The sequence below is a fragment of the Acipenser ruthenus genome, chromosome 6 (assembly GCF_902713425.1).
Source record: "Acipenser ruthenus chromosome 6, fAciRut3.2 maternal haplotype, whole genome shotgun sequence".
Taxonomy (NCBI): domain Eukaryota; kingdom Metazoa; phylum Chordata; class Actinopteri; order Acipenseriformes; family Acipenseridae; genus Acipenser; species Acipenser ruthenus.
In genome coordinates, this window is record NC_081194.1 from 60,766,335 (window position 1) to 60,838,423 (window position 72,089).

Consider the following 72,089-nt stretch of genomic DNA (forward strand, 5'->3'; position numbering starts at 1 on the left):
TACACCATGGCAAGACTGAGCACAGCAACAAGACACAAGGTATTTATACTGCATCAGCAAGGTCTCTCCCAGGCAGAAATTAAGGCAGACAGGGGTTTCCAGATGTGCTGTCCAAGCTCTTTTGAAGAATCACAAAGAAACGGGCAACGTTGAGGACCGTAGGCGCAGTGGTCGGCCAAGGAAACTTACTGCAGCAGATGAAAGACACATCATGCTTACTTCCCTTCACAATCGGAAGATGTCCAGCAGTGCCATCAGCTCAGAATTGGCAGAAAACAGTGGGACCCTGGTACACCCATCTACTGTCCGGAGAAGTCTGGTCAGAAGTGGCCTTCATGGAAGGCTTGTGGCCAAAAAGCCATACCTCCGACGTGGAAACAAGGCCAAGCGACTCAACTATGCACGTAAACACAGGAACTGGGGTGCAGAAAAATGGCAGCAGGTGCTCTGGACTGTTGAGTCAAAATTTGAAATATTTGGCTGTAGCAGAAGGCAGTTTGTTCGCCGAAGGGCTGGAGAGAGGTACACGAATGAGTGTCTGCAGGCAACAGTGAAGCATGGTGGAGGTTCCTTGCAAGTTTGGGGCTGCATTTCTGCAAATGGAGTTAGGGATTTGGTCAGAATTAATGGTCTCCTCAATGCTGAGAAGTACAGGCAGAATCCATCATGCAGTACCATCAGGGAGGCATCTGATTGGCCCCAAATTTATTCTGCAGCATGACAACGACCCCAAACATACAGCGAAAGTCATTGAGAACTATCTTCAGCGTAAAGAAGAACACAGAGTCCTGGAAGTGATGGTATGGCCCCCACAGAGCCCTGATCTCAACATCATCGAGTCTGTCTGGGATTACATGAAGAGAGGGAAGCAACTGAGGCTGCCTAAATCCACAGAAGAACTGTGGTTAGTTCTCCAAGATGTTTGGGCCAACCTACCTGCCGAGTTCCTTCAAAAACTGTGTGCAAGTGTACCTAGAAGAATTGATGCTGTTTTGAAGGCAAAGGGTGGTCACACCAAATATTGATTTGATGTAGATTTTTCTTCTGTTCACTCACTTTGCATTTTGTTAATTGATAAATATAAACTATTAAAATATCTATTTTGAAAGCATTCTTACTTTACAGCATTTTTTCACACCTGCCTAAAACTTTTGCACAGTACTGTATATATAATGTAAATGAACTCACCCACTCGCGGGTTCATTGCCCCTTTAAAAATTGACCCAGCACACAAGAAATTGATTTTTAAGCGCTGGTGCGCTATTTTTAATAAACACCAAAATAAACAAAATACAAAACAAACACCTAGCTCTTTACAAGCACTAACTATACAAACAGGAATACCCTGACTACGAATGGGACAGCTAAGCTGTTTCCCCGCCAAACATAAAACAAAACACACAGGTTTAATACACCACACTTTACCTCACGACTGCTGGGAAGCAGAGTACCTCTTTCTGCCTCCTTCTACTCAGCAGCCTTGAGCAAACTAGCTGCCTGTCTTAAATACCCTGCACCTGGTACTAATTTAACAATGGCTACCAGGTGCAGGGGATAATTAATAATAAAACAATTAACAAATCAAATAAATCAAGACAAATGTGCATTCCGCACATGTTTTTACTGCAGAGAGGTTTTAACCCCCTCCCTGCTGTCTCACAATATATATATATATATTTTAAGGATTTGGTTTGTGAAATATTTTGCTACACTTACCTTTTACTCCTAATGGCACTGGACCAGCTGTTTAACTTAAGTTATAAAGGACAAATAATGCAAAATACTTTTTTTCAATGTTCACATATATGTGTAGTGTCAAATGTTTTAAATCATCCCACATGCAATACATTCTCTGAAAGTTGAATCTATAGTGGCAAAAGTTTATAAACCTTTAATGCAACTGCTTATTATGGTTTAGTTCATCACACCCAAAGACACCTTTAATCAAAGTACTAGGACGTTCATTCATAGCTGCATAGCTGCAGAAATTCATAGTGACAACAAAGAGCATTATTGTCAGATGCCTAAAGTTTAATTTAAAGTTCCTGGATCATTTGCATAGTCTATTATTTTTTTGTATCCTGTTATAAATGTAATGTGGAACAAATGTTTTCTTACTTATTATTACTCATTTTAAAATATATGTGATTTACCAGACAATGCATAACCCATAAGCCTCTCACAGTTTGTACAAGCCCCTGTGTTCTTCTGTGTCAGATACAATTTAACTGTAGATGTTTCACAGCCTAGACAGGGTATTCTTTATACTTCCGGCAGCTACTTACGATAGCCTTGACCCCAAGGAAAAGCAGTCAGCAAAACAGACAGACAACAGGATGCAATTTGTATGCATCCTTGAGCCTCTTCAAATCACCTTTGAGCTTTAGCTTGGTGTGCAAACAACATCATGCTGCATGCACCTGATAACACAGGAGAAAAAGCCATGCGTTCTTACAGAGAAAACAAAATAGTAGCACTTCATTGCTTTACATCCTCTTTAGCATGCACAGCATTCTATGCACATTAAAATGTAATTATTTAAGGGCAATGAAAGCAGTGTCATTACATCCATGGGGATAAACACAGACCTAGATTGAGTAGAAGTCAATGTGACCAATATAAAGTGTGCTTCATTTATTTGTACCTGATGATTTACTGTTCATGTTAAGCTGTATTGGCAGACACAAGTTACAACATATGTTCACAGGCTGCTTTGCACTAAGGTGCTAAGCTAATAGGGGGGTACCTAAAGCAAAAATATTTGGTGACTGCAAAGTGCGTCCACGGACCTTACTGGTGGCTACACTCTATACTCAACAACAGAAGGTTGCAAAAATGAAAGTAGTGGGAGGAATAAGAATACAAGCTGCCTAAACCATGATAGCAGTAGTAAAATGAGATGAATAAAAGCAGCTTTGAAGTTACCAGTACCAACACCATTGTAAGGCTGATGAAGAGAGGACCTGCCATGGGTCTATGAGGGGTCGCTGCCCACTTAAAACAACTCAGTCATGAGACTCTGAGGTGTTCGGCTGAAGTCCTAACATGGTTTGGGGGGTGGAGCATTTAATTAGCTCTGGTATGAGCCTTTCTCCACTGAAGGGTCTTTTGCAGCAAAGATAAGGCCAAAGGAAAGATAATAATAAATGTCTGTATAATTTGTTTCTATGAGAGGTTGGACTGAAGATATATGTGGAGGGGCGGTCAATCTTGTGATGATAGTTGATAATGAAAGGGTCTGAAATTGGACAAAACGATAATGAAGATGATGAAGTCAAATAGCAGAATGTCACTATCCTGTTACTAAAGTCAACTGTTCTTGAAAACTTAAGGTCTCATGTGGCCGAGGAGCCATATAATAAGGATCCCATGTACACTAACTGTCAAAGCTGTATTATTTATGAGGACACTGGTACTAACCAGAATAAATCTGCTGTGCATCACCAGTGCAGCATCACAAGGCTTATCATGTTGCCTTGTTAAAAACAGTAATTATTTGGCTAACATGAAAAAAAATAAAACGTTGTCAAGACTAACCTTTCCTTGTAGCAATCCTGTGTAGCTTTTATCTCGTATATTCATATATTTACAGAAACTGATAGTTACCCTGTGATTTCCAAATGATGAATATTCACTCATACACAGATGGTCAGAGTCCTATAACATCCTATGTTAGCAACTGTTGCTTCCAGTGGTGGTAAAATATTCCATCTCAACTGTCTGTTGCATGTATTTAGCGTGCTTATACATGGGGGATTTTCAGTAAAATGTACTATGCACAGGGTGTACTGAAATTAGATCGTTTCACTATCACCAGTCCTTGCCCAAGGGTGCTTTGGAGCCAAATAAATTGCTGAGTAGCAACCATTTGCTGTGGTCCAAATTGCATTTCACTGAGTAAGCTGAATGGGTTTTTAATTACAGCTGTGATGTCCGCATACTGTCGACACTGCCTAATACAGAGATTGTATTGATTTGACCTTTAACTTTGATGTAATGGGAAGAAATGTGCAGTTATTTTTGCTAAATTTGTATGTGGCTTGCAACAGAACACTGATGTTATTAAAACATATGGACCTTGGTCTGGCTGAATGGTAAATACTTGTAATTATTCCATAACTTGGAATCATTAAAACACACACACACATTTGACCTTAAAATGTTTTTGTTTGAAAATGAAAGTGTAGCCACAATACAACTATGCACACATAACTTAAACTATGGTAACCCAGAAAATTTCAGACTAAGACGCGAGCCACAACAATACTTTTTCACCGTGAGGCTTGTACCGTACCCATATTTAACCATATTTAAGATGTAAAATAATAACACACACACACAGCAGGGTAGTGAGGGAAACAGCTCGACCTGATGGACACTAAGAACAGCCTTACTATGCAGCCAGCTCAGGCATTTTCAACACATTCTCAACTCTTGTGATGTTTATGAAGGTTTTTACGTTTTATTTGTTTTTCACTAAGCACCCTGCTAAAACAAATAATAGCCCCACATCCCCTTTTTATGCTGCCATATATAGTCAATAGTTACTGCAACGTATGGTAGCGGCCAGCTGTGTGTGTGGGGAGGTGAAGGCGGTATTGTAGCACTTAGAAGTGCTGTTGTCAGGGTCTATCAAGCAAAGGAGTCAGGCAGACACCAAATAGATCTTTTACTGAATGTTTATTGTGGAGGCAGAATGCCAGTCAACAGCAGTACACCACCCACACACCCACTCCACCACCACTCAGCACAACACAGCTAAAATGGTGACAAAACATTAAAGAGCTATATAAACACTACAACAAATACATAACTGCAATATAAAGAATATCTCATCAAAACGAAATAATAGAAGTTCTGTATCTTTTGCAGAAAAAAAATTAATCAAAATGGGAATATGTTATTAATATTTAGTATACTACATTTGGTTAGTCTGCCGTCTAAAATATATACTGTTTCATTTTGAACACGGTAATAAAAACAATTATTTGCCATTGGTATTCACATGTATATATTCACATTTATATATGTAGTATATAGCCAATATATTGTAGCGGCATAATGAAGACGCTGCAACAGGATTTTTAGCCAATGGCAATGATAATTGTCGTTTGTTTATTGTAACACTCTTTAGTAGAGATGTGTGAACCGGTTCTTTGAAACCTGGTACCTGGTTCCTGCTTTGGAACCGACGAACCGGATACAAATATCAAGGAATCCGGTTCCAGTCAGTACTGTTATGTTTTTAATAAAACAGATTATTAAAAACATTAATTTCTGTCAAATACATTTGATAACTATAATTGACACGTTCACACTTAGAAAAAAAAAAGGTCTGCAGTGTATTTATTACAGCATTAACAGATTTTTAAAACGTTTTTTTTTATTATATTTATTTCCCAGGAGAATAATTCAATCTCACTTTTATATGAAGGGATGAAAACTCAGATATGTAATTCAAACTAGTCTCACTTTGACATGAAGGGGTGATCGGATCTTCTTCAGATTGGCTTCGGGTAAAATTAATTTTCTGCAACCCCAAGCCGACAAGATTTCGGCTATCCAAAAATGTAATTTAACCACAAGCCGATGGGGTCGTATTTCGGCTTGGGATCCTAACATATACACTGACTTGTTTGCACATACCATGTAGTTAAAGATTTTTTTTAAAATTGTAAGCTTTGTGAAATGTGCAGTCAACAAGGTTCATATAAAAGCACACAATGGCTTTCACTGTTGTATTAAAACTGTTACTGTGCAAATTGGAGACTATTGATTATTTTGTTAACTTTTAATTATACAGGGCGATTTCATAGATTGCACAATATTGTCGGAGCATCGGAAGCTGCATTGTTTATGCATCATATCCTATATGTACAGTCTCTGTCAAATATTTTTCCTTTGCACAACATTTTTTATGTATCCTCCAGTTTCAGTCTATTATTTACCCCCTTCCCCCTTCTCTCTATCCCTCACACATTGATAGTTTTTGAACCAGACTCGAAATACTTGGTTCTAATGACAGATACCTGGTTCGGAACCAGTTCCAAAAATCTCCTCAAATGTACATTACTACTCTTTAGCAAATTAATTTAGCTCTCGTCACACTAACCTGCTGACACGCTCTTATAATGCCCTCGCTCACTCCTGATTGGCCAACTCTACAGTTCTGCGCGGGGGCATCGCTAATTTGCTCACACTCGTCCAATCATAATGCAGCTCCTCAGAGCGGGTTGATCAAGGAAGAGAGAGAGAGACACACACACACAACTGCTATTCACACAAGTGCCTGAGTTACAGCTTTTTACGGTTTACAAGTGCATTCCCATCCCTCCCAAGAGTACCTACATAAAGTCCAAACTGTCGCAGTGCTCTGTCCCGACTGCCTCGCCATTACAATATATACTGATGCACAAAAGAAACGCAACACTCAGGTCTAATGGATTTAATCAAATATTTTAACATAGATAGCAAACAAAATCACAGAAAATGTGAACAAAAATACAGATCAAATAATCATGATAAGTTTTCAGTATGAAACGTGACACACTGTCAAAATGAAAACGTTACAAAGTTAGTACTGGGTATGACCTCCCTGAGCATTAATACAATCCTGGCAGCGTTGACGCAGAGACCTGATCAGCCTCTGGATAGACTGCTGTGGGATGTTCCGCCGCTCTTCCTGTGCAGCTGCAATAATCTGGTGAAGGTTGGCTGCTTGCGGTTGTCTACTGTGTATGGCACTAGTGATTTGGTCCCACAGATGTTCTATTGGACTCAGGTCAGGAGAAAAAGCTGGCCATGGCAAGACCTCGACATTGTTTTCTTGAAGTCGAGCAATTGTAATCCTAGCACTGTGTGGTCTTGCATTGTCCTGCTGGAAAATCAACATTTCAGGATTGGCTTGCAGAAACTAAAAAATTGTTGCCTCAAGGACTTCGTCAATGTATTGGTGAGCAGTCAGGTTGCCCTCAGTCTGCACCAAAGGCGTTCTTGTGTTAAAGGAGATTCCTCCCTATATCATCACACTTCCACCGCAACACCGGTTGGCTTGAGCAACACAACAGTCAGCATAACGCTCACCATGACATACATTGTCTTCTGTCAGGTCTGTCAAGGGCAAAATGGCATTAATTGGTGAATAAAACACTCCTCTGCCGCCACCTCAGATGTTCTCTGGCCCACAGAAGATGGCAATTTTGTCTAGCTGTCAACATGTTACCCCTGAACGGCCTCCAAGCATGCAAATCATTTTCATGCAGACGGCGAGCTACAGTCATTGTGCTGATGCGCGGGTTATTTCTTCCTGGAATTTCTCGTGCAGTAGCCACTGCAGTCTGAAAACGATTACGCAGATGGATCAGTTGGATGTGACGGTCCTGTGCCATTGTGGTGACCCTCTGTGGCCTGTCCCTCACAGAGCCGGTTTCCTGGTTTCTCTGGACTAGTCTGCTGATTATTGAAGCAGAACATCTCATTCTCACAGACAGGCCGCCTTCAATCATGCCGATAGCAACCAGGCGATCTTCATTACTCAAGTGGAGCATGGTCGTACCTTTCGCTGTTCTTGTGTTAATTAAAATCATGTCCATTGAGTTTCAGTGTGAGGGAATCTGAGAATTGTCTGGCTGCACTAAAACATTTTACTATTTAAAGAAATAAAATGCCTGAAAGATGATTTAAATGCACCAGCCCGAAGGAAGTGTTTTAGAATGTGCATATATTTGGCCCATCGAAATAAAAAACAAAAAAACAAAAAAACATTAATTGTTTTTGTTACGTGTCTTGTAAATTTCAATGAAATGAGATTCTGAAAATGATAAAGAAACAATTATTGTCTTGTCCAGTGTTGTCTGTTTATGTGATTTGGCCACTGGAATATGCCTGTTGCAATATGATGTACAGGTCTTGTGACCACAGTTTCTTTCAGGTGGTTTTCAAGAGAGCCAGTTGCAAGGGTTGGCACCCACTATCATGCCCCTATGTAGTCAATTAGGTCCCTCTGCTTTCCCATTATATTTGATGAATAGCACACAAATCTCACACAGATTATACAGTACATGTTTAATTAGTACATTACACAATAGCATGAATGTATTATTATTATTATTATTATTATTATTATTATTATTATTATTATTATTATTATTATTATAGATTTATTTTAAGCTATGGATTTGGCCTACTAGATGCAGGTCTGATGGTACAGTAGGCTGTTGGGTAGAAAACTGTAAGACTGCAAAGAAGCTGTTCAGAAGAAGTGATACTGAACCCTGTAAGGTATGTGTACTATATACAATATACCCTATATGTAGTTAGGTTACATTTGAGATGTTCTGTTACAGCTTAGAGGGCATCTGGGTAATTAGAAATTAATTTGCCAACACAAATTGGCATCGTTATTTTTTCTGGTAAATGTTTATGGTTTAATTATATTCATTATTTTGTTTTTATTTTTAGTAAGTGCTTTTTTTAACACATTTTTCACTGTCTAATTAAGCTTCACAAAACATTAAACTGCCATTGATTTCTTACATTGGGAATTACAGTACCAATGCTCTTGTCTTTTTGATAACAGAATAACACATATTCAACAAGAAAAAACACTGATTCAGTATATACACACATGCGGTGGGCTTTATCGTCTTATTTATTGATGTATTTATTTATTTGCTAAGCAAATCCATTCAATTGAAGTGACCAGTGAGCAAATTGAAGTGCAAGGTCAGAACTATTTAGTAATTGAGTGGCACATCCTGGTGCTCCCTATAGCTTGGAGATCGCCAGTTCGAATCCAAGTTATGCCAACCGTGGATGGAAGGCAACTTACAGGTGTTACAGGGCAGTACAGGGTTACAATGCAAGCTTAATATATAATACAATACAGTATAGTTTACAGTAAGTGCAAATAATACTACTAAAATACAATATGAACTAGGATGCAGCAAGTTAGGATTACAACAAGTTATATCAACAATGACATAATAGCAGTGCAATAGTGCAAGGATAGTGCGTCAGCTGAGGATCCAGTAATGTGGTGCTTAGGACAGGTAAGTCCAGTGCATAGTAGGAGGGGTAGATCAAAAGATCTAGAAGTGCAGTCTAAACAGGTGGGTCTTCAGGAGGCAGCAGAAGGCAGTGAGAGCCAGAGAAGTCCTGAAGTTCTCCACTAGCTGGTTCTACCAAAGAGGGGCTAGGGAAGAGAAGGTGCGGGTGGCAGAGAGTGGAGGGAAGGCATGACCAGTCAGCCAGTAGAGGAGGAGCGGAGAGGGTGTGTAGGGAGACATGAGGGATTTGAGGTAAGAGGGGGCAGTGTGGTGAAGAGAGTGGTAGGGAAGGACAATGGTCTTGAATTGAATGCAAGCAGAGCTAGGTAACCAGTAGCATGACATTCATGTGATGATGGAAATGAATGGAATCCATTTCAAATCACCTTCAACTCAGATGCAGATGAAACATATAACAGCAATACATACAGTTGGGTGGTTTAACATGTTTTGAACCAGACTAAAAAGCTGTCTGCACAAAAAACTTTAAATACCCTTAAAAACAAACAAGATACTATAGGAAGGATGTTAAGTAATGTAGGTGTAAAGTCAGTGCTATAGAGCTGTAATAAATACTTGATTGAAAGCATGTTTTTAAGAACACTAAGAGTATACAATCTCTAAATCAAGTGTACTTTGAAACAACACCTATTGTTTGTTTTTGTAACTGTTTTCCTGTGCGTGTGTTTGTTCACGGAATCCTTTCTCCTGGTGGAAGTGTGGAGGTACGCATGCAGACTGAAGCCTGTAGGGGCAAAGAAAATGCAATCAATGTTTTGGAACACGTTCAGGTTAGGAGAAAAAAGCTTGACATTAATTAATTGAAAGGACAAGGATTTAAATCTATTAGCGGTGGCTAAATCCAATCTTTTGTTGTGGTTCTTTGTTGTTCGTGGTGGAATATTTTGGAACAGAGGACGGTATGGTTATGAATATCAAACTGAGTTGTCTTTATGAAGTATTTGGGGCCCCTGCCCAAGCAAATATGTATATACCTTGAGTCAGATACATGTATAGGTTTGAATTTAGGCATATGCATACTTTGATGTAGAATTAAATGCATTTGTTAATGGTCACATAGTAACTGCATTTTTACTACACAATCACATTGTGTAATAACATGTTTTTACAATGATGATCAAAATGACAGCTGTGGTAGTTCTAGGTATAACGTATTATATCTCCATACGTTTCTGTAACCCTGGGTCTATTGATGGTTTGAGATGTTTAATATATATATATATATATATATTAGGAAAAGTCAAAAAAGCACAGGTGCCTATAGCTGCCAAATCAGTGGAGAAAAATGCATTTAAAAACCGTGATGCACCAAAAAGACAGCTCCAGTAGTTCTAGTGTTAAGGTAGCTGTGGAAAAGCCGATGCTTAAGAAACACAGTTTGGACTCTAAAGTCCTCAATAACTATAGGCCAATCTCCAACCTACCATTCTTAGATAAGGTTCTAGAGAGAGTTGCTGCAATTCAATTACATAAATGTCTAACGCTTAATGGTATATTCGAGAAGTTTCAGTCTGGTTTTCGTGCTGCACACAGCACCGAGACGTCCCTTGTCAGAGTTGTGAACGATCTGCTGATAAGTTCTGACTCGGGCATTCCATCAGTATCAATTCTTCTTGATCTAAGTGCTGCCTTTGATACTGTAGACCATTCCATCCTACTGAATTGTCTTGAAAGCACAGTAGGACTGTCTGGCCTTGTCCTATCCTGGTTCAAATCTTATCTTTCTGTTTGTTTCTATTGGGGAGGTAAAATCGGCATTATCGGAAGTTGTCTGTGGTGTTCCACAGGGCTCCATTCTAGGTCTCTGTGGCAATGTGCCCCACCCCTGTGTGCATTTGTGTGTTATGTGTTGCGTGTTGCGTGTGTAAATGTTGGTGTATAGTCATTGGTACACGGGATATAAACGGGTCTGTGTTTCACGTGTGAGTTAAAATTGTATAATTATATTTAGGCACGGGATTGCACTTCACGTGCATTTAAAGTATGTAATAATATGTCAGCACGGGGTTGCACAGAATTAATTCACGTGCTGGGATTCAAGTGAATAATTAATTAGTAATTGAATCCCAGCACAACAGTATATATAGATGCACGTTTCTTTCACTCGGGGTTGGGTGTTCGTGAGTGGAGAACAGGAGAGAGAGAAGGAGAAAGTAAAGTAAAGTAAAATAAAATAAAGTAAAGTAAATTGATAGTTGTTTTCACTCACCGTGTTTGTTCATTTGTCTGTTCACTGTTTAGTCCGTTTTGTTTATATATTTATTTTGGCGTAAGTGCCGTGTCCTGTTTTGTGTTGTGTTAAAACCTTTTATTTTCTGTTCTGTTTATTTATTAAATGCTGAGCGAAAGCATTCGCTCAGCTCCACCAAACTCTACCTCTCGTTTTGTTTATTTATTTCCTGCTTCTGGTCTGACGCCACCCACTCCGGCCGTCTTTGTGACAGTCTCTTGTTGTTTTCATTATATATGCTACCGTTAGGTGACATTATCCGCAGACACGGAGTGAACTTCCATTGCTATGCTGATGATACCCAGCTGTATTTCCCTAAAGCCAGGAATTTCTTCTGTGTGTTATTTGCTACTTGCCTTACAGACATCAAGCATTGGATGTCACATAATTTTCTAATGTTAAATTCAGATAAAACAGAGGTTATGCTAGTGGGATCACCGAACCAACTAAAAGAAAATGTGGGATTACATGAGCTCGACCCTTACAGCCTCTCATCAAAACTTCAACTAGAAATTAAGAGTTTGGGGGTCATCTTTGATCCTGATCTATCATTTGAGACTCATATTAGGGAAGTTACTAAAGTATCTTTTTACCATTTGAGAAATATACCCAAACTTAGACCACTTATTTCCATATCTGATGCCGAGAGACTAATGCATGCCTTTGTTTTATCTAGAATTAGTTATTGTAATGCACTTTTGTCTGGTGTCTCAAAACGTGTGGTATCCTGCTTGCAGCTTGTTCAGAATACCACTGCTAGATTTTGACTAAAACCAGGAAAAGTGAACATATTACCCCTGTTTTGGCCTCTTTACACTGGCTCCCTGTGCAGTATAGAATTGATTTTAAGATTTTGCTGTTAACTTACAAGGCCCTGAATGGTTTAGCACCTAGTTATTTGTAGGAGTTACTGACCCCGTATCTTCCAAACTGCACTCTGAGATTGCAGGATGCAGGGCTGCTGGTTATTCCTAGGGTCAACAAAAGCAACATGGGAGGTAGGGCTTTTTCTTGTAGAGTTCCTAAATTATGGAATGAACTGCCTTCGTTTGTCAGGGAAGCTGGGACCGTTACAGTTTTCAAGTCAAGACTAAAAACACACTTTTATAAAATGGCTTTATTATCCTAGTGGGTTTTAATGTAACTTTAAAATTGCTGCATTTGTATTATGTGTATACTGTTATTTAAATGGGCTGACTGTGGCAGTTGTATGTGTGACATGCTATACAAATGTATTGTGGTTTGTTCTTTTTTTCTGCTATGTACTGCACAGTGTTTTGTAATAAAAAGTGCTATATAAATTGAATAAATAAATACACATACCCTAAATTGTAGCAGATTTAAACAAATATCATGTGAAAAAATAGATATCCTATAACTGACAGTTGCAGCAAGTTCATAAAATCACTGTGGTAAATTATTAATTGTAGTGAAGTTCTTGCATTCCTCAGATGCCACGGTTGAGAAAACAGCACAGTAACAACACAGTGTGAAAAATGATGTGTGAAGCAGCCTAGCATTTGTATTTCTGCAGCTCCAGAGAACAAGCAGAAAATAACCTAGCAAGAAAATGTAAGGAAAAATAAAGTGAACTTCACAGAAAGAACACTGCAATTGAAAAGGCCTGCACTGACAGCCAGCCTGCATTATTATTATTATTTGTTTATTTAGCAGACACCTTTATCCAAGGCAACTTACAGAGACTAGGGTGTGTGAACTATGCATCAGCTGCAGAGTCACTTACAACTACGTCTCACCCAAAAGACAGAGCACAAGGAGGTTAAGTGACTTGCTCAGGGTCACAGTGGCTGAGGTGGGATTTGAACCGGGAACCTCCTGGTTACAAGCCCTTTTCTTTAACCACTGGACCACACAGCCTCCTCTCGATTTGACCTCAGAAATGGCACAATCAGAGGAACGAGAGCATTCAATGAAACCAGAAGATGCAGCTTTTTTGCAACACTGACCCATTCAAGGTATCATAGAGCTACAGGGAGCTGGACAAAAAATTTACCAACACCTGTCCCTCATACTGTAAGACTAAACAATTTGTTAAGCAGATAGCGCCCTGACATACAGTATATTCTGTTTTGTATAAAATTTGCACCTCCCTGTTGCAAGTGTGTTTCAGTCCCGACAGGCTAGACAACATATTTGACGGACATTGTTAGAGGACTGATTCTGCAGTGTTTGTAGGATATATTAAACATATAGTTTCAATAAATATGAAAGTTTGAAACAAGTGATACTTTGAACTTTATATAAAAACCTGGATGTTTTTCAATGGTTTACCAAGTTTTGAAATCCGTTTTCTTACCACTTATTAGTACTAGGAAAACTTTGAAAAAATCATTGGGTCCCCATTTTCATAAGCTCACGATATTTTGATTCTTTGTTTGTATTGTATTAATCAATTTGGAATGTGCAGATATTACAAAACTGCTGTTTCCTGTTAGGTGTTAGGCGGCACAGACCATGTGTCTAACAGCAAAGTTACCAGTATGCAGCAGGTTATCTACAGCATAGTATTTGACAAAATAACCATAAAAGAGGCACCAGTCTTAATCATAAAAAAAAAAACTCAAAAGAGGTAAGAAAAAGGATCTTAAACCATTGGTTAGCACTTCGCATGACACTAATGCTTATAAATCATTTAAATACTTTTATACACAATCACCAAAAGCCAAATAAGCAAGTACAACAGCGATACTGGAATGTACTGTTACATACATCCCTATATAGTTGGTAAGCAGTAATATAAGACTACATTTGTATCCTTAAGTAAAATGGTCACAAATAAACACAGGTGCAATGTTCCCCATCTGTCAGTGACAAGGGGCTTGGGGAACGTTCAGAACCATCCTCCACAAGGCTGCCTGAGCCGGGGGTGATGATAGACCTCTGCAGTGAAAGTTAAAGGCTAATGTCCTGAGGGCAAACAGTAGTTGAATTATCTAAAAACTCATTTCTTTTAAAGCTTCTGGGAAACAAAATCTATTTTCCTTTATTGAATGAGTGCTTCTATCTAATCTCCTCCTAGCCTGTTGTTAGCATTACCAGCGTCTGCGGACGTGACCTCAGCATTGACCTGCTCTCTCCCTTTGGAACAAAGTCACGGCTTCTGGGGACTCGCCACAATGACTATTCTGGGGCCAGCCTGAAGAACTGGACCTTGATGTCAGTTCACTCCTAGGGGGAAGACCCTGGAGCCACATGCAGCATGAAGGTAGAGACGGTTTCATTCTTTAATTATCAGACATTGCTTCTAGCAGGCTTTTTTTTATGCCACAACAAACATCATCATTCACTATAAAACATTCAATAGTGTGCTACATTTAGAAATACTAAAAGAAACTGGATGACAAATGCTATTTTTTATTTCTTTTTCAATGTCTTCAATTTTGAAATAAGTTTTGATTTATCTACTTATGCAACTGGGTGATGTGTACTCCTCCCCCCTCAAGTGGAAAAATGGGAAGGACCTCTTAATGGTCCCATTAAGCGATCAACTAAGCTTTTTCATTTGTAAAGCAGTTGGGAGAGCTGCACTACAGTAACTCTCACCAGTGTTCAATATTATCAGCAATTGTTTACAGTGGTAGTGGAATTATGGTGGCCCTATGGAGATCATTTATTTGGTTCATTAGGAACATATGTTCGAAAAAATATGTCAGTTGGAGACAGAAGACTTCACTGCCAGCTTGCCTGTGTCAAATAATCTCTGCCAAGGTTTTCTGCCAGATTAATCCCCACGTATTTACAACAGGTTGAATATCATGCTGTGAAACATTACTATTAGTACCACCAAAAGGACCAAGTAAAATTGTCTCATGTAGATCTGAATTGTGCCCCCCTTGTGTTTGTGTTAACATTTGTACACACCCCTAATAAGTCCTTGCTCACTGCCATGAATAAGAGAAGCTTGCTTCTGCATTCCAGAATCCTCCTGGAAAATGTCATTTTCGTGTTGTTAAGAGTTCACTTCTAAATAACTGCATATGTAATTCTTATTTAGTAGTGTTGTGCGAAAAGCACTGGATCCCCACATAGTCAGAGCAATAACATTTAAGAAATACGACTCCTCCACTGCCAGCCATGGACAGGCATTCACAAGGGGCAGCGCACAATTGGCCGAGTGCCGCCCGGGGTGGGGAGGGCTTAGGTCAGCCAGGGTGTCCTCGGCTCACCGTGCACCAGCGACCCCTGTAGACTGGCTGGGCGCCTGCAGGCCTGCCTGTAAGTGAACCAGAGCTGTGTGGTCCTATGACGCTGTAGCTCTGAAGGTAGCTGCATGGCATGCTTGCAGGGTGAAAAGAAGTGTACGGCTGATGGCACACGTTTCGGAGGATGTGTGTGCTCATCTTCGCCCCTCCCGGGGCAGCACGAGGCTTGCAGAGGTGAGCCAGGCTTAAAATTGGGCATTTCAAATTTGGGAGAAAATGGGGTAAAATAATTGCCGATTCCAAATTTTAAAAAATATAAATACATAAATAAATAAGATTCAGGGAACAACACTAGTTAAATTCATGAAGTGAACTAAATTAGATGAACCAAGTTGGTTTGGCCACAGTTCAAGCATTCAATGGTTTTTGGAACAAAAGAAAAATCTTGCTCTTTACTTTTCTAAGGAGCTTTCCAGGTTTCTATCTCTCTGCAATGTGTGTGCAATGCAAGAGCTCGATGGCACAACATCACGGTAGGCAGAATACACAGACAAGTATAATGAGTAAAAGCAAGCAAGCATTTCAGATTGTATTTGCAATTGCAAATATATTGTACATACAGTAATAGTGAGCTGGTCTTTATAAGGAGTTGGCATGTTGTTGTTTCGTCCAGAAGAAAATGCTCCAGAAACAGATTGTAAAATGTATATTCAGTACCCCAGTGTGACAATTAAAATACATTTCTCTGTACAAACAAATGCTAATCAAATGTGGCTGCTCAGAGCATTGGACACCGGACTAATCGCCATCTTGCGCCACAATGACATGGTTTAATATCTTTTTATGTTTGCACGGTATGATTCTCTTTCTGCTTAGATCATTATTTGCTATGCTTGTCATGAAAAAATAGCATCTGAAAAGACTCTTCAAGGCTGAGAGTGTTGCTCTACGCACTGAAGTATATACAGCAGGTTCCCCACCTTCCCCATGGCAAATAATGATCTGAACATACAGAACACACAAACAGGTAAGAAATTAAAGATGTATTAATATAGTATTTGATTTTGTAGCATTTTGTGATATCTATAAAATGCATAGATGATACAGTAAAACCTGTTCCATATTCCATATAATTCTGCATGATGTTTGGGTCCCGACCAAATCCCTATTGAAGTGAATGGTGTCACTGATACCCTCTACAAATCTGCACCCAACAATCAATGTAAATCTCTGATTGTTCTTTTAGATACTTTAAAACTTGTATGTAAACCAACACAAAAGAGTGAAGTGAAAAAATCATAATCATAAGGCAAACCATTTCAGACATTCTGAAAAGAAAAGATACCGACTTAAAAGCAACATGGAGAAAACCTGAATGTCATCAGAAAACACCTGGATCCCACATGCAGGTACAGTGCAAACAAGGGAATGACTTTCTATGGGAATGGTTTAAACATGCTTGTGCTAGTAACAGGTACAAATGTAGTTGAGGCATTGTTGAGTTTATTATACTGTGTACGTGCAGTAATAAAGTTGTTTTTAAAGTGTTCAAATAGTCTGTTCCCCGTGGTTGTGCAATGAACTCCCTCTGGTAGTTGAGTAATATAAAGCTGTGTCTGTGTGCTCCACAAACAGTGCAGCGGTCTCTGAACCTAGAATCCAGGGTTCTAATAACCCTGTGTATGTGAGATTTCATCAGCAATTTTCTTAGTACAAGAAAAGTAAATCTAGATCAATGAGGGCTGCACCCTGCTAGAGTTCTAACAGGTCACTGGAATTCCCTCAAAATCCCCACTGAATGGCCAGCTTAAACAGGGTTAGATACATGATAAAATAAGGGCCAGAAACATGGGCATAATTTCAGAATAATTATGGGGGTGGGGGGTTGGGGTTCAGCATTGAACATTTTCTGTCCCAAAAACCAGGCAGTAATTGTGCCTGTTTACAATGAGATAGTGTGCTGAGCTTTGTCAATGTCGTTCATATTCTTAAAACAAATTATACAAAGTATTTTAAAGCATGGCAATGACTTATAACTTACTCGAATATATTGTACCATTATATCTTATTTTATGGTAGTAAAGAACGATATATGATCATTTCTTTTTGAATTCACACTTAATAAAAAAGCATGATTCATTTTGTTTTGCCTGTTAGCTCTAGGTAGAGTTTGCAACAGCTAAATAAGATATTAGAATGATAGTTTAAAATGTCATTTTTCACCTCCAAATCCCCAGGAGTATCATAACTTTATAATAGATGTAGCTGAACACATTTAATTTTTCCATAGCAGCAGTTTATATACAGTAATCTCTCACATATCCGACTGCGGTGGGACCAGAGTAAGGGTGGATATTTAAAAAGTCGGATAAATTAATCTTGTTTTAAATACCATTATACACAGCTGGAACAATTACTATATTAAACACAATTATTGTTTTGAGATTCAGCTTTTATTAGGGAGCTCCCCTAAATCCCTTGTTTAGAAAGATACAGGGTATTTCTTGTGACAGAGTAGTCGTCTGGGTGCATGCATTCACTGCTGAGTGACAGGCAGGAGACTGAGACAGAGGTTGAAGTTGATACGCCCCGCAGGCGAACATGGTTTATTTACATATAAACACACTGAACAGCTCACATGACACTATCAGCAATGGCAGCGCATGGAGTACATACAACACAGTAAACGAAAACTTTGGAAGGATCTACAATCTCTGAACTAATTTTCTCTGTACAATAATAAACGTTGCTGAAGACGTTGATCATGGCGGATACGAGGTTAGGGCAAATGTGACGGGCGGATACGAGACGGATTACTGTATGTTCTCAAATAGGTCCCTTTTTAATTATATACTGGAATAATAGATCTGAAATGTAGTATTTTAAACCAAAATACAAGTGTATTTGCAAGTCTACACATTAAACTACAAATGTATAAATGTGTAAAATATTTTTCGCAATTCTAAATTGTATGTACTAGTTTGCAGCTCTCTCTTGTTCTTTTCTAAAATAGCACATTCAGTTTATTCCATTGGCACCTATTACTTGTACGTGTGTAGACAAGACTATTGAATGATTTTAAAAATTCAAATATAATTTGAATTAAAACCACCAAGAATGACTGGCACAATTCCCTAGTAATTTCACCATCAGGCACAGGGATTCACTGTGACTGCGGAAGGCGCATCTAGCATAACAAACACTGAAATTCGAAGCTGACGGTGGACACTTATTTTTAGGCTTTTGTTCAGTAGATTTAGACAGTCTGTCTCTGCTTTGTGGTTTTAAAGAAAGTTCACGGAAAGAAACTTTGCCACGAATCTGCCAGTTCCTAAAAGACATATTAACCGAAAAAAAAAAGGATCTGATTTACTTTGTTCGAGACAGAAATTTTGCCAAATAAGATTTCAACTGTTTTGTTTTCCAGTCAGATTGTTATTTGGTTAAAGTAGTGCTCCCTTATTCAGTAGGTCTCAGTTCCATCTTTAAAGTGTTAAAAATGACTGTTAGTTTCCTGATTTCCATGTGCTTGTTGGCTTTTTTATCAATATACTGCATGGTGAGCAGGACTTTTGAAACATTTATATTTCATAAAAAAATCGATTGTTTAGATGGCAATTTGTCAACATCTTTTCCACATTGACTCTGAAGGATATACGTCATCATCTGAGTGGGCACATTGCTTTGGTTGCTACAGTAAAAGTGTCTGACACTAAACCAATCAAGGTTCAAGCATAGACTACTGTATATTCTATGGGCAATGGCTGTTCTGACATATTACAAGGTAATAATGGAACTCTTGAGTCAATAATTGTATTAATACTGAGGAACACGCCACAGCAATGACTATTATACTAAAACTTTTCAAAGTTATTTATTTGTCTGAAATTGTAGTCCAGTGAAAGAGTGAACTTCGTCCCTGGGAAGCATTTCATCAGCAGGCAGTGGTTTTTGAACAGGTGTCATTAATTAGTGTCATCTTTTCCATTATTAAGTAATAACAGAATGGTTGACCTCCACAGAAAAGCTTATGTGGAAGAATACATCAAAAATGAAAAATAAATAAATAAATACAGTTAAAATAAATGTCAGTCATAATTAATTTTGTTGTAACCTAGAAGTATAAATAAGGCCTGACACCCCAATATTTCAGGTCTTATTTATACTTTCTGATACTCTCAATAACTAAAGACTGCCCTTAGCAGGTTTCCTCATAATTGAATACACCTATTGATTTGTAAGTTTGACATACAGTATGTACAGATACAGACAATGAATTATCAATTTGTATTTATTTTTACTGTATTTATTTTTTTAGTTTTTTTATGTATTCTTTTACATAAACTTTTCTGAAACATTGAAGTAGAAATGAGTAGCAATAAGACCTGTCAAATCATCATTATTAGGCATTATGGATTGGTAATGGCTTCTAGTCAGGAAATCAAATATCAAACAACATTTTATGAAGTTTGGAAAACTGATCTTTGTGTGTGTGTGTGTAATCCTTTTAACATAAATTATATTAGCAAACAGGTAAATTCAATCAAATTGAGACCCATATTTCTAATTAACTTATTTTGAACTGCAATCTTGCAAAATAATGAACGTATGTTGATAAATAAATCTGGATTACATTTTTGAGTTCTGTTATTTTTAATGTGGTATTTTGTGTTTGTCCTAGGGCACACAAATATTTTAGTCTTAGGCAGTATTTCTTAACAGTAGATGGTTATAAGATAGAAGAGAATAGTAAGATAAAAAGGTCTCCAAAAATGTGTCTTACCCGCTGAGACTAATTAAAAGCTGGGTTTTTAGCAAGCACTGTGACTGGGATATACAAGCTATGGTTGTTAACACTAGCAGAAAAAAAATATTATTTAAGAGATGTGGAAGGAAATGGGGTTAAAGTAGTGTTTGTATTACAAATTGCATTATATACATCATTTGATATATTCCATATGTTCACTCTGTAGACAAAGGAACTGGAATCCATACAAGGCCTTAATGTTTAATGTCTGTACAAGACCTTAATGTTTAAAGATTTATAAGGTGGCAAACAGACACCAGGCAGTGAACTAACCCTTCAGGTAATCAGTCATTTTGATCTCTTATTCTGTTTTTGATCTGAGTAGTTTTTCTGATTTCCTTATGAAATAACAGTCATCTGAACACTGAACTGAGTTTGCAATCTCTTAAATGGCAGGGTTATTACATTCCTGCTTTTATCTAGTAAATTGACTAATTTGATTTCTGCACATTTCCATATTTGTGTTTTTCCAAAAGCTGTAAGTTTCAGGCTCACTTCCACTGTGTATGCAGAAATGTAAAATTGAAATCCATCCACTTCCCTCTCCAAAGGATTACTGGATAAGCTCCTGTGACAGGGTGCTCATGTCACATGTGTGGAGACATGGGAGGTGGAGTTGAAACGCCAGCACAGGCACACAGGATTTATTAATACAAAAATAAAGTAAACAAAGGGGTCATGTGACATTACCAGCGATGGTAATGCACGGAGGACACATACAGCAAGCTATACAAAAGGCAAAATAAAACACAGTACAAAAACTACAAATAAAACACAGTACAAAAACTACAAATAAAACACAGTACAAAAACTACAAATAAAACACAGTACAAAAACTACAAATAAAACACAGTACAAAAACTACAAATAAAACACAGTACAAAAACTACAAATAAAACACAGTACAAAAACTACAAATAAAACACAGTACAAAAACTACAAATAAAACACAGTACAAAAACTACAAATAAAACACAGTACAAAAACTACAAATAAAACACAGTACAAAAACTACAAATAAAACACAGTACAAAAACTACAAATAAAACACAGTACAAAAACTACAAATAAAAGGTGCCACAAAGAGCAAGTGCTAGCCTTATAAATGAGGCGTCCCGCTCCAGGAACCGGCTACACTACATAACCCTTGCTATACATTACTTGGGATAACTATCCCCTAAACTAACCTACTTATGAGCCGGCAATCATACGACGACTCCTGCTTCTTATGGCCTTGGCTGGGCATTGCCTTCACAAGCACCGCTTGCAGTTTCAGGGTTGCGTAGCTGTTGTTCCTGCAGAGCGGACACTCTCCTCCTGAGTATACGCAGCTCCCCTCTGTAGCATGGCGTTGCAGTCGCCCAGAGCTATCTCCACCGGATGTTTTTACAATGACGGACACTCGGTCAAGACCCGCCCACCTGCTGATTGAGGACCAGCACAGCCAATCACTTGCTGCCCCACCCCTCAACCAAGCCTAGCAGGCAGCAAGTCTCAATCGAGCGCCCGTCTGTAAACAAAAATTTAATCACACAAATCAACTCCAAAAACACAAGAAACCCATTTCCACATACAAATTATACCAACACTATCCCACCTATGCAGGGCAATCGCCCTGCCGCAGCTCCATTTTCGGATAACTTTTTACCTGCTATATATTGTTGTGTCCTGCTGAAGATGCTTATCCCTGGTGACAGGGGTGTAGTGGACCCAGCTGTACAAGTTTGTATCTGTTCATACCGTATGTCAAACTTACAAATCTATAGGTATATCTAATTATGATGAAACTTGCTAAGGACAGTATTTAGGAAATACTAAAGAAATATATACATGAAACACAGCAATGCTAAAAAGAATATGCCCCAGTTCCAAAGCCTAACATACTTTCTGTACACACTGCCTTACCTTTATTTAATAATTTCCCTTCATCATTCAGCTGTTTTCTTTTAATCATATCAATTTGAAAATAGTTAAGCAAACACTTATCTAATCATGTTGTGCGTATCATGTATCCATTTTTAAAGGAGACTGATGCAGTGGATTTCCTAACAGGTGGCAGACAATGCAAATACAGTCTTCAAATGTTTTCGAAGTGACTTTGAACAGGCCGCCAGAACAGTTCTTAGTGTTTATGAAACCTCCGATCCCAAAAAGAAATCCCAAGGTACGTTCATATATTTTGGGGAGTAGCATTTTCTTCACCTTAAGATCTTTTCCTGCGTTGAAGTTAATACATGTTGTGATAAAATTTGACAAAATTTCAGTGAGTAGTGCCTGTTGTGAAATAATCTCCAGAGATGTCGGCTACTTTACAAGTGAACAAGTGTGGATATAACAAGAACAGTAACATACTTTCTCAGCATTCTTACATGCAGAACAGTACTGACCCTAGCTTTAACAAGCATTGGGTCTGTACTGCAGCTGAAGGATGTTGTTAATCCGTAAACACTATCCACCAAAATAAGTTAATTAAGTACTATTCATGGGTCCAGTGGACCCATCGTTTATTTGGTCTAAGAAACAGGCAACTGAAATTCATTTAATAAAAATGACACTTTAGCAAAAGAAAACAACACTATTCAAACATTTCAGAGCAGTTTCATTGTACAGATGCAATTTGGACACATTGAAAAAAGATGGGATTTTTGCACAAGGCACAGGAGATGTTTGTCTTTCGCACCTTTTCCTTTTGGATTTGGGAATATCATCTGCAGGGACTGGGTCAGCAGGCAGTAAGGGAGCGGAGTTTGCACGGTACTTTGGTGCTGGTTATTCTGCGCTCCATAAAGGAACGAACTAGGGCTTTCCCAAGTGCCTTGAGGAATTCAGAGCTTGTTAGACTCATTTGGAGCTGCAGACATGTAGAGAATGCGACTGTTTATCCCAACAATGTTTAGAATAGCATGAAATACTGCAGTTGGCCAAAATAAGTAAAAAAAAAAATATTATTTTTCTGAAGAATTTATCTGAGAAAAATTGGAAATGCTTTGCTCTTTACTTCTGCAACATATCAACCCAATGTGACTCTAGAACTAACCCCAGTAGCTCTAAAACATATTAATTCTAAATTGCATTATTGATCAAGAAATGTCACGCAAGCTTTCTTTATTTCATCAGATAATCAACACAGAAGCTTGGTTTCCATGGGCGAAACATTTGGAATTGAGAATTCCATTAAGATTGATGCTAATGATAACTCCGCACATTTATGTAAAAAAAATAATAATAATTGTTTGTACTCTACCACATGGGATAGCAGTGTCAGCCAACTTGCTATTAGAATTGTGTATCACATAAATAGTTATAGAGGAATGTTTTTTGTTGCGGTTCAACCTCAGATGAATATGTAATTATGGACGTTCCTGCATAAATTTGCATAAAGGGGGTGGAAATATTGCAAATCAGGGTTCTAGATGTACGAAAGCTACAGACAATTGCTACACTTACTATTGCATCATTTTTTAAAGAACTTTTGAAAGCATATTTTAAACAGTCGCAATTGTTGCTGGCATTTCCAGTTCACATTTTCTCGTGCATTACCAGTTGTGCTCAATGCATTTCTGAGGCAAACAACAAAATACCTATTTTCCCCTAAAACCAGGGAGCAATAGACTGCACACATGTGCCTCTAACCCATCCAGCTGATTCAGAGCATCTGTATAGGAATAGGAAACACACCTATTCTATTAATGTGCAGGTGGTTTGTAATTGTGCACAATTTTGCACTGCACCACTTACTAACTTAAATAAAAACGGACAGTATGCATGATAATACGAATTAGTTGTATAATGCAAGATTTGTTGCTAGTCCCTTGAAATTCGTATTAATGAGAATTGACTGTCCTCCTGTAAGTATCATAACTTGTCAGTGCGGCACCATGATCTATTTTGTGTTAATTGTATAGGCTGCCAAGTTAATAATAATAATAATAATAATAATAATAATAATAATAATAATAATAATAATAATGCCAAAATCATTGTTTCAATTTAAAATAATCTTTTATTCGTATTACACTAATGTGTGCAATGCAGCAGCATGATTTATTTTGTGTTACCATACCAGTAGCCTACAGAGTAAAGTAAAAAGAAAGTGCGCTATGTGTTCATTTGATTTTACTACTGTACTGTATACTGTATAGGCATACTGTACATATTTATAGTTTTTTTTTTCATAATTTTATGTGTAGCCTACCCAAAACACATTAGTGTTATTTCAGCACAATGATTTAAACATTTAAAATACATTGAGCACTATAAATGTATGTGTATGTGTTTTTTTGTTTTTTTTAAAGCCGACACCTCCTAATGTCAGACAAACATATCCAGTTTAGCAAGGGGCTACTCCTGTATGATTATGAAAAGCTTTTTGATAGAAACACATTTTTTATTTGGGGGTGAAGGTGGCTGGCCCATTATAGATTTGGATGGGATTAAACTGCCTTTCAATTATATATATATATATATATATATATATATATATATATATATATATAGATAGATAGATAGATAGATAGATAGATAGATAGATAGATAGACAAGTATTAAAATAGGTAAAAAGAAGATGGAACAGAATGCATTGTACAGATCACGTTTACATTTAAGAAACACAATGTTATTTTGATTCTTGCACCCTTGCATGCATAGACGTTATTCTTCGGGCACCCTCTGCTGCAGCAAACCACAACTCAACTCCTGTTAATTATCTGAACAATGTCGCGTGACTCTCGCAATGTATAATGCTAGAGATCTCGCTAAGAAGACTCAACAAATATTTAAATTAGTATATTGTGGCTGTCTTCATTAACATATTTTCTCTCAGTACATACGACAACATTTTCACTTTAAGTGTCGCAAGGAAAATGCAAATTGCGGTATGTTTGCGCTGCGACTGGCCCATCTTAGTGCACCTACACTTAGGTCTGTGAAACCAGCCTTTTGGCCCTTTTAGTATTAGTGAACATTATGTAATGGAACGTTTGAACATTTTGGCTTAATTTATCAAGTCCTTTGCACCATTATTTGCGGAGGAAAAATACAACTAATAATCTTACATACTTAGTAACAAGCATCTTAAAAAACCCTTTTGAGTCCTTAAATTAATATTCTGAGTTGTCTATTGTTTTGTTTGAAAGATCAACAGTTTTATATTATATAAACCAATAAATAGTGTAATTAGCATTTTGCTGTACAGACCTTGATAAAGCGGACCTGTTATTTATTTATTTGGTTATTTATTTATTTATTTATGACAGTGTTTTAATATTTAATACGAGAGACCTCATTACAAAAAATACATCAGAAAGATGTTTCAATAGAAACATAGTTCTTTTTTCCTCAAAAGACATGCATTTTTAATTTTGTTTGTTTGAAACTTTGGGTCCTATTCACAACACTTTAAGAAATGATTTTTAAGGACTGTTTTTTTAACCCCATTTTCATTAATTAAAGAAAAAGTCAGGTTTGCAGTTTATGAAACCTTTTAAAACTGGTTGAGAGTTTCTTGTGTTTTCCTATTTTTTAAGCACTGGTTACCAGAGCAAATGTTTCTAAAGACAAAACCATCTTTATTTTATAACATATTAGAAGATACAAATGTAAACAGGTGTTTTTATTTTTTATTTTTGTATTATAGGATATTGAACTGAGGCAGAATTTTTAACAATCCCCCTTTTATACCAGTGTTATTGATTTTCTGTAGGGGTGGTCAGAGAACCCATTACCTGTACTCGTAATTGTACTAATTCTCGAAAACCAATACTTGTATATATGTATATATATGTATATATATGTATATAATATATATATATATATATATATATATATATATATATATATATATATATATATATACTTGTATTGGTTACCGTCCTCTCACCCAAACTACACAAAGTGATAACCCATACAATAATAGACATCTGTGACAGGGCAGTGATGATGTTCCCAGACCAGAAAACTGACAGAGACACACACACAGGTACTACGGGTGAAAAGCGCACAGCAGAGACGTTTTTATTCAAAACCAAACATAAAATAAATATATAAAAAAAAAACAGAGCAAAATAAAAGTTTGACAATAACATATCATAAACACAAACAAGTACCGTGCTGGTGTTTTACACTACGAGTAGCAATTGTTTTCTTTTCTTTTCTTTTTACTTTTGTTTTAGATTTTCGCTCGCTCGCCCACGTTCCTCCTTCTGAACACCCACACTGAACAAGAAAAGCTGCAGGCTTTTATACTGGTGACCATCTCCAGATTAGCAATAAATTAATCAATTAATTTATCTGGAGATGGTCACCTTTTGCGCGGGTTTAGTGGGAGGAGGCTTTAACCCCATCCACACTGCAAAACAATAACAAACAAAAACATTGCATTTTTAACTAAACACAGAAATAATCACACTAAAACAATACACAAACCATTATTTTAAATACCCACAAAACAATACATTAAATCACCCATTCTAAAATAAAACAAACAATACATTTTAAATCATAATACAATAAACGCAACCCATTTAATCAGCAGACTTTGGCCTGGCCCCTTTTTACACATAGGGCTATTCTGCCCTGATAGAGACACCGTTCATATTTAGTATTTCTAAAATGAATGCAACTTGCTATAAACTACTGTATTGTTCTATTCCTCAAAGAAAATGTGCCTTTGCCTGAGCACTTACTTTGAAACGGGGTGTTTGGATTTTCAGTAGAATGCAAGTCTGTATTTGTAATATTAAAACTATGCTTTTGGTTGCCTTGCTGCCCTGAAAAAGTAAGATATCTCAAGATAAATCACACGATAAATGGCTTATTGAAAGCTCCACGTTAGGAAGTTATGCAGATTCTGGAATAATCTAAGAAACACTGAGAGAATGAAAAGAACTCTACCATTGTATAACAACCCACAGTAGCTGCAGGGGTTTGTGTTCTGGAACTAAGTCAGGAGCATCAGTGTATTAAAACTATATCTGCATTCCAACAATATGTAAAGAACAAGGAAAAACATTCATTGGAATAGCCTGAGAACCAACAAGTGTACAAGCACTGAAAACAAAAGCAGGAATACAGACGATCTTTCGTTTTTTTCACTCATACAGTCAGTTATTATTTTGTAATTAAAATTATAGGTATACTGTAACACTTGAATTGTAACAGGGATTGATCAAAAATAAAATAGTAACACATGCACACTGTTGCTTACATGACTGATTCATTTGTTTGTCAAATGATATCCCTGGCATGTATTCTATAATAAAGATGCACCATCTTGTTGCAAGTCAGTCATAATGGAGAAAGTAGACCAGACCATAAAGAGATGATAGAAAGCACTCCTTTGGCAGTTCATTTTGTAAGACTGAATAAAGCCTTGTATTTCATGTCTCTAAAGTGAACACTCCATTCTGGAAGCTTTGCTACAGACTTCCATTAACAATTTACCTGAACAACCACGGCTGTAAATTTAAAATTAGAGACAATAGTACCTTGAAACGTTGATTAATATGATCTCTATCCAAACATACAGATAAACAGCTAGAAGAACAGATAAACAACCTCCATATATCCACAGATTATGATATAGAACTTGTTCTAAAGAAGGTCCTTATCCGGTTTCATTACAACTAGACAAGCAGTTCTCTGGATATCTGCAAAACTCAAAAAGTGCTGTAAGTTATTGTCAGTGTTCTGCGTTTTGGTTTTTTATCTTTAAAAAATAATTCCGGGAATTTTTCAGAGTTTTTTTACATATATTAAAATAGGGATAAAATCGGTAAAAAAAAATTGTTTTAAATTGAAACATCGGTAAGAATCGTGGAGAAAAAATCTCAGTATACACACTTTACATATGATGCGTAGCAGTTCTGGTTTCTGATGGTTTTAATGTCCCTGGCATTGGGGGACATGAAGCAGAATCTGTGCAAGTCGAAGCCACATTTTCCCAAGTTAGCTGGTACTGACGGAAGTAGTATCTACAGAAGGTATGAACATGACAAGCCAAGTTTATTCGCATTGAAATCATAAATATAAAAGAAAATTGACGTCTGCTGTATCCTAGTGTAGGGCTGCTTATTACAATGTCGGAGTCAAAATAAAACTGCATTTTAATTAAAATAGTGTGTATTTCCTAGAAAATAGTACTGGGGAAATATTGAATAATAGACAAAAAATAGGGGTATAAATCAGTAAAAACCGACGTCTATCCTGTAATTTTTCAGTAAAATTTGGAATAAACCTGAAATGCGGAACACTAGTTATTGTGTACTGTAGGTCCGATGGATGAAAAACAATCTGGCATACAGATACTAAGACTAATAATAAGAGGTAGAATGATCAGGTATCTCTAGCAGACTTATCAGCCCCATATGCCCATGGTGGTACTACACCCTTGTGTATACATTCCTATAGAAATGTACTTTTTAAAATGTCCCCAGTTTTTTACACACGTCTTATTCTGTCAAAAGCATGAATATACAGTTAGGTAGCAATTTCACTATGCTCTACGTGCATTTCCATGGAAAGGAGCATGGTTTTTATTTGCTGTTAAAAAAACACAAATATAGAACAATTCTACACTGTCTTTGTCCTTGGTTGCCTCCAGTATTACTATTCCAGTATGCATATGCTCTTAAACAATCTAATTTGTGTTATAAAATTGGAAAATGAGATAGTGGCACAGCAGGGAGCCGGCTAAAGACTTGTTATTTTGTTGGTAAGCGCAGCAGTCCAAAGACTTCAAAATAGGAGGGCTCCCCAGTTCAATGCTACTGAACCAAACTCATACATACCAGGATATTACTATACTAACATGTCTCATTTTTAAGGGGATCTCCTGAACTGCTTCATTATTGTGATACGCTTGGCTGCGTATACTGTAAGCCTGTACTAGAAATTATGACTAATTATGCAAGGAGACTCTTCTTTACAGTATAAACCATACATTGCAATAATAAAACATATATTAACATGAAATCACTTCTTCATATTCCCCTGGAGAGGTCAATGGGGTAACATATATCCATGTCCTTTGTGTTTGTTCTTATACAAGGCCTGCGCGGCTGGGTCTACGGTTGGGAAGCAAACTTCAATTACCTTCAGAGGGAGATCGTTGCAGGGATGGCGCAGCAAAGTGGAGGAGGAAGGGAGGCTAGAGGAAACAAAAACATAAGACAAAGAATAAGGGCATGACTTGGGGTTTAAATAGGGAGATTGACAGATATTTTGGCGGGACAGAACAGGGGAGGAGCCCAGGCTCCTGCCCCCTGAATTGGACCCTAAGGTTACAAGAAAAAGCAGTTTTTTTGTTTTTTTACTTATGTTTTATACACAGGATGAAATGTGTACACTGTATATGACATATTGGAGTTTAGTCAAGTCCTTAACAGTGATAGGGTGATTTCTTATACAAGATTTATAATGTTGTTTAGAACACTTTATGTATTATTGACTATTTATAATGGATCCTTAAACTAAAGTTTTAACGTGTACTCTTTCTCAGTCATATCATATTTTACAGACCCCTTTGTTGTGGCATAATAGCACATTTAAAGGTATGGATTTTGTACTGAGACACATTCTAGTGTGTGACTGAAAATCTAGAAGAGGTGAGCTATCTGAACTCATGCCTCCATTCTTAAAATTCATTTTTGCAAGGTAACAATTTTTGTTTTGTTTTTTGTTCACTAAAAGAGCTTAATAAAATGAATTATTGTGAATGCTTTTCATCCATTAGACCTACACGGCAGCATATAGTAATGAATTGTACCTAATAATTTCAGTATTTATCAACATGTGTTTATTCAGTGGTTACAATAGATCAGTAAGGAATAATAGTTGTAATCTAATCTATAAAATAAATCATTGTTACATATTTAAATATCATTCACAACTTGACCATTGAAGAATGTCTGTATTGAAATTTAACAAATCAAAAACAAAACATTCATGTTATGTGCATTGATTATATTGGACCTCTGACATGTGTCATTCATACATGCTGCTACCAACTGAACAGTACAGATGGAAACTAATCAATGCACATTTTAGTATGGGTCTAAAATGTAAACTCAGCTCTTAGCAGGCCAGAATTAATTCAGTTGCAGATTTTAAAAAGACAAGAGGCCCAGTTTAACCATGTTCAATAAAAGAAATCAAGAAAGGATTCATATAATTGTTGTACCGTTAAATTATTTTTTTTTGCTGACCTCCAAAGCCAATTTGTGTGTCTGTGCACTCTGTTGTTGTTGTTATTGTTGTAGTTGTTTTAAACGCCATTTCTGTCTCGGGTTTAAACCCATTGCAGTGCAAAAAATTACTTTAGCATGGACTGAGAACTGGTTTTGGAATGATTTTTGTAAATTGCTAAATACTGTATTACAGTGCTTGTTTTGCAATAATGGCAACAAATTTTATTTGTATAACATATTATACTTCTGGGGTCTGGTTCTGTGGTAAAAATCGTTTTAAGTTGATCTGGTGTGTTAAAAATGACAGTGGAACATCTTTTTTTTAAAGAAAACAAGAGCCCCTACCCCACTGTGTTTTTACTCTTTTGTAGAAACCTGTGTTGCAACATTGTTTATGTAGAATACACTACAGGAGACATCAAGGCTTGGGGTTATGATGTTCCATATTGAGATCAATTTAACATTCTATTAATGAGTTAATTTTGTCTACATTCTTAAGGAAGACTTACCCATGCTGTTTGTCCCAGAGGTATCGCCATATGGATTGGACTGACACAAATAAATCAATGCTTTGCCAAGGAGCAAATAGGCCTCCTAAGCTGAACCAAAACTTCTGCTATCCTTGGGCATTATTTAATTAGTTTGCATTGTTGAAAATTACAAAGCTGAAGGACTTGCCCTACAAATATTTTATTCCTTCTATAATGAAGAAGATGTTACATTGATTCAAAAGTATGTATATTGTAAGGTTGGGAGTTTTCCAACCGTGAAAAGAACATCTAGGGGTGAGAGCAAGAACTTTAAGTCTTTCAGTTCATCTCTGTATTAACAGAACATGTGTGTGTGGGTCAGCCACTCATAGTGAGACCCAGTTAACTGAGAATAGCTGTCGGACCTATTATTAAGAATAAAGGTGTGTGTATGTAGGATTGTGGCAGAATGTCCTGCCCATATATATATATGTGCACTGTTTTGGTATTATGTGTATTATTATTTGCGGCGCGGATAAAAGCGCAGCGTATTTGTTATTATTTTTGTATTTTAAAAACCTTGTGAGGATGCGTGACTGATAAGCTAGTGATTTATTAAGCTAGCTGACAGTCACGCATCCTTATTTAACTCGTGCAGACGGTGACCAACTCCCGAGTTAATTCATTGATTAATTGTTGCTAATCGGGAGATGGTCACTGTATATAAACCTTCAGCTCTCTACCCTCGGAGAGAGTGTCAGAGGCGAGACGGGTTTTTAAAATATAAACAACTGCTAAGTATGATGCTGGGGTAAAACCAGCACGCTTATTTGTTTATTTCTATTTGTTTGGCCAATGTGCCCTTTTGTTTAGAGTGTTTTGTTCTGTTTAAATCTTTTGGTTTATTTATTTAATAAAACGCTGAGCGCCATCGGGTTCAGTTTCACCACCGCCATTCCATCCATTGTTTGGTTTCTGTTTACTTCCTGGTCCGTGACATCATTACCCACACGTCACTGCAACAACAGCTCGGCCACAAGGATATGTGACAGAGAATAAGGAGCACATGTGGTACCCTCATATGACTCATGACTAAATCAATTTGTTATGCAAATTGAACCCTTACAAATATTCTGTAATAAATTAAAACTGCATCTCCCTGTTCTAATTATCTCTTTTATATATTCTGCACCTTTAAGGTTTCGGTGCACCTACAAACAGAGGAAAATTAATTGTGGGTGTGGTATTACATTACTCTGGCAAGGAACCTGACATACAATAGTGACACGTTTGTTTCCATCATGTTTGGAAAGATAGCAAATCTGACAGACTTTGATGGAGTGGAGCAACAGAACAGTTTAGACACTCAGGCCCTATTTTGAAGCAAGTGCGAGTGCAGAATAAAAATAGCAAGAAACCACTCATAACAACACTGCAACTAAGCTGTTTCTTGCTACTTTCATAAAGACACAATAGTTTTATTTCGGGGTTTTCTATTGTCAAACCTCTTTATGTCTACACTGTTTATGACCTGAAAAAGGCAGAGGCTATACATTGTTTGAAACAAGCACTGGAGATTATAGGAACTGTTTACTTTCATTAGATCACTAAGGTAGACTCTAACAGCATACACTTTTACAATTATTGTCTGCTTAAAAACACATGTGATTCATAGCCTCCTGGAAACTAAATACATATAAAAAGTATATAGTTCTTGCTTTACCAAGCTTACAGTGAGGAAAAGCATTTTGCTTATTATTAATTCAGTATATTTAACTAACTGTAGTGCTATACCTCCTAGATACAGCCCGGAATGAATTAATAATAAATCACCTAAATATGTTTCATTTAATTTGAAATGGTTACAGTTTCCTAAAGCTGACCTAACCTTGCAGTAGTTCAATCAAAATTAAGTAATTAAAGACAAGACTTTACTTTGAAGAAGGCCTGTTTAAATCTTTAATAAAGTGCTTCATGTAACCTTAAACAATATTACATGAATTTGCTTCAAAGTGTTCTCTGTAATAGTTTAATATTTATGAATGTTTCACTGTCAGAATAGTATTTCTTACCTGTATGTTCAGTTTGGCTTTGTCTTTCTTACCAATTTGATTTAAGAACTATGAACAAAAATGCAGCTGTTTAAAGTAGTTTATGAGCAGTTGAGATGTTGAACATGCATTACATACAAAAGTAAAAGACTGCTTTTCCATTTTAAAATGCTGTAATCTGTGTCTTTTTTCCTTTACTTGTGTCCGTTCATTAAAAAAAACATGACATTTCATTTTCACATGGTATGTACAAACATTTGTGCTGATAACCCCCTAAACTACTCACTTTTCATTCTTATTATCACTAAACCAAGGTATCTAATATAAGAGTTTGTGATAGATAACTATCCAGTGCTCTGTCCAGAAGACATTTATTTGTGTACTTTTATGTATTTTTCAATGTAGTAGTTTAATAATAAAAAAGGTGTTTGTGGGATTCCAATAGCTTTTTAGTGTTTTAAAGCACGTCATTTGTCTTTTGATGTATATGGTAATCGAATAGGAGCTACAAGCAAAGCATGAAATATGTTTGTATTGATTTGTAACTTTGGATCCGGTTCAGGGGTCAGGACCTAGGGCTCCTCCCCAGTTCTGTCCCACCAAAATATCTGTCAGTCTCACTATTTAAACCCCAAGTCACTCCCTTATTCTCTGTCTTGCTTTTTTGTTTGTGTATTGCTACACAGTCCTGCAGATTCTGACTCAATCATGTAATTTTATGTTTATCAATTCAGATGGCATCTCACCCGCTGCACTTTTCTTTCTTTTTGGAATCTGAATTCTCAAATGGGGACTGCATTTCTCCTTCAGGACATCCTTCAACTCAAAATCCAAGCAAAACATTTTTGAAGAAATCTGTCCGTCCTGCTTCTTCTCTTCCATCCAACAACGCCGCTGACCCATGTACCCTTGACACCACTGGATCCACCACCTCAACCTCCGCTGAGTCTGCTAAGAAATAAATAATAAATAATAATAATAATCCCGCTGTGCCCACTCCTGCTGTCCTGGTCATCCAGGTCTCCGAAGCTACTAATCCTCCCTGGCACTCTAAACACCTTCACCACCAGGATGATTCTCCAGCTGCTTTTCTTTAAAGATTGGCCCTCTTTAAAAAAGGAATTTAAATTCCGTCAGTGAACAATTAGAATTCTTTATTTACTTTGTACTGCCAATCCATCTCAGCAGAACCTCTTTCCCACACGTTCAGCGAATCAGGCTTGTCAGCAGACGCTCCTCCCCTGTCATACGGACTCCTGATCTTTGTACTTCACATTTCCCGCCTGCTATTTCACCCAATCCTTCGGCTGCTCCTCATTCTTTCTTTGACCTGTGTCTCCAAATCACCAATTGTATCAAGCAAATCATTCAGAGTCTATTTCTTCAATCACCGACCGCCCGATCAACATCAGAATTTCTAGATCATCGGGTCATCGACAGCAAAGACTTGTCTGTTTCCCTTAAATTTCGGGATCCTCGGCTCCAAAAAACTCTTACATTGTGAATTTGTTCTTGCTTTTTCTGTCCTCTGAGATGTTTTAAGTGAAGTTTATCCCCACTGCTGGCAGAAACTGGACACTTATTTGTTCAGTATTGTTGAACTGTCTGTCAGGTACAGCGACACCATCGTTTACCAATATCATAAAATATTTTCAGCCAAAGCAGCATCTCGCTTCACATTGGATAATACACTCATAAACGGGTCCCAACCTGACCAGGACCACAGCCAGGGACCAACAGAGGTTTCCTCCCACAGGGTTTTTTTTTCTTCTCCACTGAGCTGTAAGATTACTCTTATATATATATATATATATATATATATATATATATATATATATATATATATATATATAAATGATATTAATTAACCTCTATTTTCTTTGCATCAGTAGAGCTGTTGCAGGGAGCCGGGGTTCCTCTTTTGGGGGCAAGGGAAGCTGACTTCTCAACCTTGGAGGCCCAGCCATACTGGCCTCGTCCTCTTCCAGGAAGGTTCATGGTGAACCAGAGGGGACCCCTGGCCAAATCTATCCTCTCTCTTTCGTTTTTCCATTCTCTGCCCATTATAGGTTCCCCTGGGGGAAGTAACGCTTGCCTCCCAGCCTTGGAGGTCGATCGGTTCAGTCTCACCTCCACAAGGGTGGCTCTCTGTGAGCCAAGGGGAAAACCTGTCCTTTTTTCCAAGTCACAAAGCCTCGAGGTTGTTTCAGAGGGGCAGCAGCACATATATAAATATTCCCACCCATATTACCCACACAAGACCAATGACCCTTTAACACTAGAACAACCGCGGTTATACTCATACCTGAAACCACCACAGGCAGTCATTATGACGGTTACCTTTTAAACACATCAATATTAAAATGAAAGACAAACTATCGGATACAACTTAAAAGTTTTATTCAAGCACGTCATATCAAACATCTGCACAGCCGAAACACTATTTAAATGAACACATATCACATATAAAGCACAACTTAAAAAAATGAAAAACAATAATAAACATTTCAAAAGAAACTAGTGTGTAAACAGGTATATGTACATACAAAACTGTAAAAACGAAATTATTTTTTAATTTAAAATGAAGGTAACATATGTTTTCTCTTGCGTGTGTCACTCGGTGCAGCACTGAATCCAGGTTGAGCTGCAGCAGCCTGCTGCTTTGCAGTTTTCTGATCGAAATGTTTCTGCTGAAGCGCTGTGGCTAGTCTTCGTGTGTGATTACGGCACCTACCAGCCCCCGTGCACGCTAAAATACATGTATTTAGGAAAAGTCATAAACGGACAACCGCATAACTTTCAGACACGCAAAATAATTTCAATTTGAAAACCTCAAACCATCAAAATGATTGCCATGGCAGTTCTAGTGTTAATGAGTGAGACTGTTTAAAACAGAGAACAAAAAGTTCACAAAATGAGTGACTTTCAAAGTGTATGACATCTAATAACATTTCAAGTTGAGAATTTTTTATTATCCCCTGCAGAGTATGAAATCCCTAGTGACGGGAATATAGTGGAGGTGATCATAGTTTTCATTAAACTATTCAATGTCATTTCCTGGGCTCCCGAGTGGAGCATCCGGTAAAGGCGCTCCATGTGGAGTGCAGGATGCGCTCTATAGCCGACCGAGGATGGGAGCTCCAAGGGGACGGCACACAATTGGCAAAGCGTCTCTCGAGGGGAGGGAGGGTTAGGTCGGCCAGGGTGTCCTCGGCTCACCGCACATCAGCAACCCCTGTAGTCGGGCCAGGCACCTGCGGGCTTGCCTGTAAGCTGCCCGAGAGCTACAGTGTGTGTTCGTCTTCACCCTCCCTAGTCAGCGCAGGAGTGGTAGCAGTGAGCTGAGCTTAAAAAAATAATAAGAATTGGCCATTCTAAATTGGGAGAAAATAATAAAAAAATAATTGACAAAAAAATATATATATTCAATGTCATTTCCTCATCTTTACGATTTTTTATTGTTGATATACGCCATGGTCATCACCTTTTTTCATCAAACTAATTTTGAATTTACAGCTGTAGCGAGGGATGTATCTTACTGACACAATTTGATCTATCATCTTTGAGATACTGCTTGCAATAAGAATATCAAGGCTTATATGTCACTTATACATCAGGGGAGCGCCATCAAAAATTACTTTAACAAAGGTGTGGACTGGAAATGAGCAACCCAATGCAGCGCACTGAAAAGCTGTGAAATTTAATGATGCTATTTATTTATTTATTTTGCAGAATTTAATGACTGAATTATTCTAAATGGGCCAGATCTTTTAAACCCAAGGAAATGGATGACACGGACGGTTCAAACTTTACACCCCACCTGAAACTGTTGTGCAATACTGTGAGGGATAACATTGTCACCTACTGGGATCAGTATAAATCAAAGACGAGGCAACACTCTCCTCAGGTATAAAAAAGAAATAAACCATTATGCGGGATGTGGGGTCCTAAAACCTACAATAAATTGTTGAACCCCACAATGAATTTCATCAAAAAATGACCCCACAAAAATATATATAGTACTAAATGTGTATAACTTGTGTCATTACCTCAGTTTATAACTTACTATATAACATATAAAGCTATATTAGCATATTGTAAATACATAAGTTATGAATTATAACCACTGGAACATTAAATCAAGTTGATAAATATCTTACCATTATCCTGCTTTTCATCTGTTAACTCCACATCCTAAGAGAGCTTGTAGTATATAACTTTTACTTTCAAAAAACAGAAGTTACTTACATTTTAGTGGAGTAAATGCCCATAATTCAAAAATCCTAGCGATATCAGTGCATACAAGACTAAATGGTGTCTACCAGTTTATTCCATAATCAAACATTGTACTGCACATCTAAAACAGATGTGTATTCAAAGTAAAACCAGCCTTTTCTATTGTAACAAGTTAACTGATATAGAAAAGGGTAATTCCTTTTTCACTGGATTTCTTTTTCTTTAATAATATTATTTTTTTTATTTGGCACACAGTAAAAAAAATCAGTACTCGTTATTATTGCCTTTGGGTATGTTTTTCTTATTATGGTTCTGCCATTTTTTTATTTTATTTTTTTCACTGTACAGCACTTAAAAAAAAAACCATTGACGTTGCGACTTCTAGTCGAAAAATTTGTTATTAAATTGTACATGTTTTGTTTAGTATTACTACAGAACAAAAAAGTTGTATATAGAAAATAGACATATATTTTAATAATTATATGTGTCGGGGCAATTATGTGTGTCTAAGTGTCTTGTTTCATAACATTATCTTTGTTTTGCTAAAAAAAAAAAAAAAAATTGAATGGAATTTGGGCCAGTGTGTTCCTGGTATGAATGGGCTCTGAATGTGTTTCAACAAACTTTACTTCTAGATCAGAAAGATCAGATCATCTTGTCTAAAATGAAAGAAGTTATTGATTTATCTCACTGTCTCCTTTCTCAAGTTACAACAAATCAACACAGTGCTGGAAGGCTTTGTGAAGAAAGAGCTCCAGCTGCCTGCTGTGATGGATATACAGTACATTATGTTTATATGCCAAAAATAAAATGCATATATTTTGTTTAGCGTGGATGGGTAGTCCCATCCACAGTTTAAAAAACTCGTGCAGAAGGTGAACCATCTCCCGAATTAATTACGGGATTAATTTAGTTGCTAATTGGGAGATGGTTCACCTTAATAAAAGCCTGCAGCTCTCGGCACTCGAGGTGGGTGTTGTAGGAGTGGAGAGAGCGAGAGCGATCGTGTGAAAACGAAACTAAATTAAATTATAACATACAGGAACAGTGACAGCGACTGCCCAGCCTGACCTGTATGGTTTATTTATTACTTATTGTTGATTTTGTGTTCGAGATTTGTTTTTGTTTACTCTTTTATTTTGCTCTGTGAGCGCCAGTGTTTTTGTTTAAATATTTTATTTATTTTTGCTGAAAAAAAACGGCACAGCCGACTCTTTCTTTTGAACTGCAGTATTGGTGTCAGTTTGTTTTCGTGCCTGCTTCTGCCGTGACGTCACCACTCAGCCACCCTGTCACAAAGGGTCAAAGTAACTATGGTATATAATCTGTTTATGGTTTTTAAAAAAAAAAAAGAAAGAAAAAAGCTGTCTCTCAGTGATCTAAGAAGCATTTTTTTTTAAACATGGTTACTTTTTCTGTATATCTTTATTTCGCCATTTCTCTGTGCCAGTGTTTTGTAAAAAGGCAGGAGCTGACCCAAATAAGTTTTCTTTCTTCAGCCTATTAAAGCTCACGGGTCAGTGAGCCTTAGTTTGTTATAGTCCATTACTGCTGAATCTCTGAGCTTGACACTGTCCTTAATGATGGGTCTGGGGGTCAGGCATTCCAAGGCTGCCCTGGATATTCGCCAGGAACAGAAGAAAGGGGTCTTTGTGTGGAAACGGCGTCGAAGCCTGGCTCAAACATGTTAGTGGATGCTTCACACACACCCAAAGCTAAGGCAGAACCGTTAGAGATCCTCAAAAGCCTCTGGATCATCTGCAAGGTTAATACTACCCACTTATAGAATTCAAATCCCCTTCAGTCCTTCGCGCCTTCACAGAACTTCTTGTGACTTTTCTCAGTGTGCTGAAAATTACTTTCAATTAAGGCTGTGTACATGTTTAAGCATTTAAACAGTAAGCAAACATCCTAAACAGATCATTTACAGTATCTTGATGTTTTGTCACTTCAATTAAATACTGCCTGTGAAAGTCAGTGTAAAATATGAAAGCAATACAGAGGAAAAATATAAAGATTATTATCAATACTACATTAACTTAGTTTTTCAAGTTGATTTACATTGAACATGTGTCTGATTGTATAAATTGATTTATGAAAGATTCTTGTAAACAAAAACAGTTTGTGAAAATCAATACTGATTTGTCTTTTTTTTCTCAACTTTGTTGTCTTAATACTTACAATATATGTCTTTCGTTGTTTTTCTTATTAATATTTAAAAAGTATTGCAATTTCAGGAAAGGGACCTAAATAATCTTACAGGCAATCAGAAACCAACACAAGCTACTTATTCTTACCTGACACTCCCCCTGTGTCATCTTGTTTCGTTTTTCACACCACCTCCCGCTCTCCACATTAAAGCAGATGGCTGCCTTGTTTTGGCTACATTCTTATATTATAACAGAAAATCAATACACAATCTTGTTACCCCTGTATTTGTTTCCTGACTCAATTAATATTACTGGTATTATAGTAGTTAAATAAAATGGGTTGGGAGATATCTGCATCCTGATTGGCTGATAGGCATTCCAAGCCATTGAATTATTACAGTACAACCAACAGGAAAAAACAAGTCCCAGCAACTAAGACTTTTTACAAACAGATATTATTGCGCCAAGCGTTTAAAAAAATTATTTTAAATTGGCCGCCATTTTTTCCTCTCAATAAAAACAAAATAATAATACATTGTCAGACTTCCTCCATGTAAATTTTAACTTGTTTGGTGACTCCAATGTCCACATATTACTGGAGGATTTAGACCAGAACAGTTCGGTAATGGAACCGACAGCAATAATTTTAAAAGTAACCGCTTGGGTACCAGCTGAGAAAGACAGGAAGTCCTGGAGTTACATCCTCTCTGGAGTACTGTCGTCAAACTCGTAAACAAAGGCAGAATCAAACTTCCCTACTCACCAAACAGTGCCATCTATTACACAATCTGTCCAACTGTGTAACCAGCCATTTAATTTAGAAAACTGTACATTCCCTGGTACAGTCAACTTCGTGAGACAAATACTGAAATTATTCTGATAATTGATTTAATTTATTTGAATTCATTTAATTTATTATTAAAATAATTTGTTTATCTATTGAATTCATTGGAACTATTACATTTATTGGAACTATTTTTCCAATAAAAATATATATTAATTTTCAAATAAAAAATGTCATTCAGTCAGGGCAACTGCAATTTAGGTTGACATGAATATGGCTCATAGTCCAATGTCAGCTTGACTTTCGGTGATGGTTGCAGAGATGTTCCTGTCATAAAATTATCATTTTTGCAGGACTAGAGGTTTACATTATTTGAGGAGCAAAATATTATACAGATTTTTTTTTTTAAATAAAAAGTATCAACATTAACGTTCTGAAGTTCTGCCAGACTCACTTGACACTGTTATCATATTTAGATCTTGTAGTAGTTTTAGCATTTGATATAAAGTGAACATTAAAAAGGTAGTCTTAGATAATAATAATAAAACAAAAACTGCTCCACATATATATGCAACCTCCTTGGCTAATACAAGAGCTGAATGTGACCACTGAATTGTGGCTCAAAATATTATCTGGACAGCAGCAGGAAAAATAAGCCAACAACATATAGCTGGTTTCACCTGCATTTATTAATGTGTGTGCCTGCACGTTGGCTAATTTAGTCTACAATGCATACGTTCATGTCAGCCAACTAGAACTGAAGAGCAGCTCCTGAACACAGATTCAAAGCACCTAAGCCAGCCTTTTAAAAAAATATGTTTCAGAAAGTACCATAAAAACCACTCAGAATGATAGTAAACATAATCAAAAGCTAAAAAAAAAAAAAAAAAAAAAAACCTCAGAAAATCTCATTTGAAGTTGACTGCTCTATAAAGTAATACAAACAGTCCTATGTGACTAAAATATATCCAAATATACCCTGCTGCCAGTTTGAAAGATGGGGGTGTGATTGTATCGCCCACCTCTGCTATTGTAATCCAGTTGAATACCACTAACTTCATTTTCTAGAATCAATTTCACAGCATTTGTTGGGAATCATTTGAAGAGATGAAGACGTGTCTTTTGTTAACCCAATAACCTCAATGAGCAACAACAAGGAACTTTTTTTATTCTTTATTTTAATCCTCTTTACAATCAACTGGGAAACACATTGGTCATGCATGGTGAAAAAAGGTAATAATCAGAATATTTAAACAGCTGAACAGCTGAACAGCTGAAGGAAGGCATTGCATTTTACATGGACTGAACCCTATTTAATTAAATCGAATCAAACATTTTAGGTTCATATTGGAAGATTGTTTTAAGGTTCCAACTTATAAATGATTTTGTTTCATGAGCCAGAGTTCTGAAATAGTAAAATATCACATTTTTCCAGGATACCCCTCACCTGCTGTTCTATAGAACCCTTCTGTATACAAACCAAGATAGAAAACTCTGAAAGAAACATATGGTTCCATATAGAATATACAGGGACCCTCTATACCACTTGTGAATTGACCCAGAAAATAGTCAAATTGCCACAAAGTAGTTTGCCTTTAATAACTGTCATTAACCTTCAAGATATGTACAAGCTGTTAAATGTCATGTACACAAAACTCATTGTCCCCATATAGTGGAGGCAGTCGTACGCAGGTTTAAATCTGAAGAACCACTCATTCAGTTGTCAGGAAACTTGATATTAACATTATTTAGCATGATTTCTGATATTTGGTATATATGGGGGGGTTTGTCTGTCCGAACATGTGTTCATTTGCTATGTCACACTTACATTTTTGCATTAATCTGGGGAGTTGCTAATTAAATTGTGAATAAACATTTCATTGCTGATTCTTATTCTACACTATTCTGTAATACTGTTGATATATGTCATGATCATCAACTTGTATTATACTTATAGGAGGGATGGAAATAATACCCCCATTGCATAGCAGTTTGAGCCATTCCTGGTTTTACTATGAGTTTAATAGGACACACCAGAGCTTGTTTCTATACACTGTAGCTAATCAAGTAGTAAAACCTGGAATGGGGGAAACTGCTATGCCATATGAGTCTTATTTCCTTCCTTGCTTATAGCTCTAATTTTGAATTTCCAGCTGCGGTTGTTGGACGTACAGTATGACATGCTTGTTTATATATATATATATATATACAGTGCCTTGAAAAAGTCTTCACACCCTTGAACATTTTTCATATTCTACTGCCTAAAAAATACAATTCAAAATGCATTAAAGTAGGAGTTTGTTTCACTGATCTACACAACATCATCTACACTTTCAACGTGAAAGAACAATTATAGAAATATTCAAAAAGTAATTAAAAACAAAAAAAAAACCAAAACGTCATGATTGCATAAGTCTTCACACCCTTTGTCATAGCAAACCCAAATTAGCTCAGGTACAACAAATTGCCTTAACAAGGCACATAATAAGTTAAATAGAGCTCACCTGTGTCCAATCACAGTAGTTCAACTGATTAGAATCAAGCTGTTTCTGTTGTATGAAGTGAATTTGAAGCAAATGGCAAAACATGCCAAACAAGGAGCTGCCAAAAGAACTCTGGGATAAAGTTATTGAAAGGTACAGATTGGGGGAAGGCTATAAGAAACTTTCAATGTCTTTGAATATCCCTTGGGGCACTATCAGGTCCATCATTGTAAAGTGGAAATAGTTTGGCACCACCAAGAAACTGCCTCGATCAGGCCGTCCCTCCAAAGTCAGTAGCCGTGGCTTAAGGAAACTGCTGAGGGAGGTCACTGTGAGGCATAAGATTACTTTAAAAGAACTACAGAGATTGGGGCTGAGATTGGGGAAAATGTTGAATGTTCAACAATTTCAAAAGTACTGCACAAACATGGCCTGTATGGGAGGGTGGCAAGAAGGAAGCCACTGCTGAAAACAAGCCATATGATGTGCTGCATAGCTTTTGCAAAGAAACACTGCACGCATGTGGGAGAAGTTTTTGTGGTCTGATGAGACCAAAGTGGAACTTTTTGGTCTCAATGCTAAGCGATATGTGTGGCGTAAACCAAACACGGCACATCACCCTGCTAACACCATCCCTACAGTAAAGCATGGTGGTGGCAGCATTATGTCTTGGGGATGCTTTGCAGCAGCGGGGACAGGGAGGCTTGTGAAGATCGAGGGAAAGATGGATGGTGCAAAGTACAGGCAGATCCTAGAGGAAAACCTGTTCCAGTCTGCCAGAGACCTGGGACAGGGGAGAAGATTCACCTTTCAGCAGGAAAATGATCCTAAGCACAAAGCAAAAGCAACAATGGAGTGGCTCAGCAAGAAGAAAGTGAATGTCCTCGAGTGGCCTAGTCAAAGCCCAGACCTGAATCCTATAGAAAATCCGTGGCAAGACTTGAAGACTTCAGTCCCCAGCCAACTTGAAAGAGCTTGAGCTATTCTGCCAAGAAGAATGGGCAAAAACTGCACCATCCCGCTGTGCTAGGTTGGTAGACACTTATCCAAAATGACTCATGGCTGTTATTGCTGCAAAAGAGGCTTGCACCAAGTATTGACTCAAGGGGTGTGAAGACTTATGCAATCAAGACTTTTTGGTTTTTTATTTTTAATTACTTTTTGAATATTTCTATAATTGTTCTTTCACGTTGAAAGTGTAGATGATGTTGTGTAGATCAGTGAAACAAACTCCTACTTTAATGCATTTTGAATTGTATTTTTTAGGCAGTAGAATGTGAAAAATGTTCAAGGGTGTGAAGACTTTTTCAAGGCACTGTATATATATATATATATATATATATATATATATATATATATATATATATATATATATATATATATGCAGGCTTTGTATGCATGGAATATAATGCAATATAATGCAGATAATTTGCTTACTCTATGATATTATTGTGTGCCAATATATCAGAATCAAATTCATAGTCTAACGAATTGCACACCAAATCTGCTGATTAATTTTTGTTTAATTTCATACATGTATCTGCTATTTCCCATCATAATCTGTCTAAATGTGCTAAAAAAGGGTGAAATTCTACAAAATATCAGGCTAAACATAAAACTTTAACACCAAATACTTGCTTTGTAACCACTGTAAGGAATGCACTTTTGTTATTTAAACTAGAGACCATATTCCAGACATAAAGCCCAGTCACAAAAGCATCAAGTACACCTTTTGCATGTGCTACCCAAATAAATTCCGCTATTGTAGTAGGATAGCAGCTTTGTTGTTTAGTACAGTGCACTTGTAAAAGTTTTATAAAGAGAAAGATAATACAGCTTAAGTCCCAAACAGTGCAAACAATCACAGGAGAACTGTCTAAGAATTACAAATTTAACAAGCCCTTTGTGCCGCCTAATTGCATTAAAAAACATTAGTAAGAGTGCACGCTCTGGGTTTAATGTGTCTTTGGAAAGATTGCCCTAGATGCTGTTTCAAGAGCGGAACAGAGAGAGTTTACAATGGTGCATCAGGCAAAGAGTTACTGTTAGCTGAATAAAACTGTGTTCTGTTCTGTTCGTACAAGTAGCAGGACACTTGAGCTCAAATCAGGAATACAAAAGGGACCCAGTGTGGTAACTGTAAATATTTTACAGGGTTAGATTTGTTTTTTTTCCAAACAGTGTAACAATCAGCCCATTGATGTGTAATGAAAACAGTTTTGCTTATCACAGTAATGAGTGAAACCATTGTCCCAGCATCTTGATTTTCAGCACAAACTTCACGTTTTAACATGTTTCAAAACAGTGTTGTGGCATTGCATGTGATTTTTAACAAGCATAATTATTCCAAAAATAATAATCGGAGAAAAGATAACCAAATCCTCCAAGCAATTCTTTCAGAACAGCAAAGGATGTAATTTGGTGCAGCATTAAAAAACAATGGTAAACAGTTTCCCTCTGTGCGTCTGTCACCCCAGGGTTTATAATGCTCACAAAGGAGTTTACGGCAATGATGTATGCAAGATTCTCCACTGCAGATCCCCCGATCTTTTTGGCAGTGGTGGCTTATACAGGGTTCACCAATCTGGCACTATCTGTCCCTCCACCCCCAGCCTCTCTCTCCAGTGTGTGTCTGGTAGTGCTCTGAGCTACTGCTGGTGACAGACTTTCACACACTCCCTATACAGCTGTTTCCCCTCTACTGTGCACAGGGGGAATCTCTCAGACCCTCTGCAGTCAGTATGGGGCCCTGCTCATCAGAAACCTGACTGACTGCTGGGGACACTAACAGTGATGGAAAGGGGAATCGGTGTGTTGGGCTCTCTGTTCCCTGAACAGCTGGCTCAGAGCAGCATGCACCTGGATGAGGAAATGCTCAGCAGTACGGAAAGACCACAGCCCTAGAGCTGAGGTATCACCCAGCTGTAGAGGTTGAACTCTAAAAGGGCTCTGAGCTTTATAACTAGATGATCAATAAAGGTAGAAGACTAAACAATATCACATGTCAAAAATGAATTGTATACTAATGGCTCTTCTAAAAGCCAAAGAAGGCTGATGTGTGTGTGTCCCTCTGCTCAATGCACAACCACTGCCATGCCCTCAGCAGGCTCCTATATAGTCTGGCAGTCAGGCCATCTCCAGTCTGTCCATGCCTAGCCAGCCCCAGCCCCCTATCTGCTGCAGTAAGGTGCAGGCAAGCTGCCTTTAGGAGAGATGCTCAGGGGAGTACAGCAGCCTCTGCAGGGCCTGCAACCTAAAGGCCACTGTTCTGCTCGAAGATCTATAAGCCCGAGCCAGTGCACTCCATTCCAGAAAAAATCCAGCAATACAGCCTGGACCTGTCTCACTAACAACTGTGGGTGGTCCAAACAGAGAAATCTGTGCCACAAGCTAGAGGCCAAGTTATTAACAATGAGCATCTGTGGGAGCAGCCATTTCCACCACTGCAGCCTTCTCACTTTCTCCACCACCCTCTCCCAATCCCTATGCACTTTTAGATTGGCCAATGTAGAAGTGCTAGACTTAGTTTTTTTGTGTCCTTTTGCATAATGAAGTTACTTGGCTTTGTCTTGTGCTTCACATATCTCAGGTTTAATATATAGTATTTTTGCAATAACTACTGAGCGCACCCAGTGTACAGGGAGATAACAGTCTTTCCAGTGGATACAATCTGACATGGACTCTTCAAGTATACTAGATCTGTACTCTAGTCATACCTGTTACTGTATATGACAAGTGCTTTGGTCTTTTCTTATTTTACGGTCCAGCTTCTGTTGTGAGTCATTCGGCTCTGTGATGACCTTTGTTTATCCAAACTGTACCGTATCAATCCCATGGTAACAGGATTTGTAATCACAATCAAAGTGAATGGCAGAGAGATTCCACTTGTCTTGTAATACACTACGAGTGACCACACACACTGTTGAGTGTTATTCATTGAGGTTTACAATACAGACTGCATACAGTACATGCGTCTCCAAACACACTTGTAACTAATGATCGTGGAAACTCCAAATAAGTTCTCACTTCAGGATTAATCAGAAGAGGTTGTGCCTTAGTGGAAATGCTCATCTTGAAGGCAAGGGTGCTGCTATTTCCAGGAAACCTCTCTTCCTAAAATTCATATACTTGGACATTGCCCAGTAGGCGGGAAATTGAGTGTAGATAGATGTATAAATTGTAAAACAGAGGAAAAAAGACTGTCAAATCAAAACACAATGGAGTAATAAAGTAAAAGAAAGGGAAAATTGTGGACCAGACACCACCCCAGAAGCACAGACTGATGGCTGAGGTCAAAGAGAAAGTGTTGACTACAACTGGGGAATGGTGGGGGTGAAGGAGAGGTGCAATGTCTTGCAGGTCTTGCAGCTGATCTGCACAGAAGGTGTGAAGTATTTCCTTCTGCAAGGAACAGATAATAGCAGCTACATATAAGAACATAAGAATGTTTACAAACGAGAGGAGGCCATTCGGCCCATCTTGCTCGTTTGGTTGTTAGTAGCTTATTGATCCCAGGATCTCATCAAGCAGCTTCTTGAAGGATCCCAGGGTGTCAGCCTCAACAACATGATGATGACTTAAATTCAGTTATTAAACATTGATACTTTATATGACCCACGTTGTGTAATAACTTGGATCTCTATACTAATACTATGAATTAGGCAACTTTCAGTAAATATGTTATGTACATTTGGAATGTATTTTGTGAATTGTTAAATTGGTGTGTGTCTGCAAATCAAAATAATATAGATCTTTCTTTACACATTACACCCAGAGTGGTCTTCTTATTGTATCGGGTTACTAAGCTGCTATTATTCTTTTTATTATAATATTCTGTATTGTCAATGCCTTCATCGCTGTAATATTTTAAAGATTAATTATAGTGCAATCAGTGGTATGCAAACATCATAATGAAAAGAAGAATGAAAGTGTATCTACATAATCCAATACAACAATTTGGGTTCATTGTTGAGTAGGTTTTACACCAAAACGAAGCGTACTTTTTTGGCAAAGAAAATAAATCTTCTATTGTTGCTTTCTTTACTATGCCACAGTCCTTCAAATTACAAAGTTGTCTGTTACTAGTTTGGTAACCTAAGACGTTTTATTTTATGTAACCAAAAAACGGTGCAAACAGCATTTTATTGTAAACACCTTGATAAACCTGGTCCTTCATCATGTCAAATGGTTGATTAGATGTGTCAGTGAAACAACACTGAAAAAAAACTGCATCAAAGAATCTCAAGCTGTATGAGATGAAAGACACATAATGTATTACCATAATACATGGATGGTATGCATTGCTAAATCCTACTGTTATTGTTCTATTTTACATAAATATACCACATTAACAACCTAATGAAATACATTAAACAAACAAACAAACAAACAGATAAATAAATAAATAAATAATATATATATAAGGTGAAACGACATACCTTAGTAAAGATGCATCATGTAGTACGATATGATTTGTTGAAGTTTGTGTTAATCTCATCATGTTGGTGTGCTATGTGACAGCAACGGCTCCTTTGGTTTGCAACTCGAATAAAAAAAAAGTGTTATTTTTGTTGTGAAGCAAGTACAAAAAGACAAAGGCAAATCAGAGGGAAGTACAAGGAATACAACAACTAGCAAGAAGCCCCTCGGAACAGCTTGCTGCACCTTTCACAAATGAAGTCTTTCTTCTTGCTTTCTCACAGCTAAGGATCTAATTTCTCTCATCCAATTTCTCATTGCCTTAGCACTTCTGAATAGGACACGGAGTATTAAAACTAATCTGAATAATCTAGCAATTTTGCATCATTAATTACAGAGAGAACAGAATACATGGGCTGCTGTTATTTTTATTCTAACTTCAGTTGCATGTTAACAGATTGTCAGGTTTTAGGGTTTGCACAAAATAATATGTATGTCCATTGTTTCCCTACCTGCTCAATACAACTGCAAACATAATAAAACTCGTAACTAATTACAGATCCTGCATTAACAGATAGCCATTTGCAATATTTTTTAACTTGATTGTTTCAGTAAATGAACTACTTAAGACTTCAAGCAGCAATGTTAAGGTAATTACAGGTCCAGCAGCCAGTTCTGCCGTGTTTAGTGTAAATAAACATTATTATATGTAATCTAATTCAGGAGACATAATTGCATACACTATGATTTATTTGTGTTTCATGTTTTAATGTCCAATATAATTGCTCACAACCCCATTAAATGCTTTTTAAACAACGATCACAATGACTCAATCAGTAGAGTTTATTATTATTATTATTATTATTATTATTATTATTATTATTATTATTATTATTATTATTATTATTATTATTAAAACTACAACGATACTATCACTAGTACTACAACTACTACTACTACGACTACTACTACTACTACTAATAATAATAATAATAATAATAATAATAATAATAATAATAATAATAATAATACAGAACTATAGAACATGTATAACAGTATAAAAGAGATTATGGAAACGTTTTGTTCTTATGATTATTCTACACAATACCTGACAGTATACTTCTAATCTACTCTCTTTTTTATGTTTAATCGATCTTTCGACGTTTAGAATAAAGTTAAAAACAGACATTACACTAAGTTAACCTGTTGCATGCAACTCGTTTCCATGCTCGCACAGCGTCTTATATTACACGCATTGGGTTTGGCTAGCTTCCTTTACACTGAACATTGGAACGTGTTGTTTGTAACATTTTTGTTAATTTATTTTAATTTTAGTCTTTGTCTCTGGACATCCTAAATAACATTAAACTAACTTTATCATTCAATGAAAGGTAGGCTCTTTCTTTTCATGTACATGCAGCTTATTTATTATTATTATTATTATTATTATTATTATTATTATTATTATTATTATTATTATTATTATTATTAGGCTATGGTTGTTTTGGTAAAGGTTAACTGCATCTCTCTCTCTCTCTCTCTCTCTCTCTCTCTCTCTCTCTCTCTCTCTCTCTCTATATATATATATATATATATATATATATATACAGTACACACACACACACACACACACACACACACACACACACAAACATTTCCCTATACTATTTAACTTTGCAAAGTTAATGTTGTTACAGCAATTGAAAAACCTTTAAACTTTGTCTTTAAGACCAGGACTTGATTTCTTGTGTTGTATATATTAAAAAAAAAAATAGTGATATACAATAAGGTCTAAAAGCAGTTCATACTGCATTGATAAGAAGCATTGGAGTAGGTTTAATAAAGATCCCATTGCTAACCCCAGCCCTAGATCAGGCCTATACGCATATTACTTTAATAACGTTTACTGTCCCAGCCTGTGATTGATTGCACTGTTAACTTAAATAGCTTTCTATTAACTGTGATTTTATAAAAGTTAATTAGATTTTGTAGATAAACTATGGAAATAAGGTCTCAGAGGAAAAGTCTATTCTCTCTTACTCCGATTTGATCCGCTTTGATCCAGGGGGAAAAAAGGTTCGCAGCTGAACTTTTGTGTTCCTTTTGCTTTTGAGTCGCTACTGTAACCGTGGTTCGTCACAACAATAGGCTGTCCGGTCTATATACAGATACCGGTGCTAATAAAATACTGATCAAGTACGACATTAAGAGTTAGAATAAACAATGTATATATTTATGGTGACATGTCTAGATCATATAAAAAAAAAACATTGTATTTATTTAGAGAAAAGTTGAAAAACATGGTGCATTCCAAAAAATTAAAGCTACGAGACATTTCAGTTATTTATCAGCATGCGGAATAGTTTACATGATTAAGGTGTTTTGGCGTTATGTTGTGAACCCGATGGTAAGCAACTCGAGGTGCGAGCTCTAAAAGCCTTTATATATACAGTATATATATATATATATATATATATATATATATATATATATATATATATATATATATATATATATACTGTAATTGACACAAAAGGTCAATAAGGTAGTGTTGTAAAGAGTAAAAAAAAACTCAACAGGTTCATTGAGACCTTGTTTTTATTTTATTTTATTGCAAGTTCTGCCAAGTTCGCAGTTTGGGTCTCCTGCTACAAATAAAGTGCAAACTTATTATGATGGTACATTTCGGTAAAAGTTCTGACATTTGTGTTAAGAACAGAACAAAACAGTCCATACTTTGCTGTATTTTTTTCGTATTTTTTATAGAATTGTTTGTAACAGGGTATACAGTGATTTAAATGTTTATATTCTAACATGGTCATTCTGGGAAAAGTGTGATTTTTAGTGTTTGGAATAGTTCTATGTTCCAAGCGGTTTTGAAAATATCGGTACCATGAGATCATTAAAAGGCAACAGCTGAGATGTTTTGTTTAAGATATAACTTAAAGCTTTAAAAAAATGTAAAAACTAAATAAAATATTCTCCACCTAAAATGCAGCTAATTGACACACTTAGAAAAAACAGGAACCCACTCTTCCTTAAGTAATTACATGTGTATTTTAACCACATAGACGCTGGAAATTGTCCACCCTGAAAAGGAACTTGTTGTTAAGTTTGTCATTTGAATGTAAGTATTGCCCAGGACTTTATTCACAAAACTTCAGATACAAACATTCCCGGGTTTCACAAGGCGTTTACCGGCGCAAAAAAATAAAATAAAAAAATAAATAAAACGTTGGTGAAACAATTTTGATAGTTGTGATTTTAGCCCTTCGAATATTATTTTCAATGTTTAAGATCTCTAAGATAAATTGACTATAAAGGTTACATTATTTGAACTGTTGTATTGTGATGGAGAGGATTTTTTAAAAAAAATCTTAACTATTTCTTCAGTATTTCGTTGCAGTAAAATACAGGTACATTAGACTATAGCTTGTGCTTACATTATTACATTCTTTATTAAATGTTACAACAAAATGACATGATCAGGAAAATAAGGTTGTTGAATTCATGTTGTTAATGTATTCTCACAGTCATGTGCGATAGTGCTTGTAGTAAATATTGATAAATGGTAACTAAAGTATAATTACACTCGTTTTCTACCTTGACTTTGGAATGTATGACACTAATCATATACAGGTAGACCATTAGATTTGATCTCATGTGATTGTATACACTTGCCTCTTTAAGGATATCTCCTTTATTGGTAATAGTACAGTAGTAGCATTTTGAATTGTTAAACGTTTTTATAACATTTTAAATAAAAGAATAATAAATAAAGCTGATGTCTTATAATCGAAATTATCACATCCCCAATTACTGAATCTTTAGATATGATGGCAGTCAGAAAGAAAAATAATGTGCAATTGTTAATATAAACCGAGAAGCCATACGCCAAACAAGTTACAAATCTTCACATTTAAAAAGTGTTTAACTGTTTGACTATTCGTGGCTTAAACCGTGCTATGTATTCATAAAATGCAATTAATTGTTTTTTTTTTGCATAACCGTGTTCTTGTATGGAAATCTAGAAAGGGGAAATGGCTTGATGTATGGGGAGACAGTTATCTAATTAGGGCATAAGAAATTGAATCTTTACAACATGCAGGTCATATAATTACTGTTAATTTACCGCTTAGGTTCTGTCATTAATTTTTATTCTTTTAAATGTAGTTTGGCAGGGGTTTCTGAACCATAGCAATAGATCGTACAGTATGAGAACACACAGGTCTATTGAATGAATTACAGCAGCCCTACCCGTCCAAAACAAGATTCGCATCATGTATGCATTATTAAACCATGTAATTGAACGACCCCTAGTTTGCATATTAGACTATTAAAATAATGTGTTTTGCTTTTCTTTTAACACGCAGTGTTAAATACTTTGCTGCTATTTAGTAATTCTGTTCATTATAACCTAATTACTACAGATGTTCTCTTGATTTGGGAGATTTTTTTAAATCCGTTATCATTATTATGCAACTAACTATATCTTGAAAAGTTTTCTTTATTCAAGTTGTATGGGTTTTGGAGAACAAATATAATTAAAACAATAATGAATTACTATCAGGTTCATTAAATTATAAGTGTTTTCTAGAAAGAATGAAAACAAGCAATTACGATTTTAGCAATTGTACTGCCCTTTTAAAGAACAAAAATGGTTATATCTGTGATTGGCTCTGTGACTGCAGATTCAGGCCCCAACATAGACCCAACATAGACCCAGCAATGCCTAGAACATCCTCTGCACAACATCAGTTAATTTGTTTTATTGCTGTGGTCATACATTCCAAAACAGTTTTTAAAAACTTTTAAAACGTTATAGTTGATGGCTATTTTATCATTTTATACTGTGGATTTGGGCGGTTACATTATAGAAATAACCCCCGTGGTAAATAACCATATGCGGCGCTTCATATTTTGAACCTTTGTTTTATATTGAACCCAATAGAAGACTGTGCTGTTCAGTATTCTGTGAAGGAATGGGTCTGTATATAACCTAAATACAAGCGTTAGAACGACATTTTTTAAGATGATATATTCCCTTACAGCATATCATTGTGCAATAATAATTCTATTTTTTTAGTTTTAATCAGTTTTCAATAATGACGACCACTTTAATTGGCAATAGCGTCGTGTAAAATATATTTTGACTGGATTTCAGCTAGAAGTAGTATTTGTTTAACCGTAACCCTGCTTTCCTACAATGCCCCTGCTTTTTGCCGATGCTTTGTCCGTATTAGCAAGGCGTTTTAAAAGAGCCTTTAGATATTTAAGAAGAGGCAAAGGGAGCGCTGACGTGAGCGCCGTTGTTTCCCTTCTACTCCTCACTATAGCAACCAGCAGCAGCTTTGAAAAAATGCACCTTCTTAGGACAATGTCACATCCTTCTCAGTGCCAGAAACGCGGCAGCTGTTGCGTTTTATAGTCACTTATCCCCAGATCAGCAGCTATACCATTGCATCGTTAGGTACAATTTGATCGTTTAATTATATTTTTAATAATAATAATAATAATAATAATAATAATAATAATAATAATAATAATAATATCCGACGAGAAGGTAAGTCAGATACACTTTAACTATTAACCCATACAGAGCGCCTCTAATCGGTCTTTTTAAAAACATTTTTAAATAGTCAGGTTTTAAAAGTAGCGCTCAGGTGGCTAAAATGTACTCAGCGGAGTATGGCGGAGATCAACGGTAGCATACTGTCTGTCTTGTAACTTGGCATTTTAGAAACCGTAGGTCACCCTTGTGGGAAAGTAAACCCTATACATGCCGAGGTTCCACTAAACTATAAAGTCTCACGAATTGCAAAAAGGTAACCTACCTTACATGTATTTCACTGTAGCCTAGCTGTCAGTATAAATATCTTAAGCACGCATCCCAGTTGTATGAATGCCCAACCAACCCTTAAGACAGCTAATTCCTGTGAAAGCCAACGACAGTTACTGAGCTGTGTTAGAGTCATTACTCAGTTGCTTGAATGCCATTCTACTGTTCGCTCCGGGAGTGTAAAACCCTATTTCCAAATATGCGTATGTCGCAGTACAATAGCGCACGTTTGTGCTGATGACATGTAGACTGTTGTGAACTGTATCTACTTTCATTTTAGTAGAGCTGTATTCATATACATTATTATTATTATTATTATTATTATTATTATTATTATTATTATTATTATTATTATTATTATTATTTCCAATAAATGTATTACGCAATTTCTCAACCTAAATTAGTTACAAAATTAAACATGTTTGGTTATAGAGAGAGAGAGAGAGAGAGAGAGAGAGAGAGAGAGAGAGAGAGAGAGAGAGAGAGAGAGAGAGAGAGAGAAAGAGAGAGAGAGAGAGAGAGTAGGGAAATACTCTGTTTGTCTATCATTGCTGAATCGTAGGCTGACAAAAAAAAAAAAATCCTTCCGGTTCAATGGAGTAATTGCAGAAGTGATGTCAGGCACAGTGACCAGAATTATAAACAGGAATGTTTGACATTAAAACATCAATGCATCCCCATTTACAGATGATATGCTATCCATACTAATTTATGTCATTCTAATTCCTAAAAAAAAAAAAACTCTTAATCTGAGAGCTACTTGAAAAACAGACAACAATTATGGTTACCTATAGTTTTATGTTTTTGTAGGCTATTGTTGTAACTTAGGAAACCTACATAACAATTCACGAATTAACTTTACCACTTTTCAGCTTTACAAGGTCGAGTGCAAAATTGATTTTTGTGTTGCTTTCTGAACATTCCAACATAACTGTAGGCCTGTGCCTACTGAATACTTCATTGAAGGATTTAAATTAATTCATTATTTCCAATAAAGGTGTGCTATATAAATGGTTGCTTTATTCATTAGATTTAAAGCAATATTCTTCCAAAAGTTTAATTTCAAAATTAAAACCAATAAATGTGACCATAAGTGAAATATTAAACAAAACAAAATAACCCGTATGAAAAACAACACAACAAATGCAGAATTAATGGTATGAAAATAGTGTTTAGAAACTACAAAACTATATTGAATTTGGAAATGGAGAAAGAAATTCACGTTACCAAACCGGCGTAGTCTATTGCGTTGTTCACTTTTATGAATCCATTTTAATTTATTTAAATTAATTTTTTTTTTAAAAAGTGTTTTCAGTATAATACAACAGTGCATAAAATTAAAGGTTACATTACCCTTGACACAACATTTACGCTAAAGAACAATTCTGTTGACATGAAGTTTAAACACATAAGCAAATGTGCCTCTCTTACTCCAATTACAATTAACTGATTATATTTCTGGATGTGCCCAAGCATCTGCCTTCCAGAACCCCTTTCACCTTTTCAGCCAATCTGACCTCCTTCACGATATGGTTATGTAACAAGTCTCTCAAATAAACAAGTGATCTGGGTTTTAAAATAGGGAGGCACAGTATTTTATTCTGATGGTGAAAAACAAATGCATTATCTAATACCTGGTCATAAAGTCCAACCACTTTCAGTTGTATTCGGTCAGTGGCTGTGAGGCACAATTTGAATTTAAATCGCGTGTTGACGTGAACAACATTTCACAACATAGGTAAGGAAACAAGTATAGTCGTGTCACCTAAAACGATAAATCATGACATGATTAAAGAAACAACGTATATTAGCATCCATATAAAGTCCGACTCACTGACGAAATAAACATTTGCTCAGTTGTGAAGTAATACATTTATTTAACATCATGCATTTAAATATAGAATTACGGAAACGTCCAGAGTACTGGTACAGGTAGCAGACTGAATTTGTTTGTTGAACCACATTGTAAAGCATGTGCTGATCTCACTCGTAGTTGGTGCCTCTGCGTAAAGATCGTAAGATCTTTAAGCTAAAGTGACTTTTACTTCTTACTCAGTACCTTTTGTTGGCGTTTCTTTTTAAACACCAAGCATCCCACAACATTTACTTTGCCATGATATGACACTGACGGATATAATTTGCTAACTTTGCTTTGTCCTTAAGGAAGCTGCACTCAAATAAACCCATTATGCTTATGTTTGACACAATACAGACCAGCATGCTAAACATTTTTCAATACAAGGAAATCAATGTTATTCCGTCGACTTCTAAGTGCTTCAGTGTAAAATTAAATTAAATTTAAAAAATACACTCTTTTTAAAATGAGTTTCCATTTGACCATACTTGTCTTTAAAGTTTTACATTCCCTGGAAAATAAATCCTGCTTTGGTTCTCTTGTTAAGCGCTTAAACCCGAGCTTTTCGGCTTCTGTTTCTGAGATGCTGCAGCACTTGCTCTTCTGTGAGCGTGAAAGGAGAAGATTTGTAAAGAATTCTAGGCAGCCAATCGAAGGAGGTTGTGGCTTCGGTTGATAGGGGCAACCACGTCTATTAAACAGCTTTGAGCCAATAGAAGGCGAGACTGGGAGGAGCTCAGGTGCGCGCCGTTGCGTCCAGTTGGCCAAGAGCCTGGGAGACGCCTGTGGCAAAAAGTAACTGTCAAATGCACGGCTCCTTTAACAAGAGCGATCAGTCCGGCTCTGAGAGTCATGGCGACTACAGCGTCTAATCATTACAATATTCTCACCTCCAGCTCCTCCATCGTGCACTCGGAGCCCGGGAGCATGCAACAAGGGACGGCATACAGAGATGCACAGACACTGTTGCAAAGCGATTATACACTGCAGAGCAATGGGCATCCTCTCAGCCACGCTCATCAGTGGATAACAGCTCTGTCACACGGCGATGGGGCTCCCTGGTCCACCAGCCCCCTGAGCCAGCAGGACATCAAACCCACAGTGCAAACCGTCAGGGACGATCTGCACAATTCAGGCGGCTTACAGCATCAGGCAAGACCGCCTCATCTGGTTCACCAGCCGCATGGAAACCATCATGATGCAAGGGCATGGAGAACTACTACAGCAGCTCACATCCCTAGCATGGCAACATCTAACGGACAGAGCTTAATCTACTCACAACCCGGGTTCAGTGTTAACGACATGATTCCGGGCACAGGTCAAGGAATGCACCACCACGGTCTAAGAGATTCCCACGAAGAGCATCACAGCCCGCATCTCAGTGACCACGGGCACCCGCAGCAGCATCAGCACCAACAGCATCAGAGCCACCACGACCATTCGGATGAGGACACCCCAACCTCGGACGACTTAGAACAGTTCGCCAAGCAATTCAAACAGAGGAGAATCAAGCTGGGGTTTACCCAGGCGGACGTTGGACTAGCCTTAGGTACACTTTATGGTAATGTATTTTCACAGACCACGATCTGCAGGTTCGAGGCCCTGCAGCTCAGCTTCAAGAACATGTGTAAACTCAAGCCTCTGTTGAACAAGTGGTTGGAGGAAGCCGATTCCACTTCTGGGAGCCCCACCAGCCTAGATAAGATAGCAGCGCAGGGGAGAAAGAGGAAAAAGCGGACCTCTATTGAGGTAAGCGTCAAGGGGGCTTTGGAGAGCCATTTCTTAAAGTGCCCAAAGCCCGCAGCCCCGGAAATCACTTCACTAGCGGACAGTCTTCAGCTGGAGAAGGAGGTCGTCAGGGTTTGGTTTTGTAACAGAAGACAGAAGGAGAAAAGGATGACTCCTCCCGGGGGAACTCTTCCCGGAACCGAGGATGTTTACGGGGACACCCCGCCACACCATGGGGTTCAGACTCCTGTACAATGAACAAACACGAACCCCCTTAAACTTTTTTTTTTTCATTATTATTATTGTTTCTCTTTATTTCTCTTATAATAACAAACAGCTAAGCACTGGACTATCCAAAACGGTAGCAGGTGTTATGATATGTTTTTGACCTGTACAAGGGGAGCACCCAGGCAATGCAGTGAGTATAAAAAAAAATATCAGGCGCTGAGATAAATGGTTTGTTTCAGAAGAGAGAGACAAATAATAATAATAATAATAATAATAATAATAATAATAATAATAATAATAATAATAATACGTCCTGTAAAGATATGCCCAGCACTGTGACATGACACTGTTTAACGTGCAGCCCCCATTGTGGAAAGAATCCCTTAGAAATAGTTCTGCACCGCAGGGCAAACTAGGGTTTACATTTATACATTTTGTATAGTAGAATTCATTGTAATGCTTTGTACAGGGTATTTAAATCCACTTTCTATATGCAGAGACTATTGTCTGACAGATTGTGTATGAACAAATAAAACGCCATGTTTACTACACCAACTGGAGCGAGTTAAATAGCCTCAAATCGTCTAAGTATGTATGGACCTTACTTGGCTGGCTATCGTTATCTGTCTCCAGTGACTCCTCACTTTACTAGTATGCTAATCGGAGATGTGTTCAAATGGAATACATATAATCTCACTACTGTATGCAGGTACAAGTGCAATTGTAATAGCCTATGCATGTCATTACAGATATATGACATGCCCATGGGCAAGACCTTGACATTTTTAAAAAACGATTTTTATACATTGCCTACAACATGTACGCTACTTACACCTTAAAATAAGTATTTTTTAAAAAAAAAATTAAACATTTAAACTGCAGGTATCCAACTGCACCCACCCGAAAGAATAAGCTCACTTACCGGGTATGCTTAGGTCATTGGCACTTTTCATGTTTGGTGAAATATTTAAGTCATAGCTCAGTTTCTTTGCACACTGGGGCACTTTTATTTTAGATGATTTTTAGGACTAAACAGATTTAGCTATTCATTTATTTTTTTATCTGAAATGATTTGACAATTTTATATTAGGTTTTAATACATTCTATTTAAAGTGATTTGTATCCTGAATAGTGGCTGTTTTTTGTAGTATACAATATGTAGCCAATCACAGTCCCGTTCATTTGAGCAGCTCGTTTCTGTTTCTTGGCAAATATTATTGAAAGTAGTGTCTTTTCTAGATAGGGTTCTGTCAGTTCAGTAAATGCTGCTTGGGCATTATCTTTACAGATTTAAATCTAATGTTTACAGCAAATAGTGAAATAATATGGATACTGTAAGCATAAAGGGTTAAAACATTGGACAAATCAGCATTTCAATATAGAGATTTGTAGAAAAGGGCGCCGTACAACGATATATTTTTGCTATTATTATTTAAATATGTATAGGCCTATGTTTTGAATTAATTTCTTAACAAATAGTGAAGAGATATTTAAATATCATTTTATTTAGGGCCAAAAGGTAAAAGTCATCAGTTTTTTGTTTGTATGTTTTTAATTTTTTTTAAATGTATTGTATTGTATAAAAATGCCTGGGATCACATTATTATTATTATTATTATTATTATTATTATTATTATTATTATTATTATTATTATTATTATTATTATTAAGTTTTGTTTTCTGCAGCCGTGTTGTTCTTTTTATTGTGAGGTTCTAATGATCGTCAGTCATGCATTATTGAGAAGGCAATAAGCACTAAGCTGTAATGTGTTATCCTGATTGTAATTTATTGGAAAATAGGTTTTAGTGTTAAAATCAGGGCCGTGATATTACTAAGGGAATGAACCCTAGGCTATGATCTGGGTATAGGGATAGAAAAAATGATATGATAAATGTTATTCTAATTCTTAATTTATAAACTTTATTTAGCGATATTACCATTCACACCCGCGACCACTATTGTATATATGTGTATATTTGTCTTTTAAATTCGGGACGGGGTATGAATGGGTTGTTCTTTGTACATTTTTATTTTTATTTTATTATTATTTTTTAATTAATAAGCTGCCCAGGGAAATATTTTCATATGATTTTAAAGTGGCCTGCCTCAGTGTAATTTATTTATTTGGTAACAAAACAAACAAACAAAAAGTTTTGGGAACAATTCTTCCCTCTGTAGATTTAAAAGATTAAATTAACAGAATCAATGTGGGATGTATTTTTTTCTTTTTTATGCTTATTTTTTGGTTTGTTTAAATTCTCTTTCAAAACTTTGTTTTGGTACATTTGGGTGTGCTTGTGGGAAATAGAACAGCGCAGAGTTCATTCTATATTTATGTTAAAATAATTTCTATTGCTTACATAAAAAAGGAATTGCACAAAATTGAAAACGTCGGTCTGTTCTTGTCATTGAAATCCATTTCGCATTGTATTATCACGAATATTCTGGGTGTAAATATAAAACAATTATTCTGTTTAACAACGAACAGCATATATAGTTTATTTGCAAATATTTTCAAATCTTCCTTTGTTTAAATGAACACATTTTTTTTTATATGGTTTCAAGAGTTTAGTTCAAATATAGAGCCACAAAAATCATACGAGTTCACAACAACACAGAGCCAGTATCTACAAAATCCACAATAGATATTGCGTATACTTTTGTCTTGATATATGCTTACTCGTCTTTGCTTTCAAATTTGGACATGTGATTATAGAATTTGGGGACATTGTATGCCTTCCCGAGTGCTTTTTCTGCAATATTAATAATTTCTGAAGCCACATTTTATGCTCTTTTTTGAGTAATTGCAATAGATTCCCCATTTTTTAAAAGAGTGCATGGATAAAACTAAATGTCATATTATTCCCTACTTGTCTTTGTGTAAAAGTAGTTTTGAATTGTTTTAAGTTAATACCTATGTTGAGAAGAGTGAGATCGGGGCCTTCAAGACATTGCAACCATGCTTAATGAGTAGCTTCTTTAGTTTTCTTAAATTTCCTTCAGATATCTTACATGGAATTACTTTGATGTGTGTAGTCTCAAAACATTGTTATGGGTTTTTATAAGATGTATTCATAGTTTGTTGTTATAATTATTTTTACGTTTAGTCGATATTACAAGCGTCCCAAACAGATTCAGTTAAATGGACTTTTCATTAGTCTGGAAGTGACAGAAAGAAGCATTGTTTTGTGGCCGCAGACAGGCTGATGGGTAATGTTTAAGTAAGGTAGACATCTGAAAGTGATGGTCATTAAGTTCAAGCACTCAATTTAAAACAGGAAGCATCTGCCCTCTGCTGGCCATTACGCTGGACCTCGTGCTGGCTTTAGTTTGATAGCCACAATTTATCACAAAACATTCGGGTAAATCAATCGTTTTTCAGTAAATACTCCCAGACATTTCAAGGCAAACAAACTGCATCGGATCCTGATCCACGATTTGAATAAATTCAAAACCTGGCAGGCTATATACATTGTAAATAATATATTTTAAATGCACTAGTTAATAGCTTATTAAGGACACACGACTGCGTTGTGGTGACAGTGGTAATAAGCATATTGACATATGTTGCCACTTCGGCATTTATATTGAACACATTTAATTCACTTTCATGAAAGATGCATATCTTTGACATAAGGAAACTTTTTACAAACATATCCCAAAGTTTATTGGTTAATCTGGCATGCAACCAAATTTTGGAATTCTTAATTTCATTTCATTTTATTTTTCTCAACTCAACTCAACTTTTTTTTTTCTTAAATTAAAATATATCAATGGTTTAATTAACAACCAAGAACTCAATAACCACACAGTATACATTATCATTATTACAGTGTAAGGGTGTATCTTTGCTCTTCACATCTTCAAAATAGCTGAGAAAACACCTCTGAATTTGAAAAGAAATGCATGTGATAATTACAGAATAAAGCTAAACTGCGTCGCACAGGTTAAACCAGACATGGTATATAAGGACATGCTTTAAGACTTAAATTGGCATGTGATTCTTTAAGACATTTTGATTAACGTTAGTCGTATTCATAGCTTTAAATACAAAATGACATGCTTCTTTAAGATGTTAACGCATTATATTTCTACATTATTATCTAATATATAGGCCTACAGTTTATTTTTTTTCACATTCTAAATCTTGAAAATAAAGGGGTGCAGTGCATACAGGCATTTGTATTTGTTTGTCTAGCCTGGTTCGATTCCGTGTGAACACATTTCTATTCACTTCCTAAAAATTAAATAAAAAGTTGGCTTAAAGCTTTAACAGAAAACACTACTGGTACTTAGGTGTTCTATACAATATCCGGGACAATAACAGTATGCCAAATATCGATAAGGTGACGAATAAACTATTCCTGCAGACTATAATTTATAGCTTGTTTATGTTTCAGAATAAAATAATGTTTTTTTTTTTTTTTAAGAATCTATCTACCTATACTGCAAAAAAATAAACTACGATGTAAAACCTCTTGTTAAATAATTAAACGTAATTTTTTGGTTTGTTTGTTTTTTGTTTTTTTTTTGCCAACAAATACATTAAAAGTAGTGTACACATATACACACCTGTTTTTAATCTGTTAATAGGGCTCGTGTTTAATTCGTATACACTTGATATATACAGTGTCTGACGGTCAAAAAATAAATGGAAGTTGTGACAAACGCTGCAACTTCCTGTTTTCGTTCAACAAGTTTTGGAGGAATTGGATTTGAGGGTCATGAGCAGTATACAGTATAGGCGAGATTTAACAAAGACTTGCGCGAACTTGGCTTCCACTGCTTTGGGCTCGCGAAGCTGTTGTGTCATTAACATAATTTGTAATTGATTGATAGGGTGGAAAGAGCTTAGTTGTATTACTCCCTGCTTTTAACCACGCACGCATCACCGATTAACATTAAAATAAAGGTGTTTGTACACACTGTCGTACCGCAGCAACGCATTATTATTAGAATTACCACTTAGTACATTTGGAATGAATGTGTTATCTATCTATCTATCTATCTATCTATCTATCTATCTATCTATCTATCGAGAGAGAGAGAGAGAGAGAGAGAGAGAGAGAGAAAGAATGTGTGTTGGTATAAATGGTCTTTTACATAAAATAAAATAAATCCAGTGATAACTTCTTACATCTTTATATACGTTTTAAATGAATTCTAAATATCTGTTTGCGGAATCAGTTTCACTGACATCCACAATGGTTGTCTATAGCTTGTCCATGCAGATACTGAAATACATAAATTGTAGGCTGTCTTTTACAGTCGGCTAAATTAGGAGGCCACATGTTTGTTAGTTTTGTATATTATTATTATTATTATTATTATTATTATTATTATTATTATTATACAATATTGGTTTTTAATAAACATATCCCAGTTTTAGAATTCAGAAGTAGCGCGTTGCAGAAAACATCTGTACAAACACACATGTAAGACACATGTAGCTTTTGTTTGTAAAATACAGTATTAACCTATAAATATGTTGCTACACTGGTATTAGAAGAAGATATCCCCCATTTACGGTATCTGTCAAATGTAGATATGTACTCCAAGAAAAACAAACGACATTGCCAAGCTTTAAATGAGGTAAAACAGGGCTTTACATAAAGTTGAAGGGGGGGGGGGGGGGGGGGGGGCAAGAGACCTGTTCTCGTGTATTACTGCTTATTAATGCATCATATGTTTCTTTAGGGGGCTTTGGCGCTATCCATACAGAATTACACTGTGCAGTATGTGCAACAGGTATTTTCAACAGGCAACACAAATCTATGGTGTCCAATATGGTACTGTGGTGCCCTCTAGAGTAGCATTAATGAAATACATGGGTGATACTGTACGTAGCCTATGTCAGGCATTTATTGAACTCAATGAGTTATATCTTTAAAAAAAAAAAAAAAAAACGCTTCGGAAATTCGAACATATCTATGCTTTTGATAATTCATGATTTTTTTATATTAGACCATCGATAAGAATTTAACATAAGAGAAGACTTTGAATACAGTCCAGAATTCATACTTAATTACAATACTGTAAGATATATGTGGAACGTTCTCTAAGGTTAGGAAGTATTAGGAAACATTCTTTAAAGCGGTATATTAATAAATATACAAACTTTATTTAATCAAAACAGGTCTTTAAATTAATGCATGACAAGTCTTACAAATAGGACTTTGCTCATTCAGACATCGTATTTTTTAAATGCAAAATGCTCTGGTTTATGTTGAAATTATGACCAGATGCATAATATTTTTGCAACACTGTTAGTTTTCAATTACGCTAATAACTAATATGTAAACGTCTTAATTTGAAAGCAGGACGATAAATAAATACGCCCTATGTGACAAAATTTAGAAAAATTAACATTACGACATTACAAAATTATACAGATTTTGAAAACAAATTGTTATAAGCGTAATATTTTCTTTAATGTATTGGTTGATATTATTGTTTAGAACTTAAAACGTTATTTATTATTATTATTATTATTATTATTATTATTATTATTATTATTATTATTATTATTATTATTATTACAAAAAGTGCTCCAATTATTTATCTTCTGTTCACATTTTTGGAACAGACTCAAAATGTCCATCAGTAACAGACCTAATAGCAGTTTAATAATGCTTTGATGACTTTAGATGGTTTTGGGCGGTATCTTTTTTAAGTACTGTAAATATTTGATGTTAAAAATGTATGCTCTGAAAGCCTTTGTTCGATTTTAAACTTACACGTGAAACTGTGAACTGTGAAAGTGAATACGTCCTTAGTCCACAACACAAAGCCACGACACAACTTTCACTGTTATGTCTTGAGAGAGGTCCAGGACTGAATGACGTGCGTCACCTGTTGTACCTGACTGGAACGTGTTAGGTTACTGAATACAAACGAAATACGCATACATTTTCCTATTTGAAATGTATGAAACTGCAAAATTGTAAAGGATTCCGTGGTTAAAGTTTGCGATATTTTACAGTGACATTTGTATTAATTTATTTGAACTTTTACTTTACTTAGACAGCAATTCAAGCCAGCTGCAAGTGATCTCTGAGTATTCAGATTCCATTCCATTCAAGTTTCGATTTCATGAACTTAAAACAGGTTCTAGTCGTTGTAAATAACGACACAGTGAGGGCTGTGTAATAAGTAAATACTGAGCACAAAATTGCAGTCAGAAAATGAATTAATAACCATGTCTGTATTACTTAAAGTTATTTAAAACCAGTTATCTTACTATTAATTTGAGTGTGATATGATTTCTTCTTCTTCTTCTTCTTCTTCTTCTTCTTCTTCTTCTTCTTCTTATTTAAAGAGTTCTATTTAAACCTAGAAAATTAATGTAAATTAGTCAAAATAAAACAGGACAATCTAATTTTATGACAGTGTTTTATTTGTTCCTCACAATGTCTCTTCATTATCTTTCTGTATAATTTCTCTGTTAAAAAAAAAAAAAACACCCCCCATTCCAGATAACAAGTTGTGATTTGTGCCTGTGTCCTTTCTCTAGAAACAATAAAAACTTATTTTTTTATGAAAGAAACACAAAACATAGATAAAACCTGTAAGAAACAAATCAGATATAGGTGCACTGTTGTTTTGAGTTGCTAGTTGTATGATATCCCCTTGTTTGTGTCACAATCACCTTACATCACACAGTAAACAGAGTTCCTGTAAGCAGGGTAAATTGTACCAGAATAGACTAGTTCTGTGTAAATAAAGTAAATAAACAGCACATTTCTGATAACACAAGTCCTAAAAGTGCATTTCTCCTTGATGTCAAATTAAACCCTTTGAAGTGTCTTTTTCAGTGGATCCGGCCCAATTTCGGATTGTTTTCAGGTGAGGAGGATTACAGAAGGCTTTATAAGTCTTTCCTCCTTCTCAATTGTCCCCAAATTCCATGGGAAAATCCAAAGGGAGAAATTAAACAAGATGAAAATGGGTATTCAGTTGGGAATTATTGGAGTCGGCTTTAGTTGCAGAATGTTCCGAAACGCTCTGGAATGTTTCCATATCGATAAATAAATTGGAATATATTTTGGGAAATGATGGACGGATGACTTTATTATTATTAATAATAATAATAATAATAATAATAATAATAATAATAATAATAATAATAATAATAATAATAATACTAGTCCTGTGTATACAATCACACATTTTGCAGAAGTTCAGAATTTGTGTCTACACTGGTAAATATAACAACATGGACCTGCTTTTGCTGCTATAACCTCAACCCTGCTCACTTCTCTCCTTTCAGATAGGCTCATTCCATTGATGCTGTGACACACACATGCAAGTGAAACTCAACTCATTTTGTCCCGTTAAAAAATGTATTACATGATGTGTACCATGAGGCTATATTACCATTATACAAGCTTGCTATGTTCATATAACTGGCCCAATTTCAAGCTGACCAGTCCTGAAAAGCAGCAGCTATAGAATTATGGGTAATCAGGCTATGCACATTTCAGCTTTAAAGAGCCCATTAAATTGGCTCTTGTAATGCTGAAATGTAGCCTACATATCCCAATTACCTATAATTCTATGGTTACTGCTTTCTCCCACCTTAACTGGAAAGCTAGTTATACATAACACATATTATAGCACCATGAGGTGCCTTGACAAATAGCTTTCACACATGACGACTATAAGATGTACATTTTGGAACAAAATACACAGTACAAAGTGCTTTCATTGCAGGTTATTAGATGCAAAATGATTAGTCTCTCCTCACTGCAGGAAAGATTGAAGAACAAATTAAGCAACATAAAGCATGACCAAAGCACATTCTACTCTGACAATCTATCTGGAACTATTTGTAGATATCTGTTTTCAAATATAGGTAAACCTTGTTTTTACATAAACATATATTGTTTGTAGTAAACTAGAAATCTGTCGTGCTTTGACAGCTCCTGCTGATTTCTATTCTATACGCTCCTGTGACAGCATCAATCCTTTAATGCGAGTCAGTTCAGTCTGGCTATACAGCAGATGTATGAATTGCTTCCTTTGCATATCATCCCTCAAACAGACATTCATTTTGCAGGAGCCAGTAGCTCCAAACTGAGCCAGACATTTCAAATGTTTGTGGGCATGTGTTTCAATTTTCCTTTCTCCTAAACTAATCAAATGCAGTAATTATTTCAAACATCCTTCAGGAACAGTAACCAATGTTTCAAATACATTTTCTTACCTTAGCATTAGTAGCATTATTACTGGTGTAAGATCCTTTGTTTTTTTTATCATTTAATTCGTGATTGTTCATGTGAATCTAAAAAAAAAAAAAAACTTTCTTCCTGGTATCTAATGACTTCTAGTGCTGGAGACCATATGGTTTGCTTGCAGCTAGACTACTGGAGTAAAACTGAGTAACAGCACAGGAAGTGGTTCAGTACCAGGAAGCAACAGCAACTTATATTTGTGTAGTGTTCTTTGTGGGGCAGCTAATTAATATTACAAATTGAAGTATAATATACAAGCATCTGAATATCTTCTGAACAGAAGAGCATGGGGACCAGTTAGTAAACGCTCCCTTAAGGACTCAAATACTATGGTTTAAATGCTACAAACATCATGCATATTTCAAATAAAAAATAACAGAAGTAGACGACAGCAACGGGAACTTTTTCTCAGCCTGAAGTCAATCCAATTGTGATGCAGGTATAAACTGGAAATGTCTTAACAAGGGGCTTTGTCGTAATCTTTAATTTAAAAAAAAAGTTATCTCCATCCAATACTTTAAGAGCAGTACAGGTGCTCAGATCAGATGACACAGTTGTAAATGAAGTGAAGACAGAGGGTACAGAATGGGTTCATCAGTCTTGTTTGAACCCAAAACTAATTGATGATGCAATTGAACAGACAGAAGCAGCATGGGTTGAGAAGGGGTTACCAGTAGGCAGCAATTGCAATGTCTGAAATGTCTGTCCTTGAGTTTCTTTCATATTTGATGTTTTAACTTTAAGCACTAATACCTGACTAAAGTCCGATTCTTAAGGGACTAAAAAGAACATAAAACAACCTCATCACTGACAACCCGAGAACAAGTCATGATGGTTTATCCACTGAGAGGTCAGTTTGTGTGGGGAGTTTTAGTCTGGGCTAAAGGAGGAGTTACCATTTTTGACAGGCTTCATTCAGCATGTATCAAAGACGCTTACATACAGTAACTTGTCTAAGTTTGATAATACCTAGTGGAGATGGCATTATTGTGCAAGTATGTTAATGAAGATGATAAAGGTCGGTTTTAATTTTGCCAATTCAATCTTAATTTGTATGCATGTCTGTATTTTATCTGCCAGGAGAAAAGTAGTTCTGTGATAACCTACCATTTCAAAAGAAATGTTAATTTTAGCAATAACGGTTTTCCAGCATCTTACCTGGTAAAGGCCATGGTGTGTGGAATGGATAGTTTGTGATATCATCAAGAGCTTGCAGGTTCAAATCCCAGTTGCATCAAGTTGCCAACCACAGGCTACGGTGAGAAAGACGACTGGGGTTGGTCACCTCACCACACCACAGTGACCCCTACTGGTCAGGTGAAGACTTGTCGACTTCACATCCAGGGCTCAGTAACATGACAACATCAACTGCTTAGGTTTACTTGAAAAGAGGTGGTTGGCTCGACAGTGGAACAGTGGATGCCTATAATCTTCAGTCCTCTTAGATTTCAAACTGGGATGTGTATGGGTAAATACCAGTAGCGGCTGGTGAATTCTGAGACGTGGGGAGTAATATAAAAACTTAAAAATATATATATTAAGAAGGACTGGTTTCAGCAGAGTAGTTTTTTTCAAAGCTACACTCATACAGTAACTACGATAACGTTTCTCTCTTTCACACACACACATTATATATCACAAGTAACATTATACAATCAGGAATTTTAATACAGCACAATATGTAACTGACACGTCTGTATGAGGAGCATCATCTTATATCTTCAATGAAACTGTCCTCACCTACACATGCCATTCACCGCAGAGCTCAGGAATCACTGCTTCGCATGTGCTACAGGGGCAGCAGAGTACCAGCCCAAGGTTCTTACTGCACATGCTCATGCTCATTTGCGGTGGTAGCAGTAGACAATGTAATTACAGTAATGATTTCTGTAATGATGTTACTAGCGGCCAGGTATAAAATAGGGAATTATTATTGAATTCAAACTGGTGGGGCGGTGCCCCAACGCCCCTTATACACCAGCCACGCCTGGTAAACTTACTTGGGCACTCTCAATAATAAATTACTAAATTAATACAGGATAGGCACAGGCCTAGATTTTCAAAGCTATTTACTCCAAATCAAACAATAAAACTACAAACTAGAAATGAACCACTCGGACATTAAATAGTAAGTAGCTGGGTTCCGAAAAAAATATAGTTACACGTCCCCACGTGTTGCTACAACTGTTTAAATAACATACCTGTAATTTTTCTTTTCATTGTTAACATCCTAACAACTTGTTGCACTTTAAAGTCTGTTTCAAAACTCTTTTCAAAATGTCCGCTCCAGTGCACTCATAGTGTAAGGATTATTGCCCATATTGTTAAACAGGTAACACAGCAATAATGATCCCCGATACAGCACTTATGTTTTTCTTTTTTTAAGATCGCTCTTCCTGTAGTGATTTAGAGGACAGATCTCAAACCGCAGTGCACTAGAGCGGACATTAGGTAGCGGACAAGTGCAACAAGTTGTCAGGATGTTAACAATGAAAAATTACAGGTACGCTATTTAAGCAGTTGTAGCAACACGTGAGGATGTATAACGCAATATTTTTCAGAACCCCGCTGCTTACTCTTTAACTTGTAAGTAGTACTGAACTGCTTTTATTGTTTGTTTTTAAATACACAGGGGGCAGGGATGGACAACCAGTGCAGTTCACACTAAAAAATAATACTGTTCCACTAAAAGTAACAGATTAGCCATACAATGAAACCAGGCATTTTATCTGCAAACTTGCTGGTGCCCCTAAAAAAAACAGACATGCTTTGCAGCCAGTGACATGCTTTTGACACTCAATACACTGCTGGGGAGAAATGTGTTTTTTTTTTTATTATTATTTATTTATTGTTTTATTTGATGGAATTGAAAGTTTAAAAGGTTCCTCTCACAGTTTTTTTTTTTATTTCTCCATCAGATAACCTAGACAGAATTTTACAAGACTTATGTTTTTCTGTGTTCATTTTTTTTTTTTAATTTTCAGACTTGAGAACGGTAACATTGTCTGTAGTTCAAAACTGCAACACTACTGTCCTTCAATCCAGCCCAGTGCTTGAGTATAGAAGTGCTGCACAGCATCTATTCACACTGCCGCAATAAATCTCATCAGTTCAACGCAATAGATTAAAATAAATTACTGTATTAGCGTATTTGACTGTTCATCTGCCTGACTATATTTGTTTGTATTGTTTAACATTAAGAATTACAGTTTTTTTTTTCATTCTCAGTCAGTTGCAGCCAAGTTAATTGCATAGTACTGAACACTGAAGCACGCGCAGTTCCGTGATCAGTCGTTGGCAAAGTAGTTATTGTTAATTGTCAGTCAGATGAAATGTGTTTTCTTTTCAATGTAATTGTTATTGCTAATTGTACACTTAAGTTCCGCTGAACACTCCTGGAGCTCTTTTGTTAGTCAAAGATTTATTAATATATATATACAATGAATTTGTGATATACGGACCCTTTTCATTAAATTGTGACTCATTTAAAAAGAAAAGTTTCTTCCCTAATAGATAAAAATGGTATTAATAAAATAGGTTGTTAAAGAAGCCAGAACAGTGTCCTAAATATCCAACTGTATTGTATTAAAAAATAAAAAAAAACATCACTTAACATGACTCTAAAGGGTCGGTAACTCCAAATGTCATTTGACTTGCTCTTTACTTTCACATTACTATTAAGATGTTGTTTGCAATCAGTATTTCTGGGTCTGTTGCTCCCTTATTGAGTTACTATATTTTTTCTCAAAACCTGTTTTTACCTGGCCTTTGGTTGTCTGGAGAATCCTAAGTGGTGGAACTTCCTCATTGCATTTTCAACTGTGCTAGCCTCTCTCTCTCTCTCTCTATTGGTTGGACGACGTTTGTGGACCGCAATTTTCAAATAGTGCCACAGATTCTCAATGGGATTGAGATCAGGACTTTGACTGGGCCACTGTAGGACATTCACCTTTTTATTCTTGAGCCACTCCAATGTTGCTTTGGCCTTGTGCTTGGGATCATTGTCCTGCTGAAAGGTGAATTTCCTCCCAAGCTTCAGTTTTTTAGCGGTCTGAAGCAGGTTCTCTTGCAGTATTTCCCTTTATTTTGCTCCATACATTCTTCCTTCAATTTTAACAAGATGCCCAGTCCCTGCTGATGCTGCCACCACCATACTTCACTGTAGGGATGGTGTGTCTTGAGGCATGGGCAGTGTTAGGTTTGCGCCACACATAGTGCTTTGAGTTTTGGCCAGAAAGCTCTATCTTGGTCTCATCTGACCACAAAACCTTTTCCCACATCACAGCTGGGTCACTCTCATGCTTTCTGGCAAACTCCAGACGTGCTTTCAGATGGTACTTTTTGAGTAACAGCTTCTTTCTTGCCACCCTCCCATACAGGCCAGTGTTATGCAGAGCTCTTGATATGGTTGACTGGTCCACCATTACTCCACTCCCAGCCACTGAACTCTGTAGCTCCTTCAAAGTGATTGTTGGCCTCTCTTTGGCTTCTCTCACAAGTCTCCTTCTTGTTTGAGCACTGAGTTTTGAGGGACGACCTTTTCTTGGCAGTGCTTGGGTGGTGTGATGCAGCTTCCACTTCCTGATTATTGATCCAACTGTGCTCACTGGGATATCCAAACACTTGGATATTATTTTGTGCCCTTTCCCTAATCTATGCATTTGTATTACTTTATCTCTAACTTCTGTAGAATGCTCTTTGGTCTTCATTTTCCTTCAGATTCACAGCCTGACCAATGATCCTTCAACAGTGGGGTTTTTTTCCAGAAAATGTGACAGCAACTTTAATGGTTCACAGGTGGAGGCCAATGGTAAGGTAATTGTGTCCTCGTTAGGGCAATTTCTTTCATCGGTGTAAAATGGGAGCTTCCACAGCACAGGGGTTGAATACTTATGCAAACAAAATATTTCAGTTTTTTATTTTTCTTAAAAATATTTCCCAACATAAAACCAATGTCACCTTACAATAATTGATTTTGCGTTTCAGTGTTTTAAAATAAAATATCAAACAGAACGAAATTTCAATGTACCATTTGTAATTCAGTAATATGAGAGAATTGGTCAGGGGTCTGAATACTTTTGCAAGGCACTGTATATATGTATATATATATATATATATATATAATACAGTAGTCTCTGGCTAAGAGAACACCCCTCGATGA

The 72,089-nt window shown here is 36.5% G+C and overlaps 1 protein-coding gene and 1 long non-coding RNA gene across 4 annotated transcripts; one reads left to right on the top strand and one right to left on the bottom strand.

Annotated features, from left to right (window-relative positions):
- Nucleotides 1–26,299: 26,299 nt before the first annotated feature.
- Nucleotides 26,300–54,308, bottom strand: LOC117410676 (uncharacterized). Of its 3 annotated transcripts, none has more exons than XR_009328931.1 (4): nucleotides 53,879–54,308; nucleotides 48,065–48,168; nucleotides 33,720–33,921; nucleotides 26,300–29,413 (listed from the first exon to the last, which is right to left on the bottom strand). It is a non-coding gene; the product is annotated as an uncharacterized LOC117410676 (long non-coding RNA). The 3 variants fall into 3 exon arrangements; XR_009328930.1 differs by having other exon boundaries at nucleotides 33,720–33,924; XR_004545717.3 differs by lacking the exon at nucleotides 33,720–33,921.
- A 2,207-nt stretch (nucleotides 54,309–56,515) lies between these two features.
- Nucleotides 56,516–58,249, top strand: pou3f2b (POU class 3 homeobox 2b). Its single transcript, XM_059025617.1, has one exon. The coding sequence runs from the start codon at nucleotides 56,591–56,593 to the stop codon at nucleotides 57,722–57,724; it is 1,134 nt and encodes a 377-aa protein (XP_058881600.1). The 5' UTR covers nucleotides 56,516–56,590; the 3' UTR covers nucleotides 57,725–58,249.
- The last annotated feature ends 13,840 nt before the right edge of the window (nucleotides 58,250–72,089 follow it).

Coding starts and splice junctions, on each gene's coding strand:
- pou3f2b (XM_059025617.1), top strand. CDS start 56,591: ATGGCGACTACAGCGTCTAATCATTACAATATTCTCACCTCCAGCTCC.